General features: G+C 42.3%; 2 protein-coding genes across 4 annotated transcripts; one reads left to right on the top strand and one right to left on the bottom strand.

Annotated features, from left to right (window-relative positions):
* Positions 1-395: 395 nt before the first annotated feature.
* On the bottom strand, positions 396-9657 carry AP5M1 (adaptor related protein complex 5 subunit mu 1). Of its 2 annotated transcripts, XM_048308191.1 has the most exons (8): positions 9516-9657; positions 5122-5767; positions 3554-3781; positions 2970-3109; positions 2148-2233; positions 1932-2047; positions 1592-1688; positions 396-566 (listed from the first exon to the last, which is right to left on the bottom strand). In XM_048308191.1, the coding sequence occupies exons 1-8, from the start codon at positions 9581-9583 to the stop codon at positions 484-486; spliced, it is 1464 nt and encodes a 487-aa protein (XP_048164148.1). In that variant the 5' UTR covers positions 9584-9657; the 3' UTR covers positions 396-483. The 2 variants fall into 2 exon arrangements, with proteins under 2 accessions (XP_048164148.1, XP_048164150.1); XM_048308193.1 differs by lacking the exon at positions 396-566 and having other exon boundaries at positions 1607-1688; positions 1932-2066.
* Positions 9658-9735: 78 nt separating this feature from the next.
* Positions 9736-35976, top strand: EXOC5 (exocyst complex component 5). 2 transcript variants are annotated; one of them, XM_048307104.1, is made up of 19 exons: positions 9736-9856; positions 14441-14532; positions 16822-16969; positions 17357-17551; positions 21721-21785; positions 22223-22251; positions 22398-22507; positions 22979-23023; positions 23118-23258; positions 24356-24438; positions 24881-25090; positions 25339-25374; positions 26266-26413; positions 28510-28618; positions 29427-29547; positions 29961-30047; positions 32287-32395; positions 33376-33591; positions 33740-35976. In XM_048307104.1, exons 1-19 carry the CDS (start codon positions 9830-9832, stop codon positions 33926-33928), a joined length of 2160 nt encoding a protein of 719 aa, XP_048163061.1. In that variant the 5' UTR covers positions 9736-9829; the 3' UTR covers positions 33929-35976. The 2 variants fall into 2 exon arrangements, with proteins under 2 accessions (XP_048163061.1, XP_048163062.1); XM_048307105.1 differs by lacking the exon at positions 25339-25374 and having other exon boundaries at positions 9737-9856.
* The last annotated feature ends 24972 nt before the right edge of the window (positions 35977-60948 follow it).

Here is a 60948-nt window from a genome sequence, read left to right as displayed (position 1 = left end):
TAGTGTAAATTATTGACTGGTGCATATTCTGTACACATCTTGTGAAAATAACAGAACTCCTGCTTTGAACTGTTCTCTGAATCTGGAGTTTGATTCTTGTGACTTCAGGACAGGAATAAAATGCTGAAACCTTTCCCATCCTGCAATGGGAAACCAGTGAAGTAACTGGGAGTAACTGGGAATCTCAATGTCTGTACCTGTAACACCAGGGACATATTTTGTACCAGTTAATGTTAGAAGGGAAAGTAAAACCAGCCACAGCAAGTACATTGCAAATTGTCTTCTCTAGGCTGTCAGCCAGGACTCAACAGTTTAAAACCAACTCATGTTTTTAAGACAAGTGACCTCCTGTTTTCCACCAACAGAAATTTTTAAGAACACATAGAAAGCAAAAGTGCTGAAGAATATTTATTTTACTGTATCATGACATAAATCTCATTAACACTGTGCTTTGTTTAAATATAGAAACTATTCCCAAGTACGTTAGTCAAGTAAGGGTTTGTACACCATAGGTGCTGGTGCTTTGGAATTCCAGATGTAGTAATCAGAAGAAATCAGTTCCCGGGCTAAAGGAAAAAAACAGGCAAGAAAAATAAGCATTACAGGGTGCCTTACAATCAGACATTCCTTCATCCAAGTTAAGTGACTACTAATCCATCCTTACCAGTTTACAGAAAAGGTATAATGGCCTCTTTAAACTGTAAGACTCTTACTATTATTTGAAAATCGTTTCTGATAATGAGACATTTAAAGTCTCAGCTTCAATTACCTTTACTAATGTATCAGTCATGAGCTTAAAATTCAAACAGAGGTTAAGTCAAAAGCAGGTGGATGGCTTGGATTTTGTTCAATGAATATAAATTGCATGCTCGATATAAAACGTGAAAATGCTGCTTTTTCTGTGTTACAATTTAGGGCTGAGTGTGACCTGTCACAAAATTAATAGTGTAGACCATGCTTTTCAAAAGGCATTTACAGAGTTCTGCTACCATGACTGGCAGAAGATGCAACAGAGAGACAGCTACAAATAAAAATGCTTCCATTGGGCAGAGCTGCTCAGGTTTAATGAGTGCTCTCTGTGTGCCATTTGGGGTGTTTTTGGTGCAGCCTTGGCAGTGCTCATGTGTTAACTCAACAAAAAGCAGATTTGGGTTCTGCTTCACACGTTCAGTGTAGAGCCACATCCACCAAGGGGTGCTGGTGTGGTGACACTGACAGCAGCAGTGTCACCCTGCATGCAGGAGCCGAGTTCTGTACCTGGGTACTGCCAACCCACCCGAAATGTCTCTGACAAAGGTGTCCTAAACAAGGGATCATGTTATGGAGGTTCTGCCATTATGGAGAGCATAGGAACCAACACAGGGCAGAGAGCCCCAGAGAGAGGCTGACTTTGTAACTGAGTGTGAGAGCTCTTGTCTCAAAGGGAGAGGCCAGACCCTACTCCAGGGATGCTTTAAGCATCACAAAAAAAACCCAACTAAAAAGCAGAGAACAAAAGTCCAACTTTAGTTATGTAATTTTAGTCATGGACACCCAGTTGTAACTTCAAGATGCAGTTTTCATAAAATAAATGACATTTTTAGCAACTCACATGCAGTAATTTTGGGCTTCCCTGGGACAAAGATCTGAACAGAATGCTGGTCTACATAACATCCGGTAAGTGTAAAGTCTGGGATCCTAAAATACAGCTACGGAAAGGGAGGGAAAACATGATTAGATGCACATTGTCACCCTGGCTGTGCAAATCCTGGCAATCTGTGTCACATACTCTGGGTGTGCAAGGGTACTCCAAAGTGACAGGATGTCAAACCATCTAGGTAGGAAAACAAAAATCCATGCTGAGAATAAGAGATTTTAAATCAACGTATCTTCAAATGAAGACAATAAAAAATTGACTACTAAGGCCTCTTTTCCCAGAGGCTGTGACTTACTTTTACATAAGCAGTGTTCCCAGTGCACACATAATCAGTCGGGTGCTCTTTGCCTGCGGTGCCGAAAGACACAGTTCCAGTCAGGGAAACTTCCAAAGATCTGGGGAACTTCTGTCCTAAAGGCAGAGACAGCATCTATTAGAAGTCACACAGCTGTGCCCATGCTGCAGAGAAGGGGCTGGGGAGGAAGGGCAGTCACAGGGGTGAGTTCCTTACCAATGACCCAAACCAGGAGGCTCTTCTCCCGGGACAAATCCAGTTGGCCATAACTAACTTTGTACTCTAACTGAGCAATTGGGCCCCTGCATGTGAGAGAGGAGAAATACAACCCCGGGAATTACTATCATTCAGCATTTGTTAATGCCTGTTTTGTTACAGAGAGCGAGGAAATGCTGACAGACGTTATTCATGCGCATACAGATAAATCACACCCATCTGAGCACACTGCTAATTTATGAGAAGAAATTACAGAGCAGGAGGAAATCACCGTGCTCTCAACCCAGTAATCACAAAGGCGCTGTTGATGTTTTAGTTCACTGATAGTGTTTTACTAACACTATGATCAGCAACTTTGTATCATTGCATCTTTGAATTTTCATGATAATTGTGTGGCAGCGCGGTCGTGGCAGCTGTCAGAGAGGCTTAGATGAAAACTATCGTTTTAATTTGAAATCACTGTATTTTTGATAAGCTGATCTGTAGCTAGGATTAGCAGTCTTAAGGAACAGGTAACCCTGTGCTGGAAGTGATCTCCAGCTTAATCCACCTGGGGGATTGTGGCAGTGTTTCACGTGAGAAAATACCACAGGGAAACAGGGTGAGCAACAGAAGTGTTTGGAATATTACCAAATATTCTGGTATAATTCTGTATTCTGGAAATTAAAGGAATTCCAAGGGACCATCCCAACACTGGCAAAGTTGGTGTCCACTGGTAGCACCCTGATGGAGCATAATCTGTTATATTGAGTCCTGACAGGTTCATTTTGGGAAGATAACAGAGAAATGGAAGAAATTCATTTAGGCTTTCTTTATTCTTACCTGTTGAAGAAAGGTATACGAGCTTCACAGTACTCAAAAGAATTCTTTATGCTTTCATGGAGCTTTAAATTAACCGTTATTTTTATCTGTGATCCCTCTTCAACAAGTTGGTAACATCCCAAAATTGGTGGAACAGGAACCTGGAAAAAACTATATTCATTCTCAAGATATATTAACACCATCATCACAAGATCAGTTATATACCGTTTTCATTGCTAAAGTACTTTAAAAAAAGCCCAAACACATATTAATTACTGACTGTGCCAAACTCTTCAGGCTGCTTGTGATACAGAGATTTGGGGGTACATCTCAGCCTGGATATATTTTGTCTAATTCAGGCATTGAAGTGGCTCACTTAAAGTAAGAGCAGCATTGCCAAGCAAAGGTACCAGTTAACTCCTGAACATGACTCAGACAACTCAAGTCCTTAAGTGCCTTCCAAGCAGTTTATTACATAAAAACCACTTTATATAATGTTTTATTACTTCAATTGGACTCAAACTCATTCCAGCATGCCCAACAACACAGGTGGTTTTATTCCCATTTGAACACTCAAAACCAGCGAGGGTCAGGGGTGTTGTTACCTGGGAAGTGTAGTAACACAGGTTGAAGGAATCTGAAGGAGGAATGAAAGGGAATTTGTAAGGTCCATTGTACACAGCATCATGCAGAGGCTCGGCACTGGTGGACATCAGCATGGCAGGGTCCACGGAAGTCACGCAGTGATGGACCACGATGTCTTGGAGCGGGGGTGCGTTTGTTGGGAGGTTCAGGCTGAGGGTGACATTTGGTGCAGATCCCTCTATGTCACACTTGGGAAAAGGAAGTCAAGACATTATTCTAAAATATCTGAATCAAGGCAGAATGAGATTTTCAAAAATAAAACATGTTTTTAGCATTAAAAATGAAAATTTTCAGCTGGCTTCAATCATTAGTACTAACCACCAGTACTAAGACATCAGTCTCACACACTTGCTGACAGTTTAATTAATTAGGTTGCTTTTACAACATCCACTTAATGGATTCCAGCATGCTCTGGATGGCCTCTGTGGTCCCATGCCAGCTCTGTCACAGCAGCCTTGGGCAGTGTGTCCCTTGTCTCGTCCCTCCCTGTGCCAGCTTAGCAGGCCACAATCACTTGAGGGGTTTCTTCTTGCATAAGGCTGTCCACCCACCCTGCGAGATGACCTGGGAATTGTCCCTCTGCGAGCAGGAAGCTGCTCACCCACACAATCCCTACCAGCATGGCAGGCGGGAAATAACCCAGGCTTTGGAAGTGCAGCATTTAGGTCGGCCTCCTTCAGAGATGAGTATCCCACTTCATGCAAATAATTAAATTACCACTATATTAGCAGGCCTCTCTTGAAACACTGGCAGTTACAAATACACTGTACCAAGAAAATATTGTGTGCTTCCTAAGCATAATTCAGAAAAAAGAATAAATTATAGTATAAATTAGAGTTACAAATTTTAATATATTTCATAATTTTTATGGATGTATTTAGTCAATAGTCCCCAATTTTTAAGATTAAACAATGAGATTTTAATATTAAACAATGCTCAGAGAAGCTGTGGATGCCTCATCCCTGGAAGTGTTCAAGGCCTTGTTGGACAGGGCTGGGAGCAACCTGGTCTAGTGGAAAGTGTCCCTGCCCAGGGCAGGGGGTTGGAACTGGATGATCTTTAAGGTCCCTTCCAACCCAAACCATTCTGTGATTCTACAATGAAAACCATTGTCACATAGAAACCATCCAAAATAATTACACAACCAGTTTCTTTCACCAGATTCTTTATCAACTGTTCTTATGTCATGAAACACCAACATGTGTGGGATCAAAATGTTGTTGTAGTAGAACAAGGAAGGATAGAAGATTAAACTTTAATTTGGCAGGAAAAAGAATTTAAAATGCTCATGTAAAGACACTTGTAGAAGACATTTAGACATCTCAGCCTGGATATATTTTGTCTAATTCAGGCATTTCAGTGGTTCATTTCAAACAAGAGCAGTGTGGCCAAGCAGTCAAATGTGCCAGTAACTCCCCAATGTTACTCAGACAACAAAATGGGGAAAATTTCCAACTCAAGATGTCATTTTACATCAAATGAGTATTTATTTTGCACGAAAACTACTTTGCACATCAAAGGCTCTCACCTTGCAGTTCACAGCTCCATAAACTTGCCATGTGTCCACCACATCCCTCTGGTCATACTGCATACACTTGACCTTCTCAGTGATGCAGACATTAACCTGAGGTTTGCCCTTGTAGGTACTGGATCTCCAAGCTGGCTGATCCTTATCCGCAGGCATCTCCTGGATGTCCTCGAAGGAGCTGTTCAGGCTGCGGATGTTGGTGTTCAGGGGGGTGCCCAGGGGACAGGCCTGGATCAGCAGATTTCGGAGCTGCCCTATCTTTGCGTTCATCTCAGCCTCGTTTTTCCGGCTGGGAGAGATGTAGTCCATAATTCCTAACAACAGAGCCAGTCCCTGGGAGAGCCCACTGATGGTGAGGAGCGGTGGCCTTGGCTCCAAGGTCCCCTCCACCAGCGGGACACAGGCGTAGATGAGGCCGCTCTTGTGGAAGGCCAGCACGGGCCAGAGCTCGCCCGCGGCGGTGGACACGGAATACACAGAGGAGTGACTGATCCGGGTGCAGGTGTCCCGCTGCTCCACGAAAACGTGGTCGTCCACCAGCCTCAGCTCAAAGAGCAGGGCTTTGAGGAAGGCGCTGTCCGAGGGGACAGGGACGTGCGTGGAGCCGTTGAAGGTCTCGGCGCGCAGCTCAACCGTGGGGTAACGTCTGTGGGTAGGGAATCAGAGCAGCTCAGTGCCACCAAAAATATCATCCTAACAGAGCTTCCAGGGGCAGAGCCATCCCAGCCCTCTTCTGGCTGCAAAAGCATTATGAAAATCTTTGGATTATTGATATTGGATTTCTCTTCATTATTCAAATAAATCCCCCAAACCCACTGGTCCTAAAAATAACCTTGTGTATGTGGAAGCCAGCAGCAAAATGATAAAAAGAGTGGTGGGATCAGAACCTAAATCACTGTCAAGAAAAACCATTCCATGAGTAGTTAGGATTCTTCCTAGAAAGTCTAAACTTTGAGTAAATACATTCTCATGAGTAATTACCTATTTTTTTAAACAAAATGTGAATCTCTCCATCTATGCTGGCTGTCACACAAAGGTACAGGATGCTTGCACGACACTGAGGAATGACTGCCACCAGTGCAGAACTTCAAAATATTTCTAAGAGGTGAGATCACACTGAAGACAATTTCTCAGATATTTAAGAAAACAGATGTTCCATGCAATAAAATGCAACTACAACAGCTTTTTACCTAGACAGAGTATACTAGTGCTACAGCTTTGCTGCTATAATAACAATAATAATAATAATAATAACAATAATAACAATTCCACACTGCACATGCAATATATGACTTAAAGCTTTTATGAATTTTCTTAATTTCATTTTATCAAGTATTTAAGATGCAATGATAATGTTGTGGACAGAGGGTTTGTACAATTGAGAAGTGCTATGTTGTACCAATACATATATTTCATTTCAAATTTTCTAGAGATAATATTTGAGAAATATCATATGAACTGTTTAAAACTACATCTGGAATTTTTTTGTCCTGCAGGAGTATTGATTTTTAAAGGGGAGTGAGATGAATTTCTTCTCAAGCTAATCTAAATCCATCAAGAGGAACTGAAAAGTTGTCTTTTAATAAATAGCTGAGAAAAGAAAAATTATTACTTCCTAATGTACTGGTTTTGCCCCGTTTTGGAAGTGCAGACTCCCCTGAGGTTCTCTTACATGAAGTTTGCTGACAGCCTGGATTTCCTACATTCTGTTTTGTGGATGCTGTTAGTTTTGAGGATCCACAGATTCTCAAAGTGCCCATCACAGGTCACACACACAAAGTTAAATACTTTATGGATCATCTTGTGGTGGATGTTCTCAGATGTTTGTTTGCACTCAAGGCCATGCTTGCACACCAACATGGGAGAATAAAACTGCCCAGATATATAAATGCCTTCATTTGTTCTCCTGTTTACACCATCTTTTTAAGGACACATTGACACTCTGCTACTTAAAGTGCCATGGAACTTGCAATCCCAGCAATGTGGGACTTTGTTATACCTATGACCTCCATCTGTAGGACTTCCCTCCTGCTTCTGAACACTTCCATGGATCTTATCCTGTTGCCTATTAGTCCCACCTACACCATCTTTTCTTAACGGAGTAGCTGGAGGCAGCTACACTTCCTCAGGCTTATTTTCAGTGACTGTGCTTTTTTCTCTTTGATTCTTAAATCAGGCATCCAGGGCTTTTGTTTTGTTTCTTTTCCCCGTAAGGGAAAAGCAAACATAGACAGAGCAAAGCCAGAGCTACAAAATCCATAAACAGGATACAGATGACAGCAAAACACCTCCCTGTGGTCTCACATCTATTCTGAAGGGCAAAGCAACAAAGTGGGTTTACAGCTCTAAAATTTATGAGGCTTTGCAGAGCCAGGGTGTTGATAAGAGGCTATGTGTAACCTTGGTGAGCAGCTCTTATTTTTGGCCAACGTTTCCAAAATAAGGGAAGAGGAGATATTTCAGTCTAGTTTTGTCTTAGTCAAGTCCCAGTCTCTTTGCTCCCCAGAAGCAGAAGCTGTCCCCACACCACAGCAGCCTTCTCCTCCTCCCACTGAATTTTACCAGCCAAGTCATTAGATCATTAGCTAGCCCTTCAGATCCCAGTTTTTCAGTATTCCCTTCTAGAAAGTGATGCAAACTTAAAAAAAAAAAGATGAAAGTTTCCAGGGATGAATGAACTTCGGTGACTCGAGAGAGACACCATCCTTGTTGCCCGAATTAAGTTATGATCAGCTAAAAAAAAAAATAGGGAATGCTTTGATGTCCCCAATGTCTTCCCTGAGGTTAAAGATCAGAGCTCACGTATCTCCAGCTGAGTGCCTAAGTCCCGAAACCAACAGCTTCCATGTGATCCAGGCATTCTTTATATTGTCTGCACGCTTTGTTGAATTTAAGGTCAGTTAGGGGGATAAACTTGGGGCTTCCACAGCCCTATTATTTCCTCTGGGAACTTGAAAGATCTAAGTCTGGAAATCACTTGAAGCATCAAGGATAGTTTGCCCTTTTCAAAGGAGTGCTACTCCTTGTCTCTGCCACTCACTGTGTGACAAGTCACTTCAGACATCCCTGTCACCAGCCCCCCTTGCCCCGTGGTGATTACACTCTCCGAGGTTTTGGGGACAAGGCCTTCTCTTTATCTGTGTTTGTAGAGGGGAGGCCTCATCTCTAGTCCTGTAGGTAATACAAGGACCATAATACTAATCCTAAAACAATCAGAGGAGTGTCCAATGGAGAGATCTGTCTGCACCTGAAGATGGAAGATAGTCTACTTACTCTTTTTTTTGGTTGTTTTTTTACTCCTAGGTTCTCTCTGGTTTTACTGAATTCAGACTATGACTGTAGGTCACTTTACCCAGGTCTTTTTTTTTTTTTCCCCACAAACTTTCCCCAGCTCCAGTTATTTTTCCTCTCATTGTTTGGATTTCTCTGAAGTCACAGAGGAAAAAAGAATGGTAACAAATCTTGCCAGCCCAACAAAAGTAGCCTGCCTAGCCCAAAGTCTTACTTAAAACTCTGCAAGAATTCTGAATAAAAACTCTTCCTTTGGAGGACTCTTTAGTGTCCAACAACTTAAGACTCCTCCAATAACTTCAAAAAAATGTATTTGAAAGCAAAAATTAACATCAGATGGAAAGCTGATTTTCTGCCTGAAAATAGTTTAATTTTTGTACAGCTACAGAACAACACAAAGATAATATAAGTAAAGTATAAACAAAAATATATACTTCCTCCTTTGTCCATTTTGTTATTCTGACAGTATTTCAAAATCACTGCCTTGTCCTTTTCCATGTTAGGATGGAGAAGAGCTGGGCAAAATCTTTACAGTGACAAACAAGAAAGAGGAACAGAGCAAGGAAACTCATGTGCAAGATGCAGAAGTTGTGAAAAAACCCCATATTTAGTTAAAAGAACGCTATGTGAACCTGACTTTGAACTTTTTGAAATCGGGGTCAGAAACGCACAGTATCCAGCGGCGCTGGGACGAGCCGAGGGATTTATTCACTATCAGATGGTTTTGATGGTTTTGCATCTGTTTTGGGGGCCGAACCCCGGCCCCACAGAGCATCAGGCCCCCCCAGAACACCCAGGCCCCCCAGAGCACCCGATCCCTCCAGGGCACCAGGATTTCCTCCAGGGCATCCAGGCCCCCTCAGGAACACCCGCGCTTCCTGAGGGCATCCGCTCTCCCCAGGGCGCCCGGTTCCTTCCAGAGCACCCAGACCCCGAAGAGCATCCGCTCCCCACAGGAACACCCGGTCCCCCCGAGGGCACCCGGATCCCACAGAGCACCCGGATCCCTTCCAGATCACCCGGACCGCCCCAGTGCACCCAGCCCGACCCTCGGACCTGCCCAGCCCGCCGTGCCTGCGCCCCCTCCCCGGTGCTGCCCCTACCTGGAGAAGAGCACGGCGCCGCCGGCCGCGGGGTCGTGCCTGAGGAGCCACAGCGCCCGCAGGGCCATGTCGATGTGCCCGCTGCCGGCGATGGTGGCGGGGATGCCGCCGGTGCCGATGGCGGCCGGGGAGGAGCCGCGGCCGCGCCGTGACCGCCCGGCGCAGCCCCATTTCCGGCGGGCGGAGGCGGCGCCGCGGCCGCCGCTGCTGCTGCCGGGGCGGGGGACACAATGGGCGGCAGCGGCGGGGCGGCGGCGGCGGCGGCGAAGGGGCGCTGAGGAGCCGCCGCCCTCCTTCCCTCCCTCCCTGCGGCCATGGCCACCACGGCCGAGCTCTTCGAGGTGGGTGCGGGCCCCGCGGGCCGGGGGCCGGGCGGCGCTGGCCGGGCCGGCTCGCTGAGGGGATGCGGCGGCCTCTCCCTGGGGAAGGGCGGGCGGTGTGTGGGGCTGGGGAAGCGGGGGAGCCCCGGTGCCGCCCCGGGGGTGCGGTGCCCACCTTGCCCCGCTGCAGGGCCTCCCTCCCGGCCGGCTCCTGGGTGCTGGCAGCGGACGGGGGACAGGCCACGCCAGGCCCGGCCCCGCGCTCCTTCTGCCGAAGGCACCGCTTCGCCTGACCCCGGCGCTGAGGTGTCAGTGGGGCTGGCGAGAAATAAGGAAATAAATGACTTTGCCCTCCCTTTACCCGCGGTGGAAGCGAGGCACGGAAGGAGAATAGCTCAGGCAAGGCCACGCAGGAGCAGGGCAAGAATAGCAGGAATCTGTCAAATTCTTCCCGTGGAATCACAGAATGCCCGTAGTTGGAAGAGACGCATGAGGATCATCTCCCTTCTGAAGGGAGCCTGCAGGAAAGATGGAGGGGGGACTTTTTACGAGAGTGTGTAGTGACAGGACAGGGGGAATGGCTTCAAACTGAAAGAGAGTAGGTTTAGATTATCTATTAGGAAGAATAATATCACCCGCTCGACTGTGAGGGTGCTGAGGCCCTGGCACAGGTTGCCCAGATAAGCTGTGGCTGCCCCATCTCTGGAAGTGTCCCAGGCCAGGTTGGATGGGGCTTGGAGCAACGTGGGATAGTGGAAGGTGTCCCTGCCCATGGCAGGGGGTTGGAACGAGATGATCTTTGAGGTCCTTTCCAACCCAAACCATTCTGTGACTCCAGTTCCTGGCGTGGACCATGAGCTCTCATGATAAACCTGTGATAAATGGACAGTTTGTCTCTACTTCCTCTTCACAGGGACATGGTGTCATCACCAGGTGTCCTGTATTTACTCTCCAAGTCTCTCAAAAGCTGGTTGTTCATCTCGTGGGTTATCACTGGGACTCACTTTGCCTGCCCAGCCTTCAGGAAAGGGTCTTCCTGTTTCTCTGGAAGATCCTATATCTGGGGTTTGTGTAAATGCATTGTGTGCACTTGAAATTATGAATCACTGTGATGGCACACGAGTGTTATGACTCACATCTTTTGGTTTGCACAGCTTTAAAAAATAGCAGGACTAAAATACTGTGTTCCTGTAGCTGGATGCCAGGTATGGTACCCTCCCTCCACCCTCTTGGACCCCCTTGATTTCTCAACACGATGACAGTGCAGTTCTGTTCTTTGTGGGATGCTGTCAGGTAACTTGAATATGGAAAGAAAACTGTATGTTTTGGCTGCTTTGGGTCATGCAACAACTTTTTTCCATTTTGCAATAGCAATAAAGATGAAATTGCAAATTAGGTGAGATTTTTGCCTGGAGATTGGGGCTGGAATTTGTGTTTTCCACTGTGGAATCCAGCTTGTTTCTCCTGCTTTCACTTCTCTTTCATTCCGAAGGCAAGAGAGTTTTTGTTGATGTCCACTGATTTAATGTTGCCTAGTCAGTTAGTTTGAAATTGCTGCCTTACATAAGAGCATAAAGATGAGTTTGTTATGGGAGTAACCCTTAGCTGTCTTCTGAGGGTGGAATTTGATTACCATGTTTTCATGAGCATGTGTTCTAAAGTAAATTTCAGTAGAGATACGTGAAATTGTATAGTAGGATCTGTGCCGAAAATTGACACAACATGAACTCAGTTCTCCCTCACATAACTTAAAGCATAATTTAACAATGGATACTTCTAAACTGGTTTTTAATTTGGCTGGGTCCAGCCTAGTTTCATTTGTAAACACCAGCTCAAACCAGGTTATCACGCACTTCAGGCATATCTCTTATTAAATCAGGAGTATTGGCTGAATGGATGGGATCACGTTAATTCATCTGGAGCCAGAGGGAAGTTCAAAGCTCAAGAAATTGACTGTTGGGGCTCATCTGATAACAGGCAAAGGACTTGCAAATGACATTTGTAATAGCTGATTTTCAGCAATTTCTGCAGAGCAGGATAGGAGACTTAAAATAGGAATTAGGCTGTCAGCTATGAGTAACCCTGTTATCAAGATAGCATTTAAAAAAGCAAATGTGTATGGAAGATACAGGCTAAAGTAAAAACTTTTGGATCTGCAGTGGAACCTGGGAAATCATGTCTTAAAAAGACACTGTTGAACTTCATTTATTCCTTATAAATCAGGTAGATTATTTTTAGGTATCCTCTGTGGAAATTTGGAAGAAAAAGCTCATTTTATTTCTCTGTTGATCAATATTGTGCACATAATATCCACTGCAGTTAATATTTCTTAAATAATACAGAACAGGATTTATATGGTTAAAAAAAACTGAAGGACAGGTCTCCTGTGTAAGTATTCTTGAAAAAACAGGTATTTTCCAGGAAGAGAGCTGCAGGTTGTTTGTGTACACATGCACTCAAGGAATATTTAGAGGGGTATAGAGGCATGATGGGTGGAGAAAGGTTGGCACTGTAATATTTTTTGGGGGTTCTGGGGCATCTACATCAGATTTCCTTAGGAGAAGAGGCTTGCAGAAAAACTCTGTAAATATTGTTTTACAAAAAGGAAAAAATATTCAAAGTCATTATGTGTGTATAGGTGAATTATCTTTTAGTGTGAACGTCTGGGGAAGGGAGAAAGGTAGAAAACATTATCTGCACACACAGAGTATCAGTAAACTCTTTATACAGGGTTCTTCCATACTTGGCATTAGTATCCTTGTAACCACAGCAGTGCTCCAGCTGAATTACAGGATCTTCAGAGGAAAGACTGGGGATTTTCATACAAAGGAGGAGTCCTGCAAAGAGCCCTAAGGTAATTGGGAAGCTGGAGGCCTCCCCTGAAGGGAATGTTACTGCACTGAATGACTCATTTAATCTATAATTAAAATTGAAAGAATGTTCTCAAACTTTTAGATATCAAGATGGCATAAAGAGAGAATTTACACTTGGCATGAAAACGTGACATTGTGACTTTTGATGAAAAGGATTCATATGAAGGAAACTTCACATTGTGTATCAGGAAGGATTTGGTTAAAGAGATGAGTGACTTGTAGGGAAATTGTTTTTATATGGTATCAACCAGTTATTTTTGAAGTTTAGCCAAGGAGGCTGAGCACAACACAGTTACTTGAGTCAGCCTGTGGATGAGGAGTTATTGAGTGATAAAATTTCTGCCCTGTCTATCAGGATTCAGCATGTAACAAAGTATGTTTAAAAACCTTTTATCTTCCTGGTTAGTGGCTGGGCCTGACTGGATAGGGCATCATTTGTTTCTGAGGAAAGAGACCTTGAACGGGCAATATTTGCTTTTCAACCCTTGGTTTTAGTTACGAAACTAACTCTGTAATGCTGTTTTTCCACTCCTTATTACTCGTGACAAAGTTTCAGACACATTGATACAGTAATCAATGTAACGCCTGTGTAGGTCTAGTTTGGTTTTTTTTTACTACTTTCATTTTTTTTCAACTAAATTTTATCAAAGGCAGTGGTGGCATGTTCACTTGTTTCATTAAATACCCTTGTTAGCCAGAGCCACTCCCAGCTCTATTTTGGGTTGTTTCACACTTTTAGAACTGTTGCTGCTTGTAATTTAAAAGCTTTCTATAAAGTCCTGCTGGTTATGAGAACACTTTTCTTACTGGCCTTAGATGTGCTGATGTTGGCACCTAATCAATGCTGCTGAAGTGATAAATACCATTATTTTTAATGATAGAACTTGGATTGTGTTTAGAGCAATTTTGTATTAACTACATGATGAAGCATTTGAGCTGGTGTAAGTATTAGGAGGTCTTGGGTTTGTAAGTGAGGCCTCTGCCTTCAGAAAACCTTGTTGGGTGGAAAAGTAATTGTACCTCTTTACCCTTGAGCGGTGTTTTTATGGAAGAACCAGCAAACATTATGGAAGAAGCTTGTGTAACCTTGAGTTTTAGTATCACTCATGCCTTGTTTTTTCTACTTGTGGAAATCAAATTCATCCCCTATTTTTATGCCTTTTTTCCTCCTTTTTATCTGTTCTGTTTCTGCAGCTGCAGTTTGATGTTGGGTTCCGTCCAGCATCATCTTGTGCTGGGTTGTTTGGGCAGTGCCTTGATCAGTTCTGTCTGTGATGCCATGGTGTGACAGAGAGTTGAACAACTGTAAAAACCCCTTATTTTGCCACGTAATTTTTGTAGGCAGATGAATTCTCTGATGTGTTTTGCTGTGCAGCTGATGGTTGGCTCTGGTGATGTAACCTCTCAAATCATCTGCAGGGTTTAGGCACTTTGTAATGACAAGTCACAAGCTCAGCTGCAAATAAGGTCATTTAGAGCCAACTCTTCACAGACCTGCAGCAAATTCTTTGCAAGTAGTCTGATAATATCTAGACTTGATGTTCCAACTCACCATATTAAAAGCATTGTTCTCAACAATAAATACGTAAACCCAAGAGGTGATGGAATAATTGTCAACACTGTACTTTTGATTATAGTAAAGCTTCTAAACACTTCCAAAATGATGTGTGAGCACCTGCTGAATCAACAACCTGCTGTGACACATTGTAAAGAGTTTTTCTTCTGTGGCCAGGAGCCTTTTGTGGCAGATGAATACATTGAACGCCTGGCATGGAGAACACCTGGGGGAGGTTCCAGAGGTGGAGAAGCTTTCGATCCGAAAAGGTAAAAATCAAATTGCACAATGGTCACAGGGGATGTATCTCTAATTGTACTGTTTTATTCCACATATAACAACAAGCCTGTGTGCAGTGGTGCTGTGTGTCCAAGGAGGTTTTCATTTGGGAGAATTGCTAAAATTTGTGACCATGAGCCAATTATTCAGAACTAATTACTCAGTAACAAGAGCTGGGAAAGTCACTTTCTGATTGAGACCTTTTGAATGAAGGAGAATTGATGTTGTTTGTGCTTGTCAGACATGAATGTTCCTAAGTACTGGAGTTGCTGGATTCAAGCATAATACGAGGCTTCACTGCTATGAGAGTTAAGCCAATTTAATGAGTTTCTTACTTTAGTTTCCTGAGCTGCCTTGTTTTAAGACACAATAGTTTGCAAATAAAAGGCACAGAAAAGTGGAATGGCAAGAGAGGCAGCTCTGGGGATGAGATCTCATGATAAGCTAATCTGATTTACTAAAATATCAGAAAATTAACCTGACACAGTCAAAGGACATTTCTTTTGAAGCACTCTGGCTCTTTGGAGGCGTGTGAGAAGAGAAAGGATATTGTTGAATTTCTAGCAAGATGCTGGACCCTTGACATTCAGTCTGGGGCCTGTATCCTATGCAGAGCTTTGCATGTGGTTTAAGTGGGAAGAAGCCTGGAAATACACAGCATTGTTCCCTGGAGCTCTTTCTCTGTGCTTGTACCCAGTATATACTTTAGGGTAGTTCATGATTTGCACCAGTACCAATTCAGTTTAACAGATCTTCTGCATTTCTGCTGGTTTGCTTGTGTGAACTTCTGTGAGGCACTTTCATATTTTTCAGGACAATCAGGAGAAACCTGCAACAGTAAATATTTTTCTTGTGGCATCTTCTAGTATTGAGCTGGGAGCCAAAATTAATATTAAAAAACAAACAGATCTTTTGGTGTCTATTTTTTTCATTTTTAGAAGATGCTGCTTTTGTTTGCTAGAAAGAGTATTGGAGTCTTTTATTTCTTTTCTGAAAACCTGACCAGCAGCTGCCTCTTCTGCTTTTTTTCCTTTCTCAACATATTCAGCACTGTTGTTGAATAAGTGCTGAGTTGACACAAGACCTGTTTAAAAAACAAACCCCAGCCTGAATCAGTTTGTTAAAATTAATAGAGACTGCCTGCATTTCTCTAGGCTTTTGTTTGAAAGAATGCTTTGTGTCACTGTTGATTAAATTTGATTTTCAATATACTTCTGTAAACTTAGATGTGTTTCTTGTGGTTTTCTGTGGAATCTACTGCAATGTGCTTGCTCTTGGGCTTCTGGCAAGCAGGGAGTGAAGGAGACGAGTCACCAACATCTGCCTCAATCCAGTTTTCTCTAAGAAGTTGTGTCTTCATGCAACTGACTGGGCTAAAAGCCTCTTCTGACATTAAACCTGGACAGCGGAGTTCTGAAATGTTTCAGATGTTTTCAGTTATTAGCATGAGTTTTATGGCTGTGGAGGATCTGGGAATAATCCATTTCTTGTCCAGTGACTGGGATATTTAGAAAAGTAAGAGCTGAAAATATGACTGAAATGGGACAGAATGGACAAAAACAGGAGCGAGAAAGAGAGAGATGTTGAGACTAGAATGAAGACAGCAGAGGAAATTCAAGAATGCATTCAGATGTACTTTGATTGGGAGGAGTAAAATGTGAGTCTGAAAGAAAAGTCAATGATGGGAAAGGGCAGAAAAGCCCTCTAAAATGGATATAGGAAGAAGTGAAGTCAGTCAGAACAACGTGAAATTATGACTGTATTAGTTACTTGTAAATCAGCATTACAGTAAGTAATTATTAATAACTTTACAGTAACAAGTACAGTAGAAAATATTTTTCTGTTGTATCCCTTACACTGAAGGCATGTAGTGGTCTAAGCTTTCTTTTTCCATATGAGACTTACTTAGGGAAGATGGGGATGTAGGGGTTTTTTATCTGTGGCAGAGCTGCATTGTTGAGTGATTGATATTCTGGTGTTCCTCTCTCCTTTGGCCCACCATACACAGAGTTTTTATGTTGGCATAGAGAGCTACACAACCAGGGAGATGTAGTTTAAAACAAGATTTTAGAAACAGAAAATTTCTAAACTTTAAATAAATTCAAAATTTATTTTTAAAAAATTTATTTATTTAAATTTGCAATTTAGAAACATTTCTAAGTTGGACATGGTTAGATCAGCCTTGTAGGCAAATTGCTTTTTCTGAGGGGTTTTAAGCTCTGCAGAAGACAGTGTCTTTCAAACTAAAGCCTATTTTCCCGTATTTTATTCTAAATCAGATTATTGGAAGAATTTGTAAATCATATCCAAGAATTACAGGTAATGGATGAAAGGATTCAGAGGAAGGTGGAGAAACTTGAACAACAGTGCCAGAAGGAAGCAAAGGAATTTGCCAAGAAAGTACAAGAGCTGCAGAAAAGCAACCAGGTAAATCCAAAGGGTAGAGTCAGTGGGAAGCTGTTCAAGTTTTCAAAGCATCCTGTGCTCCTCTAACATTTCTTGATACAGGGTGTTGCTGTTTCAGATAAGAATAAAGAGGGTTTGGTGACAGTTTCTCCTGTCAAAGGGGGATTATCTGCATGTTTCATTAATGAGTGTTAGCAATGCTGGAAGTGGGGAGTCTTCATAATAATTTAAAGGAAGACACTAAACTTTAATGGGTTGTTTGTAATTAATTAGCAGTTCTGAGTAGCTCTGTGGTTCTGAGATGCAGCATCTGCATTCACAGTGCTTCTTCCTGAAGGAAATCTTGTGTTTCCTGAAGTACATGAAATGGAAATCATGAGTTTAGTGTCCCTCTCCGTGTTCTCCCAGGTTGCCTTCCAACATTTCCAAGAACTGGATGAGCACATCAGCTATGTAGCAACTAAGGTCTGTCACCTTGGTGACCAGCTGGAGGGGGTAAACACGCCACGGCAACGGGCTGTGGAGGCTCAGAAGCTGATGAAATACTTTAATGAGTTTCTGGATGGAGAGCTGAAGTCTGATGTTTTTACAAACTCTGAAAAGGTAAGAGCTGTCAGCGGGATGAAAGCAGTTCAAAGCAATAAGCGGGACTGCCCTAATTACAAGCTGCTACCATGACTTACCATGGTCAGACTTCAAACCACTGAGTGACTGACTTGTTAAAGTTTCATTGTTCTGAAATGTAAATTAACAACACTGGGCTGCAGATTGCTGATAAAGCATTTGTATTCAGTGATGCTTAATGTGGCAATGTTGGCATTTTTCATTTTATGAAATTATCAGAGATTTGGGAAGCGCTGGGAGGGCAACTTTGGAGTGCAATACAATATCTGCCTCTTTCCTTTGAACCCCTTGCCTCAGATCCATCCTGTAAAGCAGACTGTTTCTGAATGCAACTTCTTTGTGAAACTTTGCTCTGTTGGGTCAGTCCACTGGCCTTGGATACCTTTTTGTCACAGCATGCCTTTGGGCTTTGTATAGTCCTGTGGTTATGTCTCCACCCTTGGAATTTAGAGGAACCAGGCAGGAAAACTTCAAAGAAATGTTCAAGCATTTTGTTTTTCTTGTGCTTCAATAGTATGTTCATGAAGCAAATACAATCTGAGTGGTGTGACAAACAGAAATAAACTGAAGGAAAAGAGTCCAGCTCTAAGCAAAAGGGCACATTGGATTTCCCACTGCACTTTAAGTAAAGTTGTTGATTTGGGTTTGTTGGTGGTTTTTTTGCGTGGTATATTCTGAAGAATCTTCCCCCTCTCCTTAAATTCTCTGCAGTGGTATGGTTGTAGTCAGGAAAAAAATTATAATATGTGGAAACAGCAAAACCTTGATTTGCACATTCGGCAAAAAAAGATGTTCTTGAAATGCAGCTCACAGAAGACCTGAGAGCAGGTTAATAGTCACCCCCTCCCCTCTGAGCTGGAGGTATCTCTCAGGGAAATGAAAAGCTAACCATTTTATATAGTTGTATTCCCAAGAAGTCAGTGCACAGTGACTTTTGACTCATGGTCTGTGCATATATGGTAATTAGCAGTTGATAGTTTGTCCTAATTCAAAAGGGAGCAGAGAAAAATTTCCGTGATTTCCAAGGGAAACAAAGGTTTCAGCATACTGGAAGTTCTTCTATGGACAGCCTTTTCCAGAGCTGCATAATTTTTTTCTTTTCTTTTTTCCTAAGGAGTAATAAAACATGCATTTTACAAATATTTAATGGCAGCATGGTGAATAGTAAAACATAAGTTAGAGAATGATGTGTTGTCTGCTCAAGAGGCTCATAGAATTCAACTTTCACTTTATTTGTAAATTAAACTTTCATGATACATCCTGTTGGAGGACCAGAAAAATTTGGTAGATAAATAAGGTAAACCTGGAAATCAGTAAACAAATGAATTTCTGTACACCCCAAAGAATAATAAGATCCTCATCAAATCTGGAGGAAGGCAAATGTAAAGGCCTTAAGTCTTGTGCCAGGGGAAGGGTGTGGGAACACAAACAAGAATTTCTGGATACAAGTTATCTTACGGAGGCCAATTTCAGCCAGGTGAATTCTTTAAGTTTTTCCTCCTAGTTTAAACATTAACTTGAAGAAGTGTTTGTAAAAGAGCCTGCCCAGACAGGAGCTGTTACATCTTAATGCATCTTTGAACTAAAAATACCTCTGAAGTATGAGATGGTAACAAATATTCTTAAATGTGAAACCTTAGTGCTTTGTCAGTGTCTTCTGATCTTCAAACTGATGGGGGTTTTAGATAATGTTATGGACGATGTTATGATTTTTTTTTTTTTTTTTTGTGCTCTGCCAGCCCTCACAAGTGTGGACTTTTCTTTGAGACATTGAGGGGATACTGTGAAAGGAGAGGCACAAAAAAGAATATAATACAGTTATGTTCCAATTGATACTTTCTCAATAGTGTCTGTTCTTAAAATCTGTTGGATTCCTTTCTTTCCCTACACTCCATTTGTTGCTTCTCACTTTACTTTCTCCCAGCCATACTGAGCAATTTCTGACTTATCTCTGTGAAGGTTTTTCTTGCTGTCTTGTCCCTTTCTGTGTATTGTGTCTTCATCCTCTGAATCCTTATAATTTCCCTTGTGCTGCCAGCTAACCAATCTTTCTCCTGTACTGAAGATTCTTGATATGAGCAAATCACTCCAGTTAACACAATTAAACTCTCAAAATGACCAGCAGCTCACTTGTTTATCATGCAATAACATTGTCCTGCTTAATATGTTTACTATTATTCTTATGTCCATTTTTCTGTGTTCTGTACTTAATATCATTTCATTATGCCTTTTCACTTGTGCGTGTTGTGTGTTAAAATTCTCTCTTGCCATTATTCCCCCATGATTTTTTAGTTGTTTTTTCCCAGATACATTATAGCCTTTAAGTTGTATTTTACAAAATCAATATTTATTTTGATTTTAGTGGTTTACAGAAGCCTCATTTAATTAAAAATTAAATATGTCCAGGTTTAAGCAGAAACCGTGGAGAATTGATTTGTCATGGCTTCTCTTGTGCGTAAGAAAAGGTCCTGAATTCAATAAAATCTAGGTTAGTTAACAGCTATTGTGTGAAGAGGAAACAAAGAAAATGTTGTGTTTGTGGTATTTTTTGTTGGGGTTTTTTTTGTTTGTTTGTTTTGATTTTGTAGCATTGGTGAATAACTGCTAATATATAGACAATTCTGTTGATCACAGTTGTTAGGTATTAAGGATGCTACAAGCTAATAGAAATAACTGCTCTTTCATTGGATTTATGTGAGGAGTGTAGCAGCTTCTGCCTTAAGAGGCTATTGTAACTTGACAGTTCAAAACATAAGCTGCTCTTAATAGTCAGAATGGATGCACTTTGAGTGCCCCTATTTTTGCTGAACAACCAGCCTGGTGTGATGCCTGTGCTCTCTATTCTTACCTGTGTGTCTGCTTCTATTTTTGAGAAGTTTTAATCCAGCCTGCCCTAAGTGGTGGGAGAATAAGATTTCATTACTTCCTTCCCTCTCACTTCAGTTCCCTGGATCGTCACTAATTGGAAGAACAAGATAAACTGCATATTCTCCATGTTCTCCATTGTGTCAGCTTATAAAGCTTTTAATCGTCAAATAATTCGGTTGCAAGAGGTTTCTGAGACCTTCAAGTCCAGCCATTCCCTCAGCACTGCCAAGGCCACCACTAACCCATGTCCCCAAGTGCCACACCCACATGGCTTTTAAATTCCTCCAGGGATGGGGACTCCACCACTGCCCTGGGCAGCCTGTGCCAGTGACAACCCTTTCCATGAAGAATTTTTTCCTAACATGAATCTAAACCTCCCGTGGAGGGACAACTTGAGGCTGTTTCCTCTTGTCCTGTCCCTTGTTTCCTGGGAGCAGAGCCTGACCCCCACCTGGCTGCACGCTCCTGTCAGGGAGTTGTGGAGAGTGAGAGGGTTCCCCCTGAGCCTCTTCTTCTCCAGGCTGAGCCCCCCAGCTCCCTCAGCTGCTCCTCATCAGATGTGTGCTCCAGCTGTGTCAGGTTTGGCCCAGTCAGCACTGCTTAAATCCACTGAAGTTCAGTTGCAACCAGCTGCCTTCCCCACACTTTGAAATTTGTGTTTTCCGTCGAAGCAGTCACTAAGCACCACTTAGATCCCCTTCCTGTGCTGATTGATGGAAGAAGAATAATTGATAAAAGGTTTTGCTGCCCAGAACAGAGCACAGATTTGCATGCTGTGTTATCTATTTATTAACTTTTGTATTCATACATCTATTCTTATTTTGTAGCTTTGTAATTACCTGACTTCCATCTTGATTTTTGCTTTGGACCTCAGAGTTTATAATTTCTAATACATCTTCCATTTCTCCTTCTTTGGGAGAATTCTTTGCTTTGATCCCCTTTTGCCCCTTTCTCCCCTCTCCATGTCAAGCATGGTCATGGGTTTTTTTTGAGCTGTTTGTCCAGGCAGCTCACACACCTCCACCAACATCCCCAATGGGAACATGTAACAAGACTTTTCATCATATTTTGACCTATATAACTTTATGTTAAATAAAAATACCTTAAGCATCTTAGAAGTACATATGGGAACTTGAAGGGGTTGATCTCTTCCATGGGTATGTCAAGCAGCTTTAGAAATAGGAACTTTGTGTATGAAAATTGGACAGCGCAGGGGGAGGAAAGGAACAGCCCAAAATCAGGCCTTTTGTAATGATTCTGTCATGTTTTCCTCTCACCAGATTAAAGAGGCAGCTGATATTATTCAGAAACTGCATTTGATTGCACAGGAACTGCCTTTTGACAGGTAAAAACCTATCTGAACATCTTTTTAAGAAAGTAAATCTTCGCATAGCTGTGATTTTCTGATGCTTCTCTTGTCTCCCTTTTTGGTGCTGTGCTTAGTGATTCATGGAGCTTTTGAGCTGGATTGTGTGCTTATTTCTCTCTATTCTCAAATTTGTGTTCACGCACTCATGTTGTAGGATCATCTTTACATACACATCCTAAACTGCTTAACAGAGTTTTAATGGGATAATTTTGCTTTGCTGACTTAATGCTAGATTTGAATTAGATGCTTGTAGGTTTTTAGGGATATAAAGCGGGTAACTTTTCTGTCGTCTTTGTGCTACATGTTTTCATTTTTAAGCAGAGTGCCTGCTATTCGTGATCCGGGATGCCTGTGATTTCTCATGTGATGTGGATTTGAATTTAATCATGCTGGTTTTTTGTTGTTGTTAACAGGTTTTCTGAAGTAAAATCAAAGATAGCAAGTAAGTTATCTATCCAGTTCAATCCATAATGCTGTATTTGAATTGTTAAAGATGATTAAAGAAGTAAGCAATACTGTCAGTATTACAGTTTTTGCCTGTATTACGTAGCCTGATGGGTTTTTGTTGTTATCCCCTTTCCTCCCCAGGTAAGTACCACGATTTAGAGTGCCAGTTAATTCAAGAGTTTACCAGTGCTCAGCGGAGAGGAGAAATCTCCAGAATGAGAGAAGTAGCAGCAGTTCTACTTCACTTTAAGGTAAAAACTGAGGGGTTTAATTTAAATATGTGGATAAAACCAACCCACGATACAATAAGTGCCTGTTTTGAGTGAATGTATTTGCGTGGGCACAACCTCCATGTCAGATAATGTGTAACTTCAGAAGGACTGGGCTGTTCAATCTGAAATCAAATGCAAGGGAATAAAGGAGGCAGATGAAGAGGATTGGGGGCAGCATCAGTGGAGAACTTTCTAAGATAATCTCTTTTTACTGACTTTTATGCTTGAGCAAGAATGTTGAAACTTGAGGTGTAGATCCATGTAGAGTGGGTGGCAAGTGGAGTTATGTTAGATCTGTAACAAAAATGGGTTTGGAAAAGTCTACACACTGAATGAGTCTGTATTTTTTTACAGTAACTTTTTCACAAGCGTTGTATTTCATGGATTTCAATTTCTACTGAAAGCATGAACAACCTGCTCTAACACTGAGTTGTTTTGCTCTTTCCACAGGGATATTCCCACTGTGTTGATGTGTACATAAAACAGTGTCAAGAGGTAATGCAGTTTGTTTTACATCATTCCTTTATTGATTTATTTAGTCCTATAGGTTGTTGTAAATATATTCTAAGATGTGCTTCTCAACCCCTAGGGTGCATTCCTGAGGAATGATGTCTTTGAAGATGCAGCTGTTCTCTGCCAGAGAGTGAACAAGCAAGTTGGAGAAATCTTTAGCAATCCAGAGACTGTGCTAGCCAAACTCATACAAAATATCTTTGAAGTTAAACTTCAGGTATTTCAAATTTTAACATGTTGAAGTTCATTTAGGAACCTCTTAATAACAAAAATATATCCAGTAATAGCAATTAATGAGAATTTACAGTATTTGTAATCTTTGTATAAGGGTGTAGAATCGTAACTCATTGCTCTATAACAATTCAGACAGATAATCAAGCCCATATCAAATAAATCTGCTTGTGCTCTGCATACAGGGTGACTGCAAATACTCAAACTCAATATGTAAAATTATTAGGGAATTACTGTGTTCATTGGGTAATTCATGAGATGTCATACACGAGTTTGATTTCTTCTCTATGCCCCCTACCAAGAATATGTCAGGAAAAGAACTTCCACATTTCACATCTTTAATTTGCTCCTTCTTGGATTTGGGTGTCATGTGTGAGGTTAGCATTGAATAAATGAAAATAGTTTATGTTGTGAATACTGTCTTGCAGCTAATGTAATATTTATATGAAAATCTAGAATAATTGAAAATACTAAATTTTTCATCCTGCAAATACACTCACTTAAGTGCTTAAAGTTAGCAGCATGACTTTCCTTGCAAAAAGCAATTTCCCTGGAGATGCTGCTCTTATAGTATAGAGATTGAGCTTGTGTTACAACCCCAATTTTGTGTATCAGTTTTGAACTAGTATTTTATGATAAATAATATTTTTGTCCAAATATTTGACGATAAGAGGGCTCTAAGCTTTCATCTGCTTTATGTATGTATTATGATAAGCAAATATGTAACCATCTCCTTTCCCCACTCTCAACTGCAGAAATGCCCTGAGGCCTCTGGTGCTTTTGATTCTTAAAATGAGGGGATTTTGTGTTAGTTGGTCAGACATATTTTCAAAGCCATCTTTCTTTTGTCTTTGCTTCACACATTACTGTTTTGTAGTATTAAATCATTTTCTTCTACAAGTGTGTTTAACTCTCTCTGTGGATAATGCAGGAAGTGTGAATTAGAGATTTAAAAAACAAAGGAGAGGTGAATTGCATTTAGTAAGATCTATACTTTGCAGGAAATTCCATGTAATCTAGGAAGTAGTGAGCATGACCTGTGGTTTCCAGTTGATCTTCTAACAGGTGTACCAAATTTTACAGAGTTATGTGAAGGACCAGCTGGAAGAACACAGGAAATCAGATGCAGAACAGTATCTTAAGAATCTCTATGATCTATATACAAGGTATTTATATATCAATGATGAAATTATTGGATTGAAATTACTGGAAAATAAGTGGATTTATTGTCAAGAAAAAGAAGCAAAAAACTACTCATAAAAGCTGAAAAATTGTTATGTCTATTGACCTTTACAGTGAAGGGTTTCCTAAGGAAAGTTTAAAATGGCCATTCTTATTTTCAATGGGAATTATTGTGATTCTTCAAGAGTAATTTTAAAACTGTGCAAAAGCCAGTCCTCCCCATCTCACTGGCAACTTGATTGCAGTGGTGCTGTGTGTAATTAAACATGAATTATGTGAAATCCTTTACTTAAATGTAAAACTGCTCCAAGTCTTAATCACTGTGTAAAGTACACTGTGCTGTGTACTTTACAAGCATGTAATGCTGTAATTCATCCACAATCAACCTTTTCCTCCCCTTCCCTTCTTTGTTTCTTTTGCATAAAGAACCACTAATCTGTCAAGCAAATTGATGGAATTTAACTTGGGTACTGATAAGCAGACTTTCTTGTCTAAGCTTATCAAGGCCATTTTCATTTCCTACTTGGAGAATTACATTGAGGTGGAAATTGGCTATTTGAAAAGTAGGAGTGCTATGATTCTGCAACGCTATTATGATTCCAAAAACCACCAGAAGAGGTCCATTGGCACTGGAGGGTAAGTTCCTTCTGGGAAGTTTCATAATTTTAAAGTGGAAGGGAGGTGGTGAGGGGTGAAAAGCTGTATTTGCCATGTCAGATGCACAGTGATGAACTGCCAAAGACCTACAGCTTTTTGTAATTTGCTTTTACTTTATATTCTGCTCAAAAGTGTGTTGCTCTCAGTACATGTGAAATGTACTCAGTGTATGGTATTTGTACATGCTGGAAATGAAAAATACCAGTTAAACCTATGTTTCAACTTAGGATCCAGATCCACAAAAGGACTGAAGCAAAACTAAGGTACCTAAAGCATGTATATGTGTTTATCTAAAAGCATACATTTTTTTTCACCTGCCCAGGTCTTGTGGTCCCCTCCCAAGACCTAGGAAGGGGAAAAGACCATAGCAATGTCAGTGAGAAAGCTCTTAGTGAGCCCAGAAGATGCAATGGACTTAGAGAAAGGTAAAACAAGACTTCATTATCCTCAGGGTAGAAAAACTAATGAAGGAGTAGTGAGAAGTGGGATAGGACATATTAAAACCTGTATGAAGCAGAGGTGCTAAGGCTACTGCACCTTTCAAAGAGCTGCTGGGTTCAGTGTGTCAGGAATGAGGAATGATATGGAAAAAGCAGCAGTGAAGTAATGAAAAAAAAAAAGCAAAGATGACAATTTAATTTTCTTGGGGAAAATTAAATTTATTGTAGTGTGTAACTGTATGGGTTGTTTTATGCATGGAAATGTGTTGGAGCATGCTTGACTAAATCAAGGACTGCTGAGATAATGGATGAGGATGAGAGGATTTGTGGGTGTGGATGAGATAGGAAGCTCTCATTAGTGTTTGGAAAGTGCAGTGTGACAGAGTGGATGGAGGCTAAATTTGTCCACAGAGCGTAAGTGCTGTAGGATTGCAGTGAAATCACTCTTATCCCACAAAGGGGAGTAGCTGCTCCCATGTGTGAACATGCCATGCTAGAACACAGTTGACCATGGAATCAGAGGTGGTAGTTTTGCATTTACTGGCAATTTTTGTTTTTAAAGCTTGCAAGATTTGTCTTAATGCTTGCACATCCTAAACTGTGTCTTGGGTCCTGTTTTTTGAGTTAACAACTAAAAGATCCTAAATTGTTGTTGAGTTTGAGGACCAAAATTTCTACCCAGTGAAATGTTCTTGGGGTCAATCTTTGTTCCAGTATTCAAGACCTGAAAGAGAGACTAAGGCAACGAACAAACTTACCCCTGGGGCCAAGCATTGACACACATGGGGAAACTTTCCTGTCACAAGAAGTGGTGGTTAACCTTTTGCAAGAAACCAAACAAGCTTTTGAAAGATGTCACAGGGTAAGTTTGCTTCCTGTGATCTCCCTTAGTGGTATAATTTTGTGTGTGAAGTCAAGCTTTGGGCTTAAGTTTGTGGTTGAGGTGTGATAGGAAGAAGAAAGGACACTGTCAAATTCTCCTTTGTGTTTTTTATGGAAATGGAGCCACAGTGGAGGCTGAGGGTTTGCATTTCCATGTGGATCTAGTTGTATTTTGTGAGTATTAATGCTGCCTATTTTTGGAAGAAGTGGGGATGGTTAAACCTACTGGCTACATTGCTTTTCTTACTAAATTAGACCCCACATCTGAGAAACCTTTAGTGTGGTTTTCTTTTCCTGCTTTAAAAATACACTGAATAGTTCAACAGTTGTTTTCCTGTCTCAAGTGTAATTTCTTATTACACTAGTGAATGATCACCAATAAAATGCTGAGAGGAGTAGTCTTAAACATTGTTTACATTGGTAACCCTCTGCAGTTCCTTAAATGCTTTAGACTAACATGAAAAAGGTATTTTACTTCTGATTAAATTGCTGGTTTTACTGCCTGTCAATCATATTTGTTTGGTACTTGGTGTAAATGAAAACCCTTGAAATTTAATTGCAGGCTTAAGTGTTAGTGATTTGTTTATTAGCTGAACACACTGATTTCTAGGAAATTTTCATTCCTTTAACATTCTCAAAGAGCTTAGCACAGAAAAACTTCGCATCACATATTTAGATGTTTTAATATTTTATAAACTTAGTGGGGCCAAAGATAGAACAGAGTACAGGCACGGGACTGTTACCTGCACACCCTTGGGATCACCACCTTCCTCAGGGTGAGAATCAGTGACTGTAAGGCAAGCAGGTACATCATTACTTTTCTCAATATCATAGTTGCTAGAAGCAATTGTTAAATTCATGATATAAACTAACCTTTTCCAAATATGCATAGCCCCCCTTTTTTTTTTTTTTCTGCCTTCCTGTTGGGATCAGATTTAATATAAATTATTTTAAAATAATTATCATGGGGTGGAAACCCCAGTGGATCTTGGCATGTAAGGAGATTTCCAGAATTAAGGTTTTAGAATTTAGGGGTGTGTGGTCAAGGCAACTCACTGTGCAAAAGATGAGTTAGTCCCTGGCTAACTAATTGTGGTATTTATGTCACATAGCAGATGTGTGCAGATACCCTGGCTCTGCCAGCTGGGATTGCTTTAGGAAGAATAAGTTGGTAATTCTGCTGTAGCCATATATTTAAATGTTTTGCCGTTTGGGAGTCTCTGGTGTTGGGTTTTTGAGTTTTTTGGGGGGAAATACAGCAGAAATATTTGTGAGTGTTGTGTAAATTACCTCGAGTTGCAGTAGTAATCTTTCTTCCTTGAAGCTTCATAAAAGTCTTCACCTAATTCCTTAAGAACCAAAGCTGTATTTCCTAGGTACAAAAGCCCTGTCACGTTTTTCTTTAGAAAAAGGATTTACTGATAGGTTGCTGTCCAAAATCCCACGTTGCTTACAGCTCATCAAAGTCCAGATGCTGAGTGTAAATGTGGGCATTGCTGCACTTAATAAAAGTGTTCATGCTCCATTGACTCCAGCTGAACTGTGCTAAACGTAGCCGAGGTTCAGCTGCATTATTTTTGCTCCAGTGATAAAAGAACACAAACTGGAGGTCCAGCTAACCCAGGGTCCTGCTTCTCACTGTGGCCAATGCCAGGAGAGTATTAAAAGAATAAAAATGCAAGGTATGGATAGAGTAATCTCTTCTGTATGCATTTTCCCAGCATCTAGTGGCATACAGGTTAGGTAATTCCTGAGACTGCATCTGGAAAACTGCTGTAAGGACTATTAATTTATATCCTCTTTTATTATTACTCTTATTATTAGAAACTGTTTATGCTTTTGCTTATTGTAGCATCCTGTGGCAGCTTCAGTTTACCTGTAAATGCTGAAGGGTTTATTGATATTATAGGCTGTTCCTGAATAATTCTCTGTATGGATATTTTTCATTTAGAATAAAATTCCAATTAATCTGGAATACTTGTTACATTTTAAGCTTATCCCCTATGCAATATCCAGTAAACTTTCAAATCTATGTAGAACCGACCTTTAGGATATTTTTTTTCTTTTTCTTTAAAGCTCTCTGATCCCTCTGACTTACCCAAGAATGCTTTCAGAATTTTTTCTATGCTTGTAGAGTTCTTATGTACTGAACACATCGATTATGCATTAGAAACAGGCCTTGCTGGTGAGTACAGTATTTCCTGAGCATTTCATCTCCTTGGCCTTTCTGTGCAGGTGATCTTTGCTGTGCCTTATTGATTGGCCTTATTCAGGATGTGTTGGTTAAATGAAATTTGTTTAGTGCGTTTGGGGGTCGACATTTAATGGCTTCTAAAGTGTAACTTTCATTTGGAGAATTGATGCACGGATGGAAACGTGCTTCTGTCTTCAGAAACTTTTTTATCACAGAAATTGGGACATCAGCATTCCCTATCTCTGTATTCTGTGTCGTAATAGGAGAATATTTTTATATTAATATAAATATATTAATATAATATATAATATAATATATAATATATAATATTAATATAATATTAATATATAATATTTTATATATAAATAATATATAATATATAAATATATTAATATAAAAATATTAATAGTGTTTGTTTATAGGAATTCTGTGCTTGTTTGTATATCCATGTGTTTGGAGTGACAGTAAATAAGAAAACTTCTTGTTTAAAGAAGTTAAAATCTCACAGTTAGAACCCGTCTTTCTTACAAGACAGCATCAAACTCCTGTTCTGAAGGAGTTTTTAAATTGACTGCTCTGTTTTGCTTTCAGAAATGTTACCAGTAAGGTATTTCTGTGCTTATGCTTTTACTAATATAGCTACGAGAAGAGTTCTATATATGGCACCGTGGTAAATTTTTGAAACTCTAAGCCTGTGATTGAAGCATTCATGGAAAAATTCTGCATATTTAAAAAGTCATCATGCTAATTATAAGAACTGCATATCGTTACAATTCTAATGAAACTTTCTTTGCTTTAGGCATTCCCTGTTCTGATTCAAAGAATGCAAATCTTTATTTCTTGGATGTTGTCCACCAGGCCAATACTATTTTCCATTTATTTGACAAGCAGTTCAATGATCATCTGATGCCATTGATCAGGTACCTTTGTTTCGATTAACATTTCTTCTAGTCGTTTTTTTTGGTGAAGGAAGCAATTCTTTTTCATTTCTCATCTCTATTAAGAGGAGTTTGTGCTTGGAGTTGTTCAGCTTGATATTGTGGAAGATAAAATACTGTCATGGGAGGGGGAAGAAGGGAAGTTTAAACAAATTGGTTCCTTTGGAAACAAATGGCAGAGGGCAAGCTCCAGGAGTATTGCTAGGAAGGAGAGACATGTTGCTCCTTGGAGACTTTGCTGCTGTATTCCAGGTGGGACTAAAGGGGATTTGTGGCTGTGCCCTTTTCCTGATGGGGTGGGAAATCTTCGCTAGATCCTGTTGGAAGCAGCAAACCCAGCAGACAAATTTGTTTTGATATTTTAACACTGTCACACATCTTCTATACTGTTACAGTTCCTCTCCTAAATTATCTGAATGCCTTCAGAAGAAAAAGGACATCATAGAACAAATGGAAGTGAAGCTGGATATGGGCATTGATAGGCAAGTAGAAATTTATACTTTCTCTTAATCTTTTAAACCACACCTTTGTGATACATGTTAACTGTCCTTTTAAACACGAATTATTCCTGAACTCAAAATGGATATTTAAATTTTTTTTTAAACAGATAAACATACATTACTGTGCATAGGAAATTTAGATTCTGTGTGAGTAGAGGGTCATGTTTTCCATGGCAGATTTCTGACCCATAAATGCTTCTGGAAGGATGTTAAAGGATTTTGGTTATGTCGAAAGAGTGCAATAATTCAGTATTACCTTATTGTCTCAAACTGGTTTTTTTCTACTTTGAAAGAGGGAGAAATCATTGATTGAAATAGGTTAAACACTTGCAGGATTTCCATTAGGAGCAAGGTTTGACAAAAATAGGTTAAATGATTTGCTGGGATCTGTGCAGTGCTATGGATTAGACCGAGTCGTGGAAGTCTGGAGACCTGGAATAATTTTGATTCTGACATTGACTTGCTTTGAGGTTGTGACTCATTTAATCTTTTTTCTATTTCTCAGAATAAAAATGAGGGGATAGCTATAAAAATTGCAAATTAAAATCACAGCTGTTTTGCAGCAGAGGAAAAAAGTAAACTAACGAGCTTAATATTAGGAAATGGAGCTGTTGTGTGATGCCCTACTTTTGATTTGGTGTATTATTTTTATGCAAGTGCAAAGAGAAAGGTGGAAAGAGGCGATGTAAGTGGCAATTGAGATTTTAGCTGCTCCTGCTAAGTGACCTTAGAAGTTTAAACACAAAGTTGGAAATACTTGAAGCACCGAGGCCATAAGCTTAGATCTAGATGCATACAGGTCAGGTGTCCATATTACAATGGTTTGTATCTGTTTGAGTTAAATAATTAATCTCTTAAAGACTTAGGAGAACAAGTTCTTGTCAGAAGACAGTACATTCAGAGGTTTGTGGATGAAGAATTCAAAAAAATTTGTGTTTTCAGCCCATTAAAAAGAGAGATTTGTTTTGAGATGAGCATTACATATAAAATGTGTTTGTGAGGCTGTTTTATGCTGCTTTGTGGTGCTGCTGATGCTGTTGAGAATTGATTGTCTTGCTTAAAGGAATGAGTTTAAAACATAAAGTAAATTTTTGAAATGTTGATGGATTCAGCTTTATCCAATCTGGAAAAGTCCAAGTGCAGCTTCTTGTAAACCATTCCCAGCAATTATCTACCTCAGTAAAAGTGATTTATTAGCCAAACAGAATTAGTTCACCTGGCTGTCTCTCAATATATATTTTGTGTAAACAGTCTTCTGGGAGTATTTATTCCAAATGGAAATTGAGGAGAATGCAAAATATACTTTCTTTAAATTATATGTATTGTGGAATGAAGTACACCTGAAGTGCAAGCCTGAGCTCTGGGCATAGGAAAAAAGAAGTTTTTCCCCTCTCTGGATACCTGTATTTTTTTCCACCCCACTCCAGCTTGAATCCTTCAACGCCTGTAATGTCCTTGACAGTTTTCTTTGGGAAGGATGGAGGGGTGAGGGGGGTGAAGGAAGGGGAGTAGAAAAGAAGAGAGCCAGGGGGATGTTCCTGGCCAAGGTGTGTACTGGGAGAGGTTTGCAGCCTCTGTCGCCTGCTTTTCTGTTTGACCTTTGCTTTGGACTCGAAAGAAAGCAGGGCCTTGACCTTATATAATGTTCTGAACAGATAAATCCTATAAAGGAGAAATAATTGATGCTGTAAAACTCCATTAGATTTCTGGGAACAAGAGAAGTACCAAGCTCTGGCAAAGGAAGAGCTTTTTTCTTCCCCCTCACCCTTCCTTCATTTTCCAAGTATTTTCTGATGCTTGCTTCTGACTGATGTGCAATGTGATCTGACTCTGCTGACCTCCTTGGAATGCTTCTGTCGGATTCTCTCTGCATTGAAGGATGCTATCTAGTCTCTTTGAAGAGCTGGATTTGAATGGATTACCTCACAATTAGTGTGTCCCCTTTAAAAGTAGCAGGCCAGCAGGCTGTGTGCTGTGCTCCAAGACGCTAACTTGGAGGAAAGAGTTTTTGGGAGATTTTTTTGGCTGATGTTCCTTTTCCTAACTGCTTACATAAAATCAAGTATATCTTCTCTATAGAAAAATGTTGGGTGCTGGGGTTTTCCCTCATTGCCTTATGCTGCTTAGTTTTATACAGAATCATGTCAGTATATGTAAATATGAAAATCAAGGAAATGAAAAAGTTCCCTTGAAAACCCGGTCTGTATTTGTAACTTTAAAGGACACTGAATTGTATGATTGGACAGATGAAGCACATCTTGGCTGCAGAGCAAAAGAAGACGGATTTCAAACCAGAAGATGAAAACAATGTTTTGATTCAATACACAAATGTAAGTAACAAAGTCCCAGCTCATGCATGTTGTCAGGTACAAGGTGTTCCTTACCACACTCCCATTAGACAGCATGTGCATTTGCTTAATTTACTTCCATTTAGCACCAAGCTCCTCCAAACCCTGTTGTGGACTATTTTCTCAAGCTGAAAAGGAACATGAGTAGTTTTTATCTAGTGTCAGACACAAATCAGTAGGTGCTGGAGGAACTGGCACATTCTTTCCCCTCCCAAGAGGCCCAGATTTGGAACAATGCTTTCAGCTGATAATTAGCTTTAAGCTATCAGTTTCAGAAAATCAATTATCAGGTACTCTCTAGTTGCTGGATTCTTTTTCCTCTCTGAATGGCAGGAACATGGCAGAGCATCACAGGTACAGCACGAACATTTTGCTGCACAGTGTTGTCCTTCCCATTGAGTGTGTCTGAATTCCAGCCTAGGGGTGGTGGGGTGGCTCACATCAGGCTCGTTTTTGGGAACAAGGCAGGGATTAGTAGGGAACAAACTCAATGGGAAGAAGTGAGAGCATTCCCTGAGTGCTTGCAGCCAGGTGGGAATGGGAGAAGTGCAGCAGTAGGATGTAGAGTCTGGTACTCTGTGGGAAGGGTGAAAATCCCTGTATGGCTGTTAATTTGGATTTATATTGTGACTCACAAGAGGTTTTTAATCACACACTCATTGGATCATTGAATTAAAAGTCCAAGTTAAAATGTTCTATTCTGAACTGATACGAACCATAACTTAATAGAATCTTGTCTTGCAGCCATCTTTCTACTCACATTTTTGCATCTTTGTGTGGCAAATAAAAAGAAATTTGGAAAGTTCTTAATTGGAGAATGACTAATTTCAGTGATGTGTTTTGAAAGTTTAAAGTGAGTGACTGATGTTCGGCTTACGATGCGGAAGCCACTTTGAGAAGAGCAGAGTTCTAGAAAGTAGATTACCAAATTCTTATTTACTTCTTTGTATTTTTGAATCTAGGCTTGTGTTAAAGTCTGTGGCTATGTTAGAAAACAAGTGGAAAAGATCAGGAATTCCATGGATGGTAAGAATGTGGACACAGTTTTGATGGAGCTTGGGGTTCGTTTCCACCGCCTCATCTATGAACACCTACAGCAATATTCCTACAGCTGCATGGGAGGAATGCTGGCCATTTGTGACGTGGCTGAGTACAGGAAGTGTGCCAAAGACTTCAAGGTGAGCCTGTCCATGAGGAGAGAATTATGGTTGTAAATCCTCTCTCAGGAGGAAGCATTTTCAAGATGTAGATGGACATTCTGTTACAAGACTTCAAGCAACTCTAATTATTTCTGGTTTTTTTTTCTTTGTTTTCTCTTGCCCACAGATTGCGCTGGTCTTACAGCTCTTTGATACCCTGCATGCACTTTGCAACCTTCTGGTTGTAGCCCCAGATAATCTGAAGCAGGTTTGCTCAGGAGAACAGCTTGCTAACCTGGACAAGAACATCCTTCACTCCTTTGTCCAGCTGCGTGTCGACTACAGGTCTGCTCGTCTCGCTCGCCACTTCAGCTGAGAGCCTGGCAGGAAACCTCGCACCTTTGGGCAGCCTCAGTTGTTAGAAAGCACAGGGAATTACTTCTTACCAACCATGGGTGTAACTTTTGTGGGACAATGACTGTTCAGGGTAAAGCAGCAGCCATATTTAAACCTGACCATGTAGAAGGCGAGCAGGTAAAAATCTGGATGATGTTTCATGTTAGCTTAAGTTCTCCCAGTGAAGAATTTCACAAATCTACTTGCTACTGATATTTTTTTTTTTTTTTAATTGGAAACATGTCAGTGTAGGAGAGCAAATGGTGCATTGAAAGTATCTTAGTCTTCAATATTGAATTATCAGATACCATTTGTTAGACTTGAACTGCAGAGCATAGCATAGGTAATGGATTACATAGAATAGACCAGTGTAAAAACATTCTTCATCAATTTTAATGACTTAGACTTCAGCACAGCTAATCATAATCAAATTATCTTTGATTGGTGTTTCTAAGTCATTTCTTTCATTTAAAACATTATCCTGCTCAATGTAATTTCTTGCTCTAATTAATTAGCTTGGAATTTCTTTGAGATGTAGGAGTAAAACACCATCCCAGAAAGACATAATTTATTCATTGTGTAGCATTCTAAACAGAACTAAAGTGGTGGAAAGTTTTGGATTTTTTAATTTTATTTTTGGTTCTTTGGCTTTGTTTATTTTGTAACCTAATAGTCGAGGGCCCACTGGAATGTACTGGCATTGTATGATCTGACATTATTGTTTCTGTTTGATACCAGCACACTGAATTTTATGTATGCTCCTGAAGTAAATGCAGCTGCCTTGCCTAAGGCATCCTTATTACAAGTGAAGGTGCCCATTGTTGGGTTACTGTAAAAGAACTTTTTCTCCTGTCTCATTTTGTGTGTAAATGAATTCAAATTCTAATGAAGTGAAAGGATAAAATGTAGCCCAGTTTTTCCTATGTGGCAGGAATGGCTCCAGCAAAAACCTTGTGCTGAAGAGAATTGATCCTCAGTGCCTGAGCAATATAAAATGTTGAAGTGTGTGAAAGCTGCTCTTCCACTGATCATAACTTTAATATTGGACAGAGGCTACTCTGTGTGTGTTGTGCTCCAGGGTTTATGCAGGTGTTCCTGACATGGACCCATAGGGTGCATACAGTGAACTGAAGCAACACTGGTGTTTGAAACATCTGGGGTGGCTTTTCCACAAGCAGCTGGAAATTGTTGTAAATAGACCTTTTTTCAGAGTGGGTTCTTGTGGAAACCAGATTGGAGCTGCAGTGGAACAAATCCTTTCTAACACGTTCCTTTTACTGTGGGCTCAGCACATTATGGAAACTTCTTTGTCTCCCACCTCCAGAGCAGCATTTCTATCCATTCACTTTATGGGTTGGTCAAATAATTTTATTTTCCTCTTCTGTTAATGAATTCCCAGGTGTAGTCAATATTGACAAGACTTGTTGGAACTTCTCTTGCTTAGCTGGGGTTCTCCTGCTTCATTTTGGATTTAGGGGAGCATTCTGTCAGTAAACAAGGGAATGGATGCCAGCCTGGCTCACAGTATCCAGGGAGTCTGGCTGCTCTGCTGGGCTGCTCTGCTCTATTCCTTGGCCATGGCAAAGCCACAAAGGGGTTTGGACACTGGAGGAGGCACCTGCTTGTAGTGCTGCCATTTTTGTCTCAAAAGCTCTGATGTGAATTCAGATGATACCTCTCTGTTACCTCTGTAACTGAAAGCCAACAATTTTAAGGCTGTGGTTTTATGAACCAATACAAAATCTTTCTACAAAAATAAAAGTGTCAATTTGCTAACACTTCAGAACAGTGAACATCATCTTGGGATTGCAGATCACAGAAGTGCTTCAGAATTTGTTGTATGACTGTTTGAATTTTTTTAAGGTTGTATGAAATGTATTTACCATATTTCTTGCTTTATTAGCTGTGTTTTCCATGCATATGCTCAGTGCAATATTTCCATTATGCCTGTTAACAGGAGGCAGCAAAAAGTAGGTGAATACTTAGATATGTAAACTCTTCCTCAATAAAAATAATTCCTTCCAGATACTTTTTTCATTTCATTTCCATGTTCCTCAAAGATATTTATACTCAATTGTATAAGCCCTTCTATAAAAAAAAAAAAAAGAAAGAAAAAAAAAAGTAAAAGAATAAAAGTGATTTTACTGACCAAATTTATCACTGGTGTGAGCTTTCCCCTTCCTTTAAAAAATCTCCCTATGCACACACTGAAAGTTTCTATTTCTGGAGAAGGCTGCATTGTCAGTAAGTTTATTTTATAATACAAGTTGGATTGGGATGGGGTGGGGGAACTATAATTTCACACATTTTTAAGTTTAGAGCTCTTACAGCATGTAATTTAGAAAAATATTTCCAGTGGCTTCTGAATGCAATAAAATAGTATCTAAAATACAAATATGCCTTTGAATGTTCATATAATGAGTTAAAGTATGGCCTGTCTAATGTTCCCTCCTACAACACAGGCATTTATTTATCAGGCTGGCAGCCAAACCTGGGAGGGGGAGAGTGTGTGTGTGTGTAATTATGTTGTCTACAGTTGGTGAAAATGGCTTTGCAGTAACCTGTTGTAGTCTGGAAAAGAAGCTGTGTTTTTTCCAAGTCCTGTAATTTATTAAGGTCATTTGCTATTTTGTTCTGTTGGCGTGTGCACAGGGGGCAGGAAGGAGTTCTGTAAGAATGCTTCACAAGTAATGCAGAAAAATTGGGAAACAAGTGCTTGGAAATTTATAGAAATTGAGGGTAAGAAGTAAAGAAGACATGAACTAAAAGGATATGGAGAAGGAGCGGTTTTAAATGAAGAAGCACATGAAGGAGGAGGTTAAAATAGGAGTGATTGAAATCTGACATCCACATCAACTTGGGAAATAAGCAGGATTGGCATTAAATCTCCACAGCTACGTCCCACCCTGAAATGAAATCAGCCTCCAGAGGAGGGGGGCTGGCTAAAATACTTCTCTGTGGAGCTGTTCATTCATCTTGAGACTTGGATTCAACAGGAGGAGGCTCCAAACCCCAGCGTGTGTCTGCTGTGAAGGACAGGTAGTGATGTGTGAGTCTGCAAGGAGTGGAAATGCATCAGCAAGATGCAGCCTCAGTGGAGGGAAGGAGAATTTGCCAGAGCTGAGCTTATGGTTCTCTTTGAAGACCACAGTGAGCTGGAGGATGGTAAGTGACTGCTGGATTTGAGGGTGGTGTGGTGTTGGCAGAGAGCAAGTCAGGCTGTCTCGGGATTGGTAAGGCTTGCCCTGGATTTGGGGTTTGGTTCTATTTTCCTCTTCACAAAGTCATTTTAAATCATGGTGGTGTGATGGAGCATTGCCTGAATTCAGTGCTCCATTGCTGTAGGAGATTCTGTGTCTTGCAAAGTGTCTTGGTGAGGGTGAGGCCCCTTGAGTCCCTTCCTGGGTTGGGTTCACCTTGTCCTGTCCTTCAAAGCACGTACTTCCAGGTTTCTCAGTCCAATGGCAGTAAACCGTACCATTCTCAGTTCTGGATGTCATGACAAATTCCAGAGCAGGAGGTGGCTCTTTGGATTTAGTTTTCATGGCAATAACTGTCTTAATTCAGATTAGCACTTGAGTTGAACCCCTCATGGGCAGGGAAACCAGTTTGAGGCAATGATTTGCAGATATCCAAACAATTGCTTGTCTAACTTTAAATGCAGGTAGCAGCCCTTATCCTTTGCCCTTCTTGTCCCAGGAGCAGCAGGGAGGACAAGCCAGCCACCAGCTCTCTACTAGAGGACAACAGAAAGATAGGAGCACCCTTCCTGTCCTCATGTTCTGCTGGATAGTGGCTTCTGGGCATTATTTCCTCCCCACCACCTCCTCTGTGGTAGCTGTAAATGGAGACAGATTTCTGGTTTGCTTCTGTATCAAGGCTGGCACGTTGTAGACTTTTTTTTTCTTTCCTGATGTTTCTACACCTGTTTTAAGGAGGGGAGGGAGGCAGATCTCCTGCCCAGTTACACTCACTGCTTTGCTTGTCTTTTTCCCCCTCCATTCTAATTTCTTTTGGTGGTAGGAGATTTCCATACCACATCTTCTGCTTATCTTGGAGTGGGGAAGCAGCTGTGTTTGCCTGTCGTCTTTTCTCTTGTGTGGGGCACTGCTTGCTCTGTGTCAATACAGCCCTCAGTGTATGTAGAAACCTTGGTTTCTACTTTCATTCTATTATCTTTATGTGCCATTTTCCTTTCAGATCTCAGGACTGCACTATCCCTTCCCCTCTGTTACCGCTCTGCCGGAGAGGGAAAAATCTTTTACTTTGCAGTGTGGCTTCTGGGAGACCTTTGCATATTATCTGGTGGTTCTTCATCCATGTGAAGCCTGGCAGGAGAAGTGTAGCTCCCTTCCCCTTTATCTCTCTCCCTTCCCCAAATTCTCTCTTCTCTGCAGGTCTCTGTTTCCATCTCCTCTCTCCTGAACTGTACATTATATTGAAACTTCATATAAGGGGCCAGCCATGGGGGGAAAAGTGTCAGATAGCTTCAACCTTTAGTTAATGTGTCAGGAAAATAACATGTAATGCAAAGTTGAGCCATTTTTAAAGGGTATCTTTGAGATCAGCTTAAATCAAAATCACTTGTTTTGATACTTGATTGAAGTTTTCTTAGTAACTTATTTATTTGTAACTTCACTTCATCCTGATACGGGATGAAACGAAATCTCAGGCTTGCTTGTAGCAGTCCCAAATCCTGCTCATCTGCACTGCTGTTCTTCCTCTGTGAAGTGAGAAGGCCTTGGAGCTGAGGCTGGAACAGGGCTGAGCCACGGGCTGCAGCAATTCCCACCCTTGCCAGGCTAAAGCCTGTCCTGGTCGCAGCTGAGCAACTCATCCCTGCTGTGAGGGACCAGCACCCATACTCTCTGCGTGCCCTGACCAACCACCCCTTCAGTGGAAAACCTGTTCCTAATATCCAGTCTCCTAGTGGGGTCAGAGTTGTTCCACCCCAGTAATATAATTTTAGAGCATGTGTGACCATCTCAAGAGAGCCACAGCTGTCAGTGCTGGCTTGTTCAGCTGATCTTCCAATGTGCACCATTCATTGAAAGTTGATATTTTAAAATTTTTCTTCTTGAACTGTTAAACCTCCTCTCCTTTCTCTGAAACCCAAAATCATCTGCAAGGCTGCAGAACCTGGAGAGTGAAGGAAGAAGTGCTGGCTTGGGATGCCAGCATTGCAGCAGCAGTGAAAGCTCCTCACGCTGTGTTTTGTTGTTCTCAGACCTGGATTTAGCAAGGATAGAGGAGAGACCAGATTAAGAGGTGTTGGCCCTTTTCATTTGTCCCCTTTGTATGCACAGTGGAGCTCTGCAAGTTTTGGGGCTGTTTCTCCTCCCCAAAGGAGGCTGTTTGCACCACACTCTTCCCTTGAAATGTTTTCACCTTTATCCCACCTGATCTGTTCTCAGGGCTGCCCTTGCCCTTCTCAGCCCCATCCCAAGGGTATATCCTGGCACAAAGGAGCCCTGGCAGTGTCTTGGATGTACAGCTGCTTTTCCATGGTGGCCATCAATCTCTTGGGGACAGGAGCTGTTGTGCTGTCAGGAGTTCAGCCTCATCAAGGGCCTCTCTTTGCTTCAAAAGAAAGAGACTGTGGAGAGAAGATGTTTCCAGAACCAATTCCAAACTCCAGGTGTCAAGATAAACAGCTCCTGCTGGGAGGCACGGTTCAGCTTCACCTGGGTTGCAGATGGTCCTTGTGAACCCTCCACTGCTTTCACTGATGTTTGAGCATTGTGGAGAAGCCAGTGAACACCAGCTTGCATTTGAAACATTTTTATAACATCCATTTTACTGTAAACAATTCATTAAAATGACTTGCTGAGTCTTAGGCACGTGGATTTTTGAAGGTTGCTCATTTTACTTATCCACCCAAAGTCAATTTGAGTATGAATATATAACATTTTACTCATAATAGCAAACAACTTCAGAGAAGAGACATTTATTCTGGAGGCAGAGATTCAAACTAGACAGCAATGATGCATTACAAATATATAATTATTTGCACTAATATTTGAGCAGGTGGAATGGATTAGTACATGGTCAACATTGCGCTGCTGATAACATGTATTTTTCTATATTAATATGTACTGTGCAACATGTATTAAAATTGTCAATAATTCATTTTAACAGAGATAGCAATATTTATATTGCTGTGTTCTACAGACAGCAGAGTGAATTGTTAAAATGTGTAAAGCTGGGCTAGATTTAACTTAACTTTGTTCCCCAGCATGTGTGTTTTTAATTTCTCATTAAGAAAAAAAAATTACACCTTTCAACCTAGGAAGGTCCTTTCTCTTCCATGGAATTTCTTATCCAAGTCCTTTCCTTCTCCCTCCAGCCTGTTAGGGAAAAGCTTGAGATAAGATCTCCAAGACCCAGCCCAGTCCCTTGTAATAGGTGGATTCCTCCTGTGGATTTTCCTGAATTATACTGAGTTCAGGTGTTTTGGGTTTTTTCTATTTTTAAGACCTATTTTGTCTTCTGCTATGTTTGTGTTGTTTTCCCTTCTTAATGCATTTTTGAAGCCCCTGTGGGTAAAGTCAGTCTGTTTAACCAGTGAATGTATCTCCTTTTATAAAGAAGGATCAAGAGGAGACATTCTGGGATAAGCAGGAAATGCTACACAGGATGAGCCACTAAATTTTAGAGGAATATCTTAAACTGTCAGAGGGCAGAGTTAGGTTCAATACTAGGAAGAAATTCTTCACTGTGAGGGTGGGGAGGCCCTGGCACAGGGTGCCCAGAGAAGCTGTGGTTGCCCCTGGATCCCTGGCAGTGTTCAGGCCAGGTTGGACAGGGCTTGGAGCAACCTGGGACAGTGGAAAGTGTCCCCGCCCGTGGCAGGGAGTGGAATGAGAGAGGCTTTAAAGTCCCTTCTGACTAAAATAGTTCTGTAATGTTGGATCATGTTGTCTGCCAGTATTTCTTGACAATTGTTTTGTTCTGACATGCAGATCTGGGGTTGTATTTGGGGAAAAAAAAATGCATTTTGCTGCTTTTTTACTCCTGGGGAAATCTGTTTGCAGGGAGGCAACTAAATTGTGAGCAGCAGCAGTTCAAAGCAGCCAGAATCCCTGCATCCATCTGAAGACTTTAAAAGAATGTTTCTGACCAGCCAGACACAAGTTCAACTGGGCTAAAGAATCTCTCCATTTGTGTACCCTTTTTTTTGTATATATGGGGTTTTTTTGGTATATATGCTGATATATATTAATTTCAGAAGTGGCTGTGGGGATAGAGTGCTCCTTCCTCTTGTCTAGGCAACTCCTTTATTCTGAAATAGCATCTTACATTTGAAAAGCTTCTTTAACTGTGGAAAGACGTCTTTCTTCAGTGTCAGAGCATCTGCCATAAATGTCTGCATGAACTGAGCCCCCAGTCGAGACTAAAGAAAAGAAAGTCTTGCTTAGCTATTGACAGTCAACTTTCTGCTTTTTAATTTACTTTTTTTCTTCCTGCAACAGTGAGAGCCTTAAATAGTAATTTTGAGGCAGAGCTTGAAGTCCAGGTCTTCTGAAGGAGACCAGAAATAGCTGGCTTATGTCTGCTCAACATATAGGGCGCAGTGCCAAATTCACTGCTGGTGTGAGCAGCTGTAACTTTGCCAGCTTCAATGGAAATATGAATTTTTAGAAGTCCATAAGCACGTTAGACACATACCTTTGTCTTCCCACAATTAGTTTTGTTGCCTGCATAGCATGAGGCTTTCTGTAGTACATAATCCAATGCCTAAATATAGTAATTCCAATGCACTTGAGATCAATTAGATTTGTACTTTTAAACTCAGTTTTGTCTATAAAGATAATGTTATATTGCTGAAGGGATTTGGTATTTAAAGTGTCTGAACAAGTCTAAGTGGCTCTTGGGCATTATAATTTTTATTTAGCTGCTTTTAGCCCAATCACTAATCAAATTAAACCTACCATGACTGGTGTATAACTCAGAGCAGACAGTGGAGCGTCTTTAGCTGATAGCACTTAATTTGTTGATGAGAGGGGTGCTAAGGTGGTGCTTCTGTTAGCAAGAAAAGACTCCTCTTTTCTGCAAATTGAAAAATAGGTTAAAGTGACTTTAGGGAAACAAAACCACATAGGTTCGAGGTTGTAGTCGCCCCTGCAAAGATGGACAAAGATTTCTTTGAAGTCTTTGCACTACGAAGGTGCTTTGCTTTAAAGGAAATGACTTTATTTGGTCTTTACAAACAACAGTCCTGTAAGAATAATGCTGCTGGTTGTGTGAAGGGAGGAGGGGGAGGGTAAGAAAGAGCTGTCAGCTTCCCTCTAGGACATTATTGCAGAAGGTACCCTCAGATCAGGCCACTGGAGGGACAATGCCTTGTGCAGCACTGATATGATCCAAAACGTGGTTTGTTTCTGTCGAGAGAGCTGGAGCCGTTCTTTGTGCAACATGTAATTCCCTCTGTGTTGGTGTTTTCCATTCAGACCCACTGTGTGAGGTAAGGAACAGGAAGGTGGGCAGTTTTCTGTTTTGTTTCATGGAAAAATGGTACATTTAGCAACGTGAGAGGCTGAGCTGAAAAAGAGAAGGCAGGAAATTATGATTCAATGGTAGTGCTGAGTGCCCGACTGTTCAGTCAGGTGGCAAGGGCAGAATTCAACAGCAGTGTCAGCTAAAAAAGAGAGTTCATCCTGGGGCTTTATTTCTAGGACTCAGTAAGGTCCTAATCAGGCTCAGGAAATGTCTGCTCTTAGAAACTCCTAAGAGTCTGTCAACTTGGTTTAAAAAAGAAAAAAATGGTATGAGTGTCAACTGTGCTGTCAGACACACTCTTACACTTGTCTCCAGCTTTGAGTTGGAGTGTACTTGCTTCTAATTGTCAGTGCCAGAAAATTGCTTCATGCCAAAAAAGACACGGAACAGCTCTCCTCCTTGAGCATTCCCTGTATAAAATAGATCCAGAAAGAACTAGATGTGCTGAGGAAGCGATGGGAGAGAGACATAATATTTTGAAAGTTTTTGTTTTAATTCAGTGGGTAGTTATTTTTTGGATGTTGGACTTTGTGGATTCCAAGGGGAAATGGAACAGAGCCAGCTCTGTGGTGGAACAAGATTGCAGAAGACAACGCAGCTACTCTGCACTGCCACACAAGACAGAATTGGAGCCAAAAGAAGCAAAAGTGGAGCAGTTCCCCAGGCATGGTAACATCGTGGGGGACTGATCACCCAATTCCCATTCTGTGAGTTTAAATGGGCACTGTGCTCGTTGTGCAGGCTCTCTGTATCATGGAATAAAAGAGAAGGGATCTATTCCAAAGTCTGATTCATCCTGGTGTGGAACTAAAGTAGGACAGATGATTTGCTTCCTAGAAGAGTCTCAGTTGCTTCATCACTTCTCAAGGGATGCAAGCCACTTGTTTATACCAGCTAAAATGAGATGCCTAATGAGTTAGATAACCTCATCTACTTGTAGAGGCCAAGAAAGCCATGGCTATTTGTTATTTTGACCCCTGAAAACTGTCTGTAATGAATTCAGCTTGCACGGCTCATTGGGCTTCATCTTCCCTGTCAACAGGAAGAACCTAGAGATGATTTGGCTTCCCTGCTATGTCTGGTGGTAGACTGGAGAGCAGAGAATTTGATAGCAGGCAAATGCTTCCTTTCTGTGTGCAGGAATTGTCTTTATGATGGCTGCACAGCCCCTCTGGCTGCCGTGGCACAGTGCTGCTCAGGGGTTTATCTCCCGTGGCAGTGCTGTGTGAAGGAACACATTAGGGTGATGCAGGCATGAAACTGCTTCCTGAATTGCTTTGATCTTGGTCTCTTTGGTGATCAGAAAGCCTAGGGATGAGCCTCTTCTGGAGGAGCCATTCTGTTGTGACTGATGAAGAAAACAAGCAAATGGAGGAGCAAGAGAAAAGAGGTTAAACTGGACAAAAGGCTTGGACTGAAATCTGAAAAACACTTCCTTTATTTCTCTTTGCTTTACTCTAAACAAGTCTTTGATTTCTTTAATCTGACACTGGCTAACTTCAAACAAAATGAGTTTTCTTCTAGCTTGGTTCCCTTCTGCTTGGCATCTCTCTCCTTGCACACCTGCTGGTCCTTGGCAGAGCAGAACAGGCCCCCTCTCCCTGTGCTCGCCCTGGATCCCAGCTCTGCCTGCCTGAGTGGCAGCTGCTGTCTGACCGTTCGCTCTGCCCGTGGCTGGGCACTCGTCTAACGCTGCACAAAGAGCTGTGCTGCAAGTTCGACAATCTACAGATGCCATCCATCTGTTCCATCACCAGCTTCTGGGAGGAATGGGCTTTCTTCTCTTCTCCTTGGAAGTCTCTATCCTGATTCTTTTTCCACAGAGAACTTCCCTTCGTTTTGCGGTGCTGGGCCTGGTCTGAGTGGCTTCTCAGGCTTTTTGGTATTTCAGAGCTACTCAGGCAGTGTGTTGGGGTGCACCTCATGTCTGCCTGCTTCCTGCAGGGCTCTGGTTATGACCTGCCCTCATATGCCCTCCCTGCTTTCACCCTCTTGTTTTCCAGGATCCATTTCTAGCTAAGGCTTATCAGGCCATAACAGAAATAATGCCTGTTGCCCTTCCCAGAGCAGCTGAAGAATTAAGAGATTTTTTTTTCCCCTGTGCAGCAATGAAGGTTATTTCCAGCCATCCTATTTGCCCTTCTCTGTGTTATGAACTGTGAACCACAAAACATCTTTTTGCCCCATCAAAGGGTCACTTGGGCTTCCCGATCAGTTTATTTTTTTTAAACCAGTTCCCTGAGTTTGAGAATCTCTAAAGCTGAAGGCCAGCACCAACATCAAGGAGAAATTATTTATCTCCTTCAGAAGAAAATCCTGTGTTTGGCTGGACATCCTCCTGGATGCCCATCTCTCCCAGGATGCTTCCATCTGACCTGCCATTCTCTTTCAACTCTGCCTTGGGTCTACCTTACCTGGAGGCAGTTCTGATCCTCAGCACTCCCTCCCCTCTCTTCATCCCTCTTCCCAAGCCACCACACACTCCTCAGCCAAGGCATTTTTGGCAGGATAGGCAGGAACTATTCCAAGAATAGGATCTTCACCAGTCAAACAGTTGCTTGTCATCTTGTCCCCTCCTGATTCGCAGGTGGCTTTGAGCTTCCCTGTCTGGCAACACAGGAGACAACAGCTAACAGAGCCTCGATGATTGAACTCAATGTAACAGCAGAATTTGGAATGACAGGATGAGACATCACCTTTTTGCACTGTGGTTCCCTGAAGGCAGGCTTCTTATCCTGCAAAATCCTGGAAATTGTGGTTGACATCAGCCCTGATGGAATGAAATAGGTGTCATGTCAAGCCCAAGGTTGCCTTGTTGTGTTTAGTGTTTGATTAGTTGGGTTTTGGCATCACTGTCTGCTCCTGTACCTGTTGAGGATGTGATGTAGACTCACTGTGCCAATTTATAATCTGTGAGTTTAATCTTTACTCACTTAGATTTTTCTTTAGTACAGCCTTTGCAGGTGGAAAATTCACCTGTGGCTGTACTTTAGTGCTTGTGTTCCCAGATGTGGGATAGACATGGGATAATTCAGATAGAAAGGCACCTCAGGAAGTCACCTGATCCTCCCACAACCCCCCCCCCCCCCCCCCCCCCCCACTTTTAAAGCAGGTTCAGCAGTAAATTCAGGTCATAAAGAACACTGCACTTAACAGCCCTAAAAGAGGTGCAGAAGCTGATTTACTGACTGTGTGTATCTAAACCCCATTTTGTCAGGGAGGGTGTTAATTTTTTTGTGTTGAACTCTGAAATAAACTGTGCCTGGTTTCCTGGGGAATGATGCCCAACAGGTTCCTCCCTCTGCTCAGTGATCTGAGAGGTCTTTGCCACCCTAAATGATTCTGTGATTCTGAACTCCTTTAAATCCATCTGGAGCACCCTTTGTGCTGTGTCTTGTCCCACAGGTGGATGAGTGGCTGTGTGCGCTGTGGATCCTTGTGAGACACGCAGCATCTGGCACATCTCCTGTATATTAACATATGTTCTAACTGGACACCAGTTCACACATTTCAACTGATCAACAGATGGGATAAACAACAAAGTGCTGCTGAGCTCACCCTGTGGTTTGGTGATGCACTGATTTGTATTTCTGATCTTAGCATTGAACTTTTGGCATAAAAATGATAGGAATTTTTTTTTTAATCTATGCCTTGGTTGCTTTTGATTGAAATTAAACTTATGTGCTGTCCTGAGAAATTAATAGAAACCTAAAATAGTTTGGGTTGGAAGGGACCTTCAAGACCATCTCATTCCAACCTCCTGCCATAGGCAAGGATACCTTCCACTATCCCAGGTTGCTCCAAGCCCCATCCAACCTGGCCTGGAACTCTTCCAGGTTTGGGGCAGCCACAACCTCCCTGAGCAACCTATTCCAGTGTCTCACCACCCTCCCAGTAAATTCAGAGAGAAGAATCTGTTTGGATATATCCATGGAAAGACCCTGAGTTTACCTGCTGGTTTCAGTTTAGGAAAAAGCTGTTTAGTCCCTAGTTCAGGGAATTGTGAAGTCACTTTCTACCTGTCATCACTGACATCTAACCTGGTTTAAGGCTCAGCTGGTCAACTCTGCTTCTAAGAGAGGTTCAATCAGACATTGTCTGAGATACTTGGGATTTTTTTGGCCAGATGAGACAGAGACACTGAGCTCCCCATGGAAAGTAATCCAGGGTTATTCCTGTGCAGAAATCCAAAGGCATAAATCTGAAGTCACTGGTCCCCAGGCTTGAGGGATTAATCTTTATTACAGTGTCCTGTAGCAGCACAGGGCTCAGGGTGGATTTGCTATGCAGATTTTTGCCTGAAATTCTTCCTGGGAGCCCTCTGCTCTCTGGGTACCCTCCCAAATGATCTTTATGTTCCTCTTCTACCAGCACAAAAGACAAATACTCCCTAAAAGTCAGAGGATACCATGAATGAGGGGTTCATTTGGTGAACAGTGAAAGACAGTTTGGAGGACCACATCATGCAGAAAGGGAGGTGTTGTGGAGCTGCAAGAAGAAGCTGTGCCCTCTGGAAAGATTCCTGCAGAAGAAGGGCAATGGTGGGAATGTCTCTTTCCTCCTTTTCCATGCCCAAGTGGGGTTCAGTGCTGTGCTTCTCTCCTGCTTTCTGTCCACATGGCGAGTGAGGCTTTCTTGTTCTGTGTTTCTGACATCCAGTTCATATAGGAATAGAAAAATAGCTTTAAATCACATTTAGAACAATAAGTCCTTGGTCCAAGATGGACACAAGTAATTTTTGAAGTTCTAAGCAAGGATGGAAAATATTAAATTCTTCTCCAAGCATTTTAAGCACTTATGTTCTTGATTCTCCAAGGAAAGCGCTTTTCCTCCCCATACCTCTGTGAAATTTGGATTTTTTCTTTTTGCAATGTGGCTGTCATTTGAGGTCAATACTCAAAGGAGGGAAGGTGCCTCATTCACAACCCAAGCAGAGAAACAGTTAAGCATCTTAAGCTGTGTAAGCAAAAAAACAGAGGGGGAAAAAGTTGCCAACGTATTTTTGACAAAAGACAGGAAAATGACAGGCTGTTTGGGGTATGCAAAAAATTTTTCCTTTCATACATATTGACAGCCAGAGGGGGGTTATTATTGAGAATATGGGTAAAGTTACTGCCAGTTTCTGCTGGTACTCATGTTTAAAAAGAAACTATGGAAACCAGGAGTAGGAATATTAATTAAGTTCAAATTTGGAATGCCTTTGCCAGGAGTGGCTGCATGAATTCAATGAGGCAGCCGGTTGGGTTGCAATTCACTACGTTGTTTGCAATTTAATAGAATGCTGAACTTTTCATAAATTAACATGTTGTTTCAATAATCTGATTAAAAGGTTATATGTTGATAAGATTAGCCTTAGCTGAGTTTTTTCCCCTTCTTGCTTAAAGAACCAGTGTATATTTTCTTTAATCAGTTTGCAGCCATGAACTGTCCCTTAGGGGCAAGATCTTCGTCTCCTTTAGATTTGGGAAGTGAAGCTGGAGTCAGTGCAGCTGTGAATTTACATCAGTGAGGGTATGACCCTTGTCCCCAGGTTCTGGTGACCATCTCAGTTATAAAGGTGTTCCAAAAATACTGATTTTGGAAAAGGCTTTGATTAGCTGTGGAAGATGACTTAATCCCATCTTTATGGAACAGGATGGGATGTGTGTTGTCTGTGGTAGCAGCCAAAGGAATGGAAACACAGAACACCAGCTGGAAATGCCTTCAAATGGAGCAACCAGGTGCTTGTTTGTGTGGACAGGTCCCCTCTCTGCCCCATTCCTTGTGTGCTTTCTCTTCTATCTGGGTCCAGTCCCACAGCTCTCATCCATGTCCAGCTCTCCACAGAATCTGCATGTCCAGGTACATCAGCTGGCACCACAGTTGGACAGAAACAACCAAAAGCCCAAGAATGACCTGAATTTTACATCAGAGAAGGAAAACCACAAACATGGAAAATCAGGTGCTTAATTACGAGTTGGGACCCAAACAGCAGCCACTTCTCTTAACTATTCCCATAAATTATTCCTGGCTTATGTCCTAATCCTGAGCTCAGCTCACTGAGCTGACATACACATTCAGTGTTAATGCTGACCAGATCTCCCTATCCCATGGTCTCCTCTGACAGCAGAGGAGAGACTTTCCAAGTGGCAACTCTAACTTTGCCCATCTTGTAGCTCAACCAGGGGAAGGTGGGAAAAGTGACAGAGGGAGAGGTGGGGGACAGAGCTAGAAGGCTGAATGTTGACTGTCCAGTGTGCAGAAGAACAGGTGAGTTATCCAAGGGATGCTGCCCTGCTTTTAGGAGCACAATGAAATGCATTCCAGGAAATTCCCTCAAAACCCTTCACGAGGATGTCGATGGTTCAGGGAGGCTGCCAGGTCTGTGGAAGAACAGAGCAGCTGCTCTGGTTTTTAACTGCCTTACATCTTCGTGGTAAGAATGGGGACTGTGTTCAGAAAGCACTTATTAAGCCAAAAATAACCCCCCATTTTTCTGTGAAAAGCAAGTTATAAATATAATCACAGTCAGCAGTAGATCTCAAATCTAAATTGCATGCTTTGCTGAGAGGTTTTTTTCCCCGAGCAGAGGTGAGGAGATGGCAAAGATGCACTTCCAGGATGTGGTAGAAGGGAGGCAGCCTTGTTTCAAGTAATGCTGCTTCTGGGCGATAATCCAAAATGCACAGTAGGCAGAAGTTAAAAGGAAGTGCTTGCTTTTAGGTTTTTAAACTATATCCCTTAATCCTGGGTGATGATTGACAATCATGATTTAGAGTATGAGGTGCCCCTTTCTAATCCGGCAAGTTTGATGTTATTTGCGTATCTAGTGTGGCTTTATTCAACTAAAACTAAATGGTAGCCTGTGCAATTGATGCCACATTTCAGAGATGAGTCCTGGACTGGGAGTCTATTTACAGATTAGTGGATACACAGCTTCCAAGGTAGTGGCCTTTTTTAATGCATGTGTGTGTGTCATTTAAAGACTCCAAAAGGCAAATTTACAATTAAAATGTTTCTTGCTGGGTAAGAATACTAGTGGGAGACTTTTTACATAATTTAATTCACTGTGAAGGGAAGCAATATACAAGATTATATTAATCCTAGTTTGATAACTATAGTAAACTAAGAATACATGTTTGTATTTAATAGTGATAGAAAAGCTATCATTTATTGGCTTTGTGTTTTTATTATAACATATGTGCTTGATCTTAGCTCCAGCAGAAATGCTTCTCCTCTTGCTGAAGTTTGCAGCAAGAGAATGTAAAATGAAGAGGACAAAACAGTTAATGAGTATTTGCCCAGGGTTTGTTTTTTGTAAAGGTGAGCTGACACTTCTTATCTCTTGCGATCAGCAGCTTTTAAATCAATTTTGCTTAAAGAAAAGTAGTAATAGATCATGATACATTGGAAATGGCAAAGAGAAGAAGCATCTGGGGGGAAAAAAATCTGGATGTAACTTAAGCATGTAAAGCTTTGCAGCATCTTCTGCATTTTCCAGGGTTTACTGTTGATTTACCAAATGCAGAGCAGCTAAAATGCACACTCTTCCTGATTGAAGCTTGGCATGTATATTTAGCATTAATCACAAGCAGCTGTGGTGGAGGGAAACCTTCTTTCTAGCCAGCCAGATTATATTAGATTAAAATGATCCATATGTAAGGTGTTGCAATACCTACTACTGGGGCAGGAGGGAAATCACATTATACTTGCAACTAGATTAACACAGGGATTGAGCTGACAAATAATTCTCTCCTGTTTTTTATTTTGTCATGTGGGAGAAAAGAAAATGTTGCTAGACCAGTGAACTGCCTTGGCAGGCACAGCTCTGAAATTGCTTTGGCCACACTTGCCAGCTCCTGGAGTTGACAGAGGATCCCAGAAGAGCCTGATGCCATGGGAATCATTTATTCATTTCGATTGGAAAAGACCTTTAAGATCATTGAATGCAACTGTTAATCCAGCACTGCCAAGGCCACCACTAACTCTTGTCCCTAGGTCCCACATCTACAAAGATTTTAAGTCCCTCCAGGGATGGCGACACCAACACTGCCCTGGGCAGCCTGTGCCAGGGTTGGACAACTCTTCTGGTGAAGAAATTTTTCCTACCATCAAATCTAAACCTCCTCTGGTGCAACTTGAGATTGTTTCCTCTTGTCCTGTCCCTGTTCCCTGGGAGCAGAGCCCAATACCCACCCCTGACTTCACCCTCCTGTCAGGGAGTTGTGCAGAGCCACAAGGTCCCCCCTGAGCCTCCTTTTCTCCAGGCTGAGCCCCTTTCCCAGCTCCCTCAGCCGCTCCTGGTGCTCCAGGCCCTTCCCCAGCTCCATTCCCTTCTCTGGACACGCTCCAGCCCCTCAGCATCTTTCTTGTTGTGAGAAGCTAAAATTGACCCCAGGATTGGAGGTGTGGCCTTGCCAGTGCCAGCACAGGGAACGGTCACTGCCCTGGTCCTGCTGGCCACACTGTTCCTGGTCCAGGCCAGGTGCCATTGGCCTCTTGGCCACCTGGGCACACCTGGGCTCATGCTCAGCTGCTGTCACCAGCACCCCCAGGGTCTTTCCCTCTGGGCAGTATCCAGCCACTCTGCCCCAGATTGGAGCTGCAGGAGGTTGTTGTGACCCATGGGCAGGACCCAGCCCTTGGCCTTGTTGAATCTCACACCACTGGCCTGAGCCCATGGATCCAGCCTGTGCAGATCCCTCTGCAGAGCCTTCCCATGCAAAGTGTCTGAACCCCAGCTACAGAAACCCCTCTGCAGGGAGCACAGCTGCCTGTAAACCATGATGGGCCTGCAGCTGGATGGGGTTGGGCGCAAAGTTTTGCCCCTTGGATGCTGGAGAAGCCGACTGCCAGCTGGGAATGGGATCCCACTGTTGGGACAGTGCCTGGGGTGGCACCAGCTGGGGAAACAGGCTGGCCTGGATGGTAACCTGGTGCGCCAGAACTCGTGGGAGTGTGGCACCAGGAATGGGGCCTAAGCACGTGCTGTGTGCTCGCAGACCTCCTCTGTGAGAGCAGGGGTATTTTCCTTTGTGGCCTGAGACTGTCAGCAGAGAAAAATACGTGATGTTTTCTGTACTGTCCTGGAGAAACAGTAGCTCAATAAAATATTGCACAGAGCTAAGGAGTGGGGAGATGGGGGGCTGGGCTGGATTTGCATAAGGCCAGTGTAGGAATTTGGCTGCCAGCAGGGCAGGGGGAAGCAGGGGGCTATAGAATTCACTCTCTTGATCGTGAATAGCACCGGGGGCTCCACGCTGAACTACTGGGATGGAGCCATGGTGGGCCTGGGCATGCTTCCAGCACGCTCTGTCACAGAGGAAATTCCTCCCTTCAGTAGTTTTGTTGGAGCAAAGAGGACAGGGCTGGGATCCTGATTGTCTGGGACCCTTGAGGAACCCGTCTATATAGTCATTTTGTTACTGGGTTTGCTGATTTTTAAAAATTTTTTCTTTTATTTTCACAGAGCCTCTAATGGCATCAGATTTTGGGACAGCGCTGGGCACTCTCTGAAACAGGTTTTGTTCTGGCATCCATTCATTCTCATGCTAAGATCACCTCCCTGATACTTTCCTGCATTGAGTGGGAAGCTCAGAGCAGGCTCCTGCACCTTGAAATTATCAGCTGGTGTCTCATACCCTGGCAGTGCTGTGCTGATGCCCTGTGCTGCTCTCCTACCTCCTGAGCCAGCTGTTGACCCCTTCACACAACAGCCACGTGATTTCCTTTTTCTTCTTTTTGTTTCCAATGTACCCCTCTCTCATGGTCAATCCACTTCCTTCACCCCTGTCCTGCTCAGATTTTCTTTTTCTACGTGGCTCCATGAGATCTGGTGGCACAAGGAGTTTGAATCCTGCCACACTCCAGGAGCTCTGTCTGCAGAGGTATCATTGAACCTTTCTAACATAATTTGTCATGTATTTGAAAACCATGGCAGGGTTGGAAGGTTGTTTTTATGCCTGCTGAGCTGGTATGGTCTCCAAACAAACTCTATGGGTGATAAAGCTCAAAGAGGCATTTATTTTACCTTTCGTATTCTGTACACTAATGTACTTCATTGATGTGCCCAAAAAGTCTGCATAGGAGTTTTGATGTTTCAGTCCACTTACATGTGAAAAATGCAGGGAATACTTTGGTTTATAACAGGACTTAGATGTCTGCAATTTTTTTTCTAGGCAGGGACTCCATTTTTGATGAGATCTTGGGCTGCATCTGCAGCTGAATGCTGCAGCATCACTGTTCTGTAACAGTGCTGCAGCTGGAGGCAAAGCAGGGCAGGGACTGCAAATCACTCTCAGTAAGTCAGGAGTGGAGAAATCTGAAAGGCATCTAAGTTTGGACTTCTGATTCCACTCAGGAATCCTTGAAAATTGAATCCGTTGAGCTCAGTTAAACCCTTTCCTGTTTAATGAGTACTCTGGGTACCTGGAACACATGCCAGTGAACCTCAATAACATATTCCACAGCTAATGGTTTATTACCTTCCCTTGTATCCCAGAGAATGCCTGCAAGCTGTTGTACCAAGGATCAGATGGACAATGTTGGGGTCTCAGCACTATTCAGGTGTGAAATCAGAAAAGCTGCCTGTGAAACCTCTGTCCCTGCAATCACTGTCTCCTCAAGATGTGTGTTTCTCGAGCTGAATTGGTGGGGAGGAAAAAAAAACTTTCCTATTTGAATTTGGGCTGGTTTTAGGGATTTTTCTGCCTGTAAAGCCATATGTCCTCATGCCATAGTTGCAATGCATCTCCAGAGGGTGGAAGTGATAACTACAAGTGTCCAGAACAACTTTTACAGGTTATGATCTTCCACATTCAGGAATGTGATCTCTCTGAGTTGGGAAGGGCAAACTCTGTGATGGTGAACTGCTGTTTTCTCCATATGTAGGTCATAACTTGAGCAGGGCTTGTCGTCACTCTCAGATTAAATGCTGCTACCACTCTTCTAAGACAACTCTGTTTTCCACCCATGTGCAAACCATCTGTTTCTTGTAAATTTGTAGATATAAACCGTGGCTGTTTGGACAATTGATGTCTTTAAAAGATGTCTTGTTCTGTATGTCTCAATGAGATTTAAAAAATCAATCAAAGCCTGAAAACTATATACTTTCCCCAACCCTAATGAATGCGTGTCTCTAAGCGAAATTGCAGCTTGCATTATATTTTGAATTAATTGGCAAACAGTTACATAAAGAGATCATATTAAGGTCTCTGAAGAAGGAAGCTGGGTTAAGAATGAGCTTTCATCTCCAAATCTGCTTTTTCTGACTTTTTAAAAGCTTGATTTGTCAAGATGTAGTTGACTTCTGTTTTGCGTATAGATTTTCTGTCTTTGTTTTTCTTTTAAACAAAACATGTCAAGGGGAAGCCAATATACCATCAAAGCACTAAAATAAAGAGCTTTAAGGGAAGGAAAAGAGATGTTAAGATTAGGTGAAGGAGGGAAGGCAAAGGTGTGGAGGAGATATAAATCAAGTAAATAAAGACATGGCAGTGAACTGCTCTAATGAGACACAAGGCTAATTAAAGAAAAGGAACAGATTTAATTATTCTCAGATATTTTACAAGGCACAAGAATGAGGTTAGCTATAATCTCAGTCCTGCTGCAACTCCAAATTCTTTTTCTTCTGCTTTTTTTTAAATCTTCCCTTATGAAGGCACTGAAAGCCTCCCTGGGTTCTGGCCTCGTGAGTCATGTGCTGTCTTCCTGCTGGTGATGCTGTTCCAAGGTGTAGTAATGTTTTCCTGGCCCCCTTTCCACTTGATGTTCAGGTAATCTTATTTTAGACCTGGATCTCGCACGTATTCCTGGATGAACCCTCTTGTAGAATTCAAATTGTGGGCCGTACCATGAATTCCCATTAATCCAAACTGACCTGAAAATGAAGTGCAAATAAGACAGCAGAGCTGGGGAAGGGTTTGGAGCCCCAGGAGCAGCTGAGGGAGCTGGGAAAGGGGCTCAGCCTGGAGCAAAGGAGGCTCAAGGGGAACTTCTGGCTCTGCACAACTCCCTGACAGGAGGGGGCAGCCAGGGGTGGGTACTGGTCTCTGCTCCCAGGGAATGGGGACAGGAAGAGGGGAAATAGCTTCAAGTTGCACCAGAGGAGGTTTAGATTGGATAGTAGGAAAATTCTTCACAGAAAGGGTTGTCAAGCACTGGTTGTCAAGCACAAGGCTGCCCAGGGCAGTGGTGGATCCCCATCCGTGGAGGGACTCAAAAGCTTTGTAGATGTGGGACCTGGGGACAAGGGTTAGTGATGGCTTGGCAGTGCTGGGGGAACAGTTGGGTTCAATGATCTTAAGGGGCTTTTCCAACCAAAATGATTTTATGCTTCTGTTACCTCCCACTGCTAACAGTGTCACTGTTTTAAGCATGAGCTGCAAAAGACTCATCAGCCACACCGAGAGGCCTCCAGCTCTCCCTGCCCGCTGATAAAGGCACCGAGGCACTCACCATGAACTGGGGGTCTCCTGGGACCAAGGGCCTGCGAGCTTGGCTTTGCAACCCCTGATTCATCAGTGCCTAAATTGGGTCAAACAGGTGTGTTAGAAGGGACTTAAGGACCATCTTGTTCCACCCTCTGTCCAGGGCAGGGATGTCTTCCACCATCCCAGATTGCTCAGAGCCCTGGCCTGGAACACTTCCAGGGATGGGGCAGCCCCAGCTCCTCTGGGCAGCCTGTGCCAGTCTCATCAGCTTCACAGTCAGGAATTTCGTCCCAATATCCCACCTAACCCTGCCCTCTGTCAGTGGGAAGCCATTCCCCCTTGTCCAGTCACTCCATGTCCTTGTCCAAAGTCCCTCTCCCCCTCTCTTGTAGGCCCCCTTCAAGTACGGCAAGGCTGCAGTAAGGTCACCCCTGAGCCTTCTCTTCTCCAGGCAACCTGGAGAAGAGAATCTTGATCTGCCTCACCTGAAGAGGAAGCAATTTGTAAAGCTCATATTTTGAAAATCAGGCCCATTCCCACCCAAGCCTGGGGGGCACACAGGCACAGGGGCTGCCTCTGCAGAAGTTAATGGCAAACCTTCTGTGGCCTTCTGCTGTCCAGGTATTTTCAGACCTGTTTTGTCATCACCAAAAAAGAAAGAACTCTGTGACAGGTTCAGCTTTCAGACGAGATGCCTTTCTCCCCCCTCACACTCCTCAGCCCCCTCACCCCCCTCCTCCTCCCCCTTCCCATCCATTCCCCTCATCCTCCAAACAAAACTTGTGCGCGCTCGCCTCTTGCGCCGCCTTGGCACTGCATGAGAATCCTTGCAGCAAAAGGAAAGAAAGGGAAAAATCCTGAAAGCCATGCTTTTCCCAGCAGGTTGGCACCACCGCTCCGGCTTTCATCCACAGGAGCAGCGTGCCAATCTCACGCCAGCACAAACAGATGTGACTCTAGAGCTTTGAGTGTCCAATGAAAGGGGCATTGCTCACTCTGAAAGCCGCCAAAATGTAGCAGCCTTAGGATTTTCCGCTGAGACAGACGGTTTTCTCAGAGCTCTGCTTCAAGGTGCCTGGATTTGGGGTTGACTTCTTTATTTCTTTCCCCTTTTCCTTTGTGCCCTTGATGCCTTTTCCTGGTCTTAAAATCAAGAGTCATACACGGTTAGAAGGGGAAAAGGGATTTTACCTTGGTATTTATTTTAAGGATCCTTAGGTGCACACGTCCAGGTCATATGCATCGAGATGCACCCCGCCAAGTCTATCCCTGTGTCTCTCTCTCTGTCTCTGTGTCTCTATATCTCTATGTCTCTAAGTCCCCCCCCAACATTGGGTATATCATTATAGGTTTTACTAATTAGCATATCTATCAAAGATTCCCCAATGAGAGGCTCAAGTCAGCCCCCCCTCCCCAAGGAACCTTCCCCTGGATGACTCTATCTTGGTTTACAAAATGTGTTCTGGAGAGGACCTTGGGGTCTGGGGCACACTGATCCCCAGCTACGAAGCTTCTAAAATGTTGAGTCTCTTAGCTTGACAAACAAGTCCAAGAATGTAGGGGAAAAGCACCAGGAATACAGAAGTTGTAAAAAGGTATAACAGGGGTATAAAAGAAAAGGCAAAAATCTTCATGGCATCACCCTGACATTGTTCCGAGGTTCAGCACACGATTCCTGGCTCAGAAGAATGTTATCAGACCAGGTTAAGGGCACGGTGAGGCCGCTCTATATACACAATGCAGGGCTGTATGGGTGGAGGGGATGAAATGGATCCCACATGCCCCGGGAACTCACGTGTATTGAAAACTTGTGCAACAGATAAACTGCATTTTAGTTTTCACAAAAGCAGCCCATTTTCATGCCATTTGAGATACATAAAGCGGTAAAAGAGGTACGATGCCATACGCTCTGCTGAATCAGAAAAAGGAGGTGCTTAGTTGGCAAAACCACTTAATCCACACATCTACAAGGGAAATCACGTAAGTCCAACGATGCTTAGTGGCAATGAGTGCCACTTAATAGGGATTGTAGTTCTGCTTAACTGGGACACCTCCAGGTGATTTAGGAGGCTTAGTGGAACGGGGTGAACAATTTGCAGGCTATATTCTTCCAAACACATCCCTTTTTCTCATGTGCAAAAAAATTTCCCCAAGTGGCCTGCAATATTTGGGGTGGTATCTGCTCCTCAAAATTTTGCAAAGGGCTCCTAAGGGCTACTCCTGGCATGACCTGTGGGGCTGGTGAGGCCCTTGCACACGCTGCCCAGAGAAGCTGTGGCTGCCCCATCCCTGGCAGTGTTCCAGGCCAGGTTGAACGGGGCTTGGAGCAACCTGGGATAGGGGAAGGTGTCCCTGCCCATGGCAGGGGTTTGGAACTGGCTGGTCTTTAAGGTTCCTTCCACGCCAAACCGTTCTGGAATTCTCCGTGTTTTTACAATAAGAAATCACTGCTTGCCCATGAGTCTGAGCTGAGAGTTTTCCACAGTGGATTGGCCAAATTTTTGTAAGACAACAGGATCTACTGTGATCACCTGTCCTGACACCTGGCTGATTTTAGCCAGAGAATGCAATCCTGAAGTCTCTCCATCAGGCCCATCAATGTTAGGTTGCAATACAGTTCAGCTTTTGTCATGGTAGGAGTCACAAAACTGTCTCCCCTCCTCAGTGATGCCTTCCTGGTGCTCAAGGTTTATATCAGAGGTTAAGTCCCTTCAGACCCGGGAGCTTTGTGCCATGGTGAGAGAAGAAGCAGCTCTTAACTGGTGAATCCTGTTGGGAAGAAATGATGTAGCTGAACTGTGTTCTTCAAGACAGGAACATTTTTCTTTGAAACATTCTGGAGAGTTTTTTGATTAACCTGGCTTGAAAAGCTGGACACACCATGATCTCCTCTGGCACTATTTCACCAGCTTCCAGTGTTACTGCTTAAGGGCTCCAACAGCATTGGAAGTCCTGCTCCACAAGGCAAAAGGTAAATATATGCTGAGAAACTATTTCCTAAATAACTTGGGATTTGGATAGACTGAACAGACAACCAAAACCAAGTGGTATTATCCCCATTCTACACAGGGAAAGCTGCCCCTTGGAGGGGTTAAACAAGTTCTTCAAAACTCAGAAACAGGATCAGGACTTGAACTCTTGTGACTTTGCTGCCCAGTCCCATCTTAACTGTAAGTCTCACTCCTTCCTGATATAAGGAATGCTCAAGGTAAGATTAGGCTCAGACTGGGAAGGAAACCCAATGCTGAGGCATCTGACAAGATGTTCTTGTGAATTTTTAATCATTGGCTGTGTGGACATGTGTGTAAGGCAATAACCTGAGGAATTCTGTCCTACATTTTGGAAAACTGTTGTCGCTTTGCAGCTCTTGGAATGAGTCTCGAGTGCTGCTGCATGTTCTCTATCATGTTCCCTCTAGATAAAGCTTTAAATCTGTGAACTTAGTGGCTGTTATTCCAGGAATTTCTCCTTGGAACCAACTGACAGAATCTCTAATATTTGGCTAGAAAAATATCTTTTCTGGAAAAGACTAAGATGGTGCAAGTTGATTTCAAATTGATTGTTGCCTGTTCCTGTGTTATACAAATACATACACATATCCTCTGTGATTTTAGTACCAGAAAAAGAAATCAACATTTAGCTAGTCCCTTACAAAATACCTTTGAACCTTTAGCAGCCTGAAGATAACAATTTCTTTTCTCGCAAACCTGGTTCATAGGTATTGGTTTCTTCCTAGAACTACCAGTGTGAGTTTAATTCCAGGGAGCAAGACCTATGCTAAGTTGTTTTTAAAACCACATAAAATTAAAGATGGAGCAAATGGAGAGCTTTTCTCCTAAGGAAAGGCAGGACAGGAGAAAAAAGCTGCAGTTAAAGGTAATTCCTCTTTTTCCTATGAAATTGGTCTAGATCCACACTGTATAATCTTTCCTCCTGTTCTTTTATTCACCTCAGGCTTTAAATGTTTTTTAAAGTCTGTCCAGTGGGAGGTGAAGTCCATATTTCTAGAGAAGGATTTTTACTTTGACTGGTGTGTCTTAAGGGCTCTGCTGCTGAAACAGAAGGAAAAGTCAAATTTTTGTGCATTGCAATCTATAAATTCTTGCTCCGTAGTCAGCTGCCCTCAGAGCTGGCACATACAAACCAAATGTCTGATGGTTTCTGTGATTTTACTTTGCCACTTGGGTCAAGTCAGGAGCTGGGCCTGGCTATCAATCCTGTAAAATTGTGTCCAATTGTGAAATTGGGGAGAGAAATAACTTTGAAAATTTAGGAGCTGCTATGTTGAAAGCCAGCTATGGAAGAGGAAGTTTTTAAAAAAGGAACAGAATTTTCCATTGACTGTATAATCTGTAACTATGTTGATTTAACCCCTTCTTTTGGAATGGAGTGAATTGCTTCATCTACTACACATTGATGGAGATAGAAGAGAAACAGCAACTATCCAAGGTTGGACCAGGGAAATAAATCAATAATGATTAATAGCACAGAATGATTTTCATGAGCTTTGGCAGGGAGGGAACCTGAACTGGCTGTTGATTCACCAGCAGGACATGGAGACCCCTCATGGGACTGGAGCCACTGTGTTAGTGCTGCCTGATGGAACAGAGGGAAGGAATCTCACAGACCAACTCTTCCCTCTATTTCCAGCCTTTTTGTGACTGGACCAGTCAGAGCAAAGTTACTCAACCTCTGTGATGTGAGTCAGCACATTCTGGGGAGGTTTCTTGGAGAGTCCTGTGCAGGGCCAGGAGATGGACTCCATGATCCTTGTGAATCCCTTCCAACCCACGATATTTTATGATTCTGTGATGGCAACATAGTCCAGCTGCTGGCAATAACAAAATTCCTGTGGACTTTGAAGGGCAGAAATATTCTGCATCCAGTGGCCAACTGATATGGTCCTAACAGTAAATAGAATGCACAGAAAGGGGCTGTACATGGGTGGTTTGACTGTCATCTGAAAACTGCAGATTTTCTCACCCTTGGGTGGAATTAGTCCTGATTTCCACAAGGAAGGGAGCGACAGAGGTGTTCATGTGTAAAACTCCACACATATGTTCCAGTCCTTGTGCATCACCAGGGAAAACGTGTCTTTGTGTAACTTCTAGTCCACAGAATAAAGTGTAATGTGCAATTGGCATTTGGTTTGATAATGAAAACAATGTTTTATGCCATGATGGTCCCAATTCCACAGCTGACTGCATGGCCATTTAACAAACCTTTCACGAGCAGGGGTCTCTTTAATAAAACTCTCCCTTTTCTCTCCCTTTTGCTGTTGCTTTAACAATGGGTCAAACTGAGTAGTCAGAACACATGAACTTAAAATCACTTAAAAGCTGTTGTGTTTGAAAGTCAACTGCTTCCCAAGCCATGACGATGAAAAGTTTCCCAGTTAGTCCAGAGAATTTTTTGGGGTGGGTTTATTTGGGGCTTTTTTTGTTGTTTTTTTTTTCTGTCATTTCTGTCCTGTTAATTTGAGCAGAAACTGTAATTAGATGTAAGTGGTCTTGTTCCCACAGAAATGAATGGCAGCATCTGGAGAGAGACAACCGTTCCAAATGCTTTTGGCTACCAGCTCTCCACAAGTCACCAGGATGGAGCAAGGGCCGGAATCCAGACTTCTGTCGGCCTAATTTTGTATCTGTGGAAGCACAGCACTAAATCCAATATTCAAAGGCCTTGCTGTGATGGGTGTAGGAGAGAGCACATTCCAGACTTTCATGTTGCCTGCTCCTCCTGGGAGGCCAATTCCCGCTGTATCTCCGAGTGGGGTTGGATGACCAGAGCTCGGAAAAGGAGGGATGCTGGGCAACAGTTTCTGGTGCGTTTGGTTTTTTTCCACCTTTTCCTTTTCCATTTCGTTATCCATTTTGACAGTAACTGGGCTCTGCTTCCCCAGACAGGAGCAGGGCTGTGTTTGTAAACAGTAATTGAGTTAAAAGATGTTTTGTGTCAGAACTGAGCTCGTTTCTTTCTCTGCTTTCTCTGGAGAAGGGGCGGCTCTGGTTCAAGGTGTGGCCACTCTGCCTCGGAGCTCCGGGGCTCTACAAGGTCACACAGCTCCTTATCACCACCAAAACACATCTTC

The sequence above is a fragment of the Corvus hawaiiensis genome, chromosome 6 (genome assembly GCF_020740725.1).
Source record: "Corvus hawaiiensis isolate bCorHaw1 chromosome 6, bCorHaw1.pri.cur, whole genome shotgun sequence".
NCBI lineage: Eukaryota > Metazoa > Chordata > Aves > Passeriformes > Corvidae > Corvus > Corvus hawaiiensis.
Note: the sequence above shows the minus strand (reverse complement) of the source record. Positions and strands in the feature narration are given on the sequence as shown.

Bases quoted from the DNA above. Each gene is read 5' to 3' on its own strand.
- AP5M1 (XM_048308191.1), bottom strand. From the start codon at position 9,583: ATGGCCCTGCGGGCGCTGTGGCTCCTCAGGCACGACCCCGCGGCCGGC. The intron at 5,768-9,515 runs GTAGGGGCAGCA...CCCTACCCACAG, and splicing joins GGCGCCGTGCTCTTCTCCAG to ACGTTACCCCACGGTTGAGC. The intron at 3,110-3,553 runs GTAACAACACCC...AGTTTTTTCCAG, and splicing joins TGTGTTACTACACTTCCCAG to GTTCCTGTTCCACCAATTTT.
- EXOC5 (XM_048307104.1), top strand. From the start codon at position 9,830: ATGGCCACCACGGCCGAGCTCTTCGAG. The intron at 16,970-17,356 runs GTAAATCCAAAG...GTGTTCTCCCAG, and splicing joins AGCTGCAGAAAAGCAACCAG to GTTGCCTTCCAACATTTCCA. The intron at 21,786-22,222 runs GTAAAAACCTAT...TGTTGTTAACAG, and splicing joins CAGGAACTGCCTTTTGACAG to GTTTTCTGAAGTAAAATCAA.